Below are 71,043 nucleotides of genomic sequence, written 5' to 3' on the forward strand. Positions count from 1 at the left end.
ACCTGGTTTAATTGGCTGAGTAGTTTGGATTTATGGCTGCTTTGTGTTACAAGTGCAAGATAGAGCTTAGCTACCAGATAGGTGAAAAAGACCCCAAATATCAGGGGAAAAAAGTACAATAAATGAAAGTTGTCATTCAACTTCTGTCACAAGAATAGGATTATTTTAGTGTGGGTAACAGGTCAAATTTGTAGGTCAGATTCTGTTCTGATGTAGAAAAATGCAGCTGTATTTGTGACACACCCAGAAAAATCCAGCAAAGAGCAGTATTTGAACTTTTATTCTCTCTTGTCATAAAATAACAGAGAAGAAACCCGTTGAAACAACACGCATCTAAATGAAAGGGAAGGTCACTTATTATTCCCGACAGCTTTTCTCTCTGGGGGACAGCAAAGAATTTCGTAACTCTGAGACTTTGTCTCTATACTAGAAAGCTAAACTGGGAAGAAAAAGGAAAAAGAAAGCAAAAAAATTGAGAATCAAGAAAAGTCTGGGCAATATTCTGGGTTTCCATCTGTGAGAGGCTTGAAACTCCTAAAATAGTTTCTGAAAGGCTGGGAAAGAAGTGAGAAGGGACACACCTTTCTAATCTGCAGGGCATGAGACCCTCTTTTAGTTTGCAGATAACAGGGTAATTGGTTTAAGGAGTTGTGTTTTTTCAGCATATTTAGTTAATGCCGTAACAAAGGACTACCTTTGCTTCATTCAACAGTTAGAATAAAAAAAGAGATTATGTTTGAAGATGTCTGCCCATTTATCTTGATTTTCAAATATACCTGCAGCAGGTAAATTAATGTGTGTGTATTCATGGTAATACCAGCCAGATGGAAACGTACTTCCAAAGTCAACATACATTTAGTTTAGGCTTAGTTATTAAATGACTAATTATGTTCCCAGGTTTGATGTAGTTTTATGGGTGAGTGCACACCTGTAGTGTCTGTCATAAAGTGTCAAGCACAGAAATCTCTTTCATGCTACTGAGGGACGAAAAAAAATGTATAGAGAACAGCATTATTTGAATATTGCTGGGGTTCCCCCCCCTCCCCGCCAATTGTGGGCTTTATCACCGCATTTCCCTGGAGATAGCTCTAATTGTGGTTCTATTGGAATGGTAAAAGGAAGTCTTACACTGAAACCCAGTGTCAAGGGCCAGCTCACCCTGATGTGCTTTGAGTAAAGTACTCTGGTGGTTTTGTTTAGGAAGACCTTATCTCCCACTGCCCAGGGTGGGGGTTTGATTAGACACATGAAACACAAGCAAAAACCAGAACTACAGTGGAGCATACGACACTTTGGACATTTACTGAGTGGGAAATGAACCATGGTGACAAAGTGCCCCCAGAGACAAAGAGAATTATGATAAAAGGCCTTATTTCAATCTTCAGCATACTCACCAGGGGAAGCAGAGGGACAGGTACCAATCCCTTCCCTCTCATGACCAATGACAGGACTGGAGGAAAAGGCATGAAGCTGAGTCGGGGCGGTTTAGGTTGGACATCAGGAAAGGGTTTTTGACCCAGATGGTGGTTGAGCACTGGAACAGGCTCTTCAGGGCAGTGGTCACAGCACCAAGCCTGCCTGAGTTCAAGATGCATTTGGACAACACTCTCATGCACATGGGTGGGTTTTTGGGGTGTCCTGTGTAGGGCTAAGTGTTGGATTCAATGATCCTGATGCATCTATTCCAACTCAGCATAGTTGTGATTCTCTAAATAGGTGGGCAGAGCTACCTTACAGAATAGGGTAAAGAAGGTGTCATAGGAAACCAAAGGTATCACGTGGTTGGATGTACAATGGGAGGTGACGCCAGACACTTAAAAACATCAGTTTATTCATCAGTTTATTCATTCAGATGCTTAGCACCAGCTTATAGAAAGGTTAATTTGCATACCTGTGAAAAACGAAAGAAAACATCATTCCCCTTCATAAATACGGAGGAGGAAGTGGCTTGCCAAACATTTAACTATCAATATTTAAGTGAGATTAAGGTGTTTGGAGTAAGTGCTGAGATGAGCAGCTTTAGTCTGAGGCATGTAGAACCTCTTCAACACCCTGAATTCTGGGCATTGAACCCTGGGCTACCCAGCAAGGGCACATCTCTCTCCAGGAGACAACTGCTTGCCCCTCCCAAACCAGGCAGTCACTCCGAAAAACCTGCCCTGATCTGTCCTTCAGAGATTGCTTATAATCCATTAATAAAATGAGTACTCAGCATCCTGCCCTGCAAAAGCCATGATTAAAACACAGTTAACAGTGCCACGAACTCAGTCTTCGAAGAGGAGACAAGCTGAACAGACCCGACAGCTTCTGCTGCCAAGAGGAGGCAATGTACCCCTCCCCACCTCTGCTGCCGCTGCTCCGGCTCTCCCGTTCCTTTGACCTTTGTTAGCAAGCCGAGTTAACCTTGGGGAATATTAACCCAGGTTCAAAAAAAAAAAAAGAAAGGAAAAAAAAGCTTTTACTACGTTAGAGATCTGAGAGGCCAACTCTTTAGTGAGTCGGGAAAGGAGCGAATAAACGAGGAAAAGAGGGTGGGAATACACTGTTCACTAACCAGCTCAGCCCTCTCTGAGAAGAAAAGGTGTTAACAGGGGTAATCAGCGACCTGTTGGCTTATGTCCAGATCTTCAAGTCTAACTAAGCAGAGCGCCATTCATTTTAAGCGAGCTCCACTCAGTCTCCCCCACGGCACGTTTGATGGTGTTTCTCAGCGCTCAAAGCAATGCCGGGTCCTCGTAAAGGGTTTAAAACTTTCCTGGCACAGAGTATCTGTTCCCTGCTACCGTGTCCTTCTGACCAGTTTTGTTCATAACACCTGAATTGATGTAGTACCTTAGAAGTGGCTGAATACAGACAACAGGAACCAGCCTACATTTTTTGTATCTCCTTTTCTCTTTATCGGTAGCCAGTGTGCAAGACATTTGGACTAATCTAAAGGGAGCTCTAGAGTATTCTAAGCTCAAAAGAAATACCTTTTTGAAATACATATTGTTCGGTATCCTAATAACTAAGAAAGCTTTGTTTTCAGAGAGGAATTAAACACCATCACTACACAGAAGTATATAACCTCTGACTTTCAAAGAAAAAAAAAGTGAATTTAAAAAAAAAAAAGTTCAGGTTCTCCTGAACAGACCTTGAGAGATTTCTTCTTGTGGCCATGATGCCAAGTGACAATTTGCAGAACCATTTCCCTCTATCTTGGTAAGGAAACTTGACAGGAAAACTTCATGACCAGGTACCCCGCTTCAAACCCAAAATCTACGCTCTGAAGGCCACTGAGAGAGTTACTGCAGATTAAAGACAAGGACATGCCACACAGGTGGGCACGTTAGAGAGCCACAGAAGGTGACAATGCAGCGCATTTTGGTTGTGACTTGGGGTGATTTTATATTTTACACTTCAAATGAAATTTGAGGTCCAGTTCCTGCCACTGAATCCGTACTGGAAAATTATCAAATCTCACTGATTCCTTCTGGGAATGCATGAGTGGAAAAAGTCCTACAAACGGTGCAGCTGGAAACCCTAAGCTAACTTTTAAAGCCAATACTCCTGATTTTTTTTTGTACTAAGGGGTCTGAGGGTCCATTAGTTCTCTTTGAACACACACATAGAGCTGGAAAAATACTGAAGGTATGATCTTCTTGGTGCACTTGATGTAATTCCTTGATATGCATTTGAAAATATAAACAAACCCCAGACACTTATCATGCCAAACTTGTGTACTTTGCCTTATCTGTAGTCTCCATGCAGAGTTGTAAAGCACAGCGTGCAGCAATACTGGAGCTCATTTGGAGCTGTTACTAAGAGTGAGTGGAATTTCTTCATTTGCCGACTTACTTTTCCAGTACTACTCTTGAAGTTTTGGGATATAAGTGGTGAAGTGGTGTGGTTTCTTCTTCTTTCTTTCTTTTTTATTTTTTTTCCCTGTGGAGCTCAGCTTTGGCAACGAAAAAACTTCACTCATTGTATCACAGAATCATAGAACGTGCCGAGTTGGAAGGGAACCACCAGGATCATAGAGTCCAACCCTTAATCCTGCACAGGACCCTGAGAATCCCACCATGTACCTGAGAGCTTTGTCCAAACACTTCTTGAACTCAGGCAGGCTTGGTGCTGTGACCACCTCCTGGGGAGCCTGTTCCAGTGCTCAACCACCCTTTAGGTGAAAAACTTTCCGGATCTCCAACCTAAACCTTCCTCGACTCAGCTTTATGCCGTTTCCTCGAGTCCTGACAGTGGTCAGTAGTTCTGCTTCACAGGAGTTACCACAAGTCACCAACGCCACCACTGAGACCGCAGTAATTTTCCAGAGTGCCCCGTTATTAAATGGCCCTAAAAAAAGCCAAAGAAAACGGAAGTCATTTCCCTGGGCCGGTATCCTAACGAGCAATATTTTATCAGGCACTGACCTGCCCTGTTCAGGGAAGCGTTGTGACTGCTTAGTTACCTGAGACGGAGGCCAACAGGGGCCGATGAGCGAGTTAGAAAAAGGAAAAAGCCGGAGTCCCTTGGTTGGAACAGCAAAAGGCAAACCCGGGATAGCACCGGAATCTCACAGCGGGAGGGGGCACCGCCTCCCCTCCCCCTCGGGGTGTCCCTTTGCTTCCGTCCGTGGGAGGAGGAGGAGGGCTGTGGGGAGGAAGAGAGGGAGCCCTGGGGGTCGGGAAGAGCATCCTGTGCCCCTCCGCGGGGCCGGTGGTCCCCGTGGGTGCGGCCGCGGCCGCGGGGCCATCGAGGCGAGCAGCGCCCTGCGCTCCCTCGTCCCCGCCCGCCGCGGGAGGAAGGGGCCGGGCGGCGCATCCACCTGCGGGCACCTGCCCTCTTCCCCGCACGGTGACTCCTCCCCGGCCGCAGCGGCTGCTCCCGACTCCGTACGCCGCGTTCCATCCCGTCCCGTCCCGCTCCGGCGGGGGGCAGCCCCAGGTAAGCGCGGTCCCTTCGCCTCGCACGGTGCTGGTTCCGGAGAGCCGAGTGGGGCCACCTGGGGCCGGGCGGCTCCCGAGGGCCGGAGAAGGGAGAGGGGAGGAATCGCCATCCCGGCCGCTCCGAGCGGCGCCTGTTTGGGGCTTTTGAATTAAGGAATTTCGGCTTTGCTTCGCGGGGATGCGGAGGGATCACGACGGCGGCTGGAAACCCCCGTCCCGCGGGCGTGGGAGGCGCTGGGTGATAAAAAAGCGAGGGGGGACGTGGCTCGCCCCTCTCGCCGGTGTTCCCCGCTGCTTTCCCCGGTCGCCCCCGCTCTGCAGCCGGTTCCTCCACTGGGAGATGCAGGGCGATAAAGTTGCGCTTCCCCTCGGGCAGGTGTGTAAGGGAAGCCGGGAGCTAAGCTCGCCCGGAGGAGGTGGATGGGTGCTGTGAGTTCAGTGAACAACCCGGCCCGAGCAGTACAGGGGGAAGGTGCGGAGGGCTCCGCGCACCTCTCCGGGTGGGGCTTGTCCGTGTCTTGCCGTGGTGATGAAGGGCAAGAGATGGGGCAACTTTCTCAAGGTCACCGAGCGAGCAGTCGGTCACAGGGAGAGTAAATCAGAACAACATTTTGTTCTGGGGCCTCTTCAGCATGTACTAGTGCCGCCACTGGTTCGGTTTCCTGCAAAAGGGATTTGGGAAGACCACTGAGCCTTTGCCCTAATTATCCCTGTTTGCCCTGAGTGAAATGACTCTACTGCCTGTAGTGCTTTACATTTTGGAAGGATGACTTTTGGAGGAGCCCTATCACTGAAACTTCTGGGCCAAAGCTTTGCAAGGTGAAATCAACCCAACCCCACACATTTCCTCGAGTGGCTTTATGTTCATAGTTTACCTGGCCCTCGGATTTCAACCTCAAGTTCCCGGGTGGGTGCGAGTGTCAGGGAATTTAAGGGGCCCTTCTCACATTGAGCCTTTGTCCCGAGTATCCTTGTTTGCCCTGAGTAAAGGGACACTAATGCCTGTAGTGCTTCAGAAGGAGGCGAGGGAAGCAGCTTGGATGATTTACAGGATTAGGTGAAGGTAGAGTTTTGGAGTGTTTTAGACTTTTTCAGTAATCAGTGAGGGAAATTATTGCAGCTGTGGCTGTTACCTGTAGGTATCAACATAAATGTAAAGCCAAAAGACAGGTGGAGTAAGGTGTCAAAGTAGCACTTAAAATATCTTTTTTCCTTTTTTTTTTTAATTCTCGTTTTAGTCTTAAACTGTTGAAATTAAACTGGTTCATAGGATAGTCAGCCTACAGCAGATCTGTCATGGCAACCTAGCCTGAGAATGGAAGTAAGTTGAAACTATGTTCCTGGATGTTGATGGAAAAACAAAGTGACTCATTATTCATAGACTCACAGAATATGCTGAGTTGGAAGGGACCCATCAGAATCATCAAGTCCAGCTCCTGGCCCTGCACAGGACATCCCAAGAATCCCACCATGTGCCTGAGAGTGTTGTCCAAATGCATCTTGAGCTCTGTCAGGCTTGGGGCTCTGATTACTGCCCTGGGGATCCTGTTCCAGTGCCCAACCACCCTCTGGGTGAAAAACCCTTTCCTGATTCTAGGATGCTGGTCAAAATATTTCTTTTGGAGTTACCATTCCAGAATATAGGAGCTTTTCCTCCTGTGGTCATCCAGGCTTGGTCTGCACCGAGTAGTTCCAATGCCATGGTGGTAGATCAGCAGTGTCCCAAGATACTGCAGCAGGTACTTCCACCACATCTTTGATGCCTGGATCCTGAAACCTGTTTATGACAACAGGAGCCTCCCCATGGAGTGAACTCAAACCTCCTGCCAGCAGATTTGCTTTTCATTTTTGTCTGCCACAGATGCATTAAAAGTGGTTTGCAGCTCCTCAGGATCTGTAGGTCACAGGTTGAAAATAGCTGACCTGGGCAGATACCTAAATAAGTCTGATTTGTTAACATTGTTGGGTTTTATTTTTTTACAGAGTGGATAGCTAGTGCTACCATATTCATACAATATTCATTTGCAACTCGAATATGGTAAACAAGTAATCTTGAGAGGTTTTATGAAGATAATAAGCAAATATCCTTCTGCCGGAAACTTATTTGTTTCTGCTATGGAAAAAGGGCAGAGGCAGACCTGGGGTTGTGTAGGGGAAGTAAGAATCCAAATGCCAAGCTGGCTTTTGCTGCATCCTCCAGCTCCTCCTGTGATCTGGTGGTGGGTGCTGTGGTTTGCAGTTGTTGCCTGACCAGTAGGTCCATCTCCTACCATGAGAGCACATCTGATTCTTCTGGGCTCTTGGTTGTTTCTATTTCAGAAATTACTGGTTTTGTTGGGTTTTCTGTCACTCATCATTCACTCAGCCAGGCAACAGCATTTCAGCCTCCTTCCCCACCCCACCGTTCCTAACAATGGGACAAGATGTACTTGTGGTAGGCTGAGTTTCATGGCAATGTCTGTTTTCAAAGAAGACAAATAGATGATTGTTTGTAGTACAAATATGGCAACCCTCTAACTGCTTAGAAACTGCTGCACTCAGAAATTTTTAATGCCTTCTTTTTTTGCATATAGAAGTAGAATTAATCTTGGTTTCCTGGCCTCAGAAATACTGCTGTGGACTTCACTGAGCAGCTGCTGCTGATAGTGCTTATCAAGAGGCACTTTTTTGACACCTATTGATAAGTGCATTGTGCAGTATAATGACATTTCCAGAACTAATCTAGAATAGCTTCAAACCTATTTCTTAGGAACTGTGAGAATGCTGAGGTTTTATTTGTGGCAACCTTTCATATAAATATTTACACAGTCTCCTGTAGTTCTCTGGAAGATGTGATGTTACTGTGTAGACACACTGAGTAGAGATCACCTCTGTGGAGTTGGTTTGCTGAAGGGCCAGGACATTGGAAGAACATGATTTGGATGACTTTGGGATGGATATTCAGTCAATTTGTCTTTGATTCCTTCCACAAGATAATTTTTCACCTGTTGAGTAAATTACAGTCACTTTTTTTTAATCATCAAAATAAAAATATTAAGTACTACTTCCTGAAGAAGTGTTGAGGAAGTCATGTTAATGAGATGAAAAACCTTAATTAGTTCCTTTCCTTTTTCATTCATAACTGGATTTTTTTAACCTTTCAATACTTCATTTGCAGGTTGTGATAATTTTTAGTACTAATTGTTAAATAGGAGGCTTGACTATCTTTCTTTCCACTTGTCCAGGTTACAAAAGCAGGAATTGTTCTGCTCTGTGAAACCATAATGAAAATGCATCTGGAATTACCTTCTTGCTTGTTTTTTCCCCTCTTATTTTTTTTATTGCCCCTCTAATATTTCCTCCCAGCCATCATATCATGGTTATATTGTGTTTATGGTTATGCTACCGAAACTACTTGGTGGTCATAAACCAGTTGGGAATAAGAAAAAAATGAAAGCATATTTCCTTTCTAGCATCATCAGCACCGTAATTTGTTGGCTTGCCCTTTTTTAAAGTTGAGCTTTGCACTGAAATTGTTCCTTTGTTATCTTAATGAGTTTTGCCAGTTTATTCATTTGCACATACTGGAAAAAAGGGAATTTTTTTATGTGACACACTGTGTTAGTCAGGCTCATGTGGCGTGTTAGGATACTTTTGTGCTTCCACCTTTTAGAAGATGAACTTCATTCATTGGGCTTTTGACTGTTCTGTCCTCTCCCATCTTTCTTGTTTGCATGTGGTTGCTTTTATGTAGGTCTAACTGAAGAACTAGTTTGATTTTTTTTTTTTTTGCTTCTTGTTTACTTTTAATTGTTGATACCTATCATGGAGCTTAGCAAACAACTAATGTTGTTTCTGTTTCAGGAAGTAGCACAAAATATGTATTGAAACAATATGTAAATGAAGGACGTGAACTGTTGCCAATTTAACTGTGTCTTCTTTGGCCAAGTGGAATTCGCAGTGTTGAATTAGGACACCTGGAGGTCCTTATTGCATCCTATTGACTCAGGCATGGAAACAACCTATAGTGATCTTCATATAAAAGCTTGTGGAAACCAATTAACTGTTGCAACATAGTGTGTACTAAGGAAGTACCGTTATTATTTTGTTGCATGAAGAACCAGGGTAAAGGCAGCAGGTCGGGTTTCATTGGCAAAATTGTGGTTAATCCTTTAGGGTTTCTTTGCCTTCATTCTTTCTGTTGTCTCTTTGGGATATTGGCTCCTGGCTAGTGAAGGACAGAGGCTGTAGGAAGGAGCCATGACGTGATGGTGCTGTAAGGAGGCAAAAGTGGTGTCTTTCCTCTGCCCAAAAGTCACCAGCTGAGGGGTTTAGGAGGATGTTGTGGTGACCACTTTCTGCTGAGCACCACAACTCTGTGCTTGGTGCTTTTCTTGTTTAGGGTTTCACTGTGGGAGGGAGGAGGACAAGCCTGCGGTGTCTAGACAGTTTATATTGTATGAAGTAGTATGTTAACAAATGAAGGACAACTCTACTGAAGCTTTTACTGATGTGCAGAAACTCATAGAAAGACTAAAATAAAATGAATGTTTTTAAGTTTTGTTTTGTTTTTTGTTTTGACAACTTTTACTGGAAATTATGATGTGTTTTTTTTAATCTTAATGATCCATGACACAACATTAATGTTAACACTCCTAAGGCCTATGTGAGAAGCTCAGATACTTCAAGTAGTAGCTGCCAGCTGTGAGGCAGCCCATTTTCCTGTATTCATCAGTATACTGGGTCAATGATGGCTTTTTACTCTCCTTATCTCCTGTCATTAGAAACAGTAGCTTTATTTCTATACTTTCAGAGTTACCAAAGAAAAACCACGTGCAGTTTTGTACCTTCTGTGTTACTGGAGGTCCAAGTGGTGGTTTTGCTCCATCCATACTGCAGTAAGTTTTTGAAATTCAGGGGCTCAACTGCATATGATGGACAGGTCCTCTTCATTATTTGGGTTTATTTTTCCCAAAGCTAGAAGGTGATAGCAAGCTGAGCTGCAAACCTCTGGCACTCTGGGCCCTGTTTCTTACACCCTGAATCCTCTTTTGGGGGGAACTCCTTCCCTGTTTCTTTGCCTGGGATCTCTAGAAGTTTGTTTCTTCAGATGTACCCAGAAAAATGCCATGATAGCCCAGCAGACATCAGGAGGAATGACTGGCAGTGGATAGCTGTGCATTCCCACTAAACTCTTCTGCATCAGAGTGGGTTTATGATACCTTTACGTGGAGTCTATTTAAATTTATCTGGTGTGTGAGGTGAGTTAAAGGCTGAAGTATTGGACTGAGATAAGACAGACCGGTCTCTTCCAGCTCTGTGGTTGTTGGGATGGAGGGTGTTAGACAGGTCAGTTTGTTTCTCCATGACCCAGCTTCCTTATCTGAGAAGTTGTTGCAGTTCTCTTGATGTATTTGGAAAACATTTTGAAGTGTGAGAGTGATGTGTGCTTAAAGGAAACTAGATTGTATCATTATTGGATGCTACACATTGATTTTTGCCTTAAACATTTGCAAACTAACAGATTTGGTTTCATCTGTTTGTTTTTTTTTTCATGGAATACCATGGAAATTTTAATTTACCTCTGACTTCCCTGTATTTTGTGGTGTGATAACTGTTACTAATCAGAAGCTGGATGGGAAATAGATTAACAAGTACTAAATTGGGAGTGATGGTTTAAAGCTAGTTAAGCAAGAGAGATACTTTTTCCCTCAGTTCATTTAGGAAAACACCCAAACCAATCCCCCCCAAAAATACCAAAAAGAGAGAGGAATACTCTTACCTGTCAATGTGCAAAGCCTTTCAAATGGTAATGTAAAAAATATTTGGGTTTTTTTTTCTGGTCGTAGTACCTACTGACTTATCTCAGAATCACCACTGTATGCTATCAGTAAACTTCCTAATCCTTTTTTTCCTCTCCTTTTCAGAGAACAAGGAACAAAAATATCTTCCTGCAACTTGTTAATTGTCCTCTAAGTCTGGGCAGAGCTTCTCTTCCTGACTCCTGTGAAGAGCTGGGTAAGAATGGATGCGACATAAAGCCCAGCAGAATTCCTGAAGCCTTAGTCACCAGTCTGATGGACTTACTGTAAGTAGGAGTAAGACTTGTTTCTCACCTGTCTGCCCTGCAAATAAATTCAGTGGTGCATTATTTACATTTTTTGTTATCACTAATAGGCAAATACCAGTATCAACTTTCCTAAACTGTCACAAAATATTGACACGCTCGAGGTGCCAGGCTGCTGTAGAAATCTGCTTTAAAGACATTTGCAGTTCAGTTTTGGGCAAGATGGCAACTTGGTAGAGGTTCTAAAAAATAACCTGTACTTTGGGCTGAATTATGCTGTATCTTAATGCAACTGCTGTGTGCCTGGGTGCAGGGTTCTCCTCTGCAAGCCGGAGAAAGGGATTTCTCAGTGCATGGCTGAGGCTTTTTTCATGTGGAGTAACATGAGAGGATTCAGTAGATTCCAATATTTATTAAAATGATAGCTTGTGGAGGTCTATAACTGCCTGTTCTAGTACTGCACCAGCAAACATTTTATGTTTCTCATGTCCGTGCTAATCGGTGGTGTTACTTAACATTAATGTTTAACTTTAAAATAAACTATTGCATGCTTGAAACATCAGACACAGCTCTTCTCTTTTACTCTGTTTTCAAAACTTTATGTTGATGTGGCATGTTGTTTCCCTGCTCTGCTTCTCTCTCCTTTCTGTGTGGTAGCTACAAGACACAACCCAGAGAACAATACCTAAAAGTGAAAAAAATGTGGCTTGTGGGACTGTGAGCCATCATCAAATGAGTTGAATTTGTGTGTCCTGGTGCTTTGCTCATGTTCTTGTTTCATAAACCTCAGAGTGTGTTACATGAGTAAGTGTTGAAAGAGGCAGGAGGACCTGAACTTGGTACTGACACCATGTGGGTTGTTGCCAGGATATTCTTTAACAGTGAGAGTGAGCACTGACTTAACCTCCTCGGTTGGTGTGGTGCTCGTGTTAATGAATAGTTGCCACTGTATAATCCTCAGGGTGGTATTGTGAGATTGCTGAGATCTGATTTCATGCTCCACCTTAATTTGTACCCTCTCTTCAAATACTTCCGTTTAGTTGTGTTTTGGTTCTTTCCCTCTCCAGATCTGGCTTTTCTCCAAAGGAAAAACTAACAAGAAAGGTGGACAAAACTTCTAGTTGTGATTGTTTTCTGTTCTTTGTGATTTTGTATAGGTTCATGCTTTACTTCCAAACACTTGAATTGTGTCTGTACTGTTGACAAAGGAAAGATGACCTCTACTGTAGTAAGTAAACAAAATGTTCACAATACTCCTCTCTGACTTCTTTTTTTCTTTTAGTGATGTTTTATTTCTTTATAAGTAACAGCCTATTGAGTAATGTACTGATTAACAAGTCTTTTAAAACATGGAATATTTGTTGTGTTTTCCTCAAAAAGGGAAAGAGACACTGTTAGGCAGGTGTAAGAGGCTTGAATTAGCTAACACTTCAAGTGCCCAGCAATGCTTTTAGGAGAGATTTACGCTTTTAAAGCTTATTTTGGTGGGATAGATTAGAATAGTTTCTAACTAGTTCCTAAAGCTCTTCCCAGATAAATGTTTCATGACCTGTTGTAGGCCAGTGTGTTTCAGAAACAGCTTAGATATACCTGGTGTTGTCACAGGACAAAATGGGGTGGTAAGCATTTATCCTAGACCTGGACAAAGGCTGTTGATACTTGTCAGCATTTCTTTCTGTGGCAGTGCTGCCCAAAGCTGTCCTTGCTGTTTATTTCTACCCTGTCAGATGTTCCAGTGGAAGCGTTTGTGCAGCCAGCTTGGAGGGCTGGGCTCAAGGATACCCCCTAGCCTGAGTTACTTTGAATCAGGAGACTGATCTTGTCATAGATTTTCCTCACTGTGTGTTATTTTTATTATTCAAAGAGCGATTAGGCATGTGCTGTAAATCTCTTCCTCCATGTAAACTGGAGTCACTAGTAAGTCTCTGTGTGTGGGGTGTGTTTCTGCACTGGCAGAGTTACTGAGTTAAGGTTCTGAATGTGAATGGCTTTTGAAAGTTACTTTGTCCTAATCGCTGCCTTGCCTCTTGTTTTTCATTTTCTCCTGTTTCCTTCCCCTCAACATCATCATTTAGGGTCCACCGCCATACTACGAGAACCATGGCTTTCAGGCAGAACACGTCTATCCTGCCCAGCAGGCAGTGGGTGCTAATCCATATCCACAGTACTTCTCCACAAACGCTCCCTCAGTGCCAACCTATGTCCCAAGGGTTCACACCCAGCAGTCCACTAGGCCAGTAGCACGTTCGTCTGGGAGAACGTGTGCATCGAGTAAGTTTTATTGGGATTTCTTCCAGTTTCAGGCTTAAGGTCTTTCAAAGTAAGATAAAGAAAAAGGGATCTTCCCTTCCAGCTCGTGCATTGAAGGAGCCACCTCCCTGTGGATGAAGAAGTGATAGGTGACTGGGATGCTGGTGTAACTGGACAGGAGAATGGGTGATTTGAAGGAAGGATGGTGGAATGGAGAAAAGTTGTCTCATAAAAAATGTCTGATTTTAATGACAGGAAAATAAAGTGCTGCTGGATGGAAATTGCCTATTTGTGAGCTAATTTCTCTTTTTCTCCTTTCTCTCATTTCAGGTTTAAGGAAAGCTGTAATAATATTATTATCTATTTTAATAGTAATTTGTTGTGCAATTGCTGCTTTCTTCATCTGGTATTTTGGTAAGTTTTTGTTGTTGCTGTTTCTTTTGTTTTGAATGAAAAGATGCATTAAACTTTTAAAGTTAGAAATATACATCCTCATCTTCCATTTAATGCCAAATTAAGGACAGGCGAGTCTTTGTCACTTATCTCCTCAGAGATGAATTAATGTTTTTCCTTCCTAATGGCTCAGTTTTGTTTGTGGGTTGATTTTTTTCCTTTCTTGTTAATGAACAGTGCTGCTGTCTCTTTCCTTCCCCTTCATCAAGTAAATATGTTTTTGATGTTAAGCAATGACAACTGTTTGACTTTCCAGGAGGTGCTTATTTTCAGGTGGCTCCTCTGGAAAGCTTCATTTTGTCTGGCAAGAGCTGGTGCGGGAGGGTTTGAGCTGTTAGTAAAGAGTAGTTCCACCTCTGGCAAGGGTTTTTGCATTGAAGGATAGCTGGCAAGTAACTGTGCATGGCCAACACATTCAGTGTTGTAATTCCTTGGAGACATCACTGTGGGGCATCACAAACAGAACCCTGTTCCAAATTTAAACTTCACTTAATTTTAAGTGAAGGATGGAGATTGTAATAAATTTGTATACCTTTAACTGCAAGAGTGTGAACAGTGAAGATATGTTTTGTTAGGTAAAATGGGATCCCTCTTGGAGCAGAGATCATTTATATCCATTTATTTGTTTCTGTGAGGCTTTTGTTTTGAAAGTGTGTAAACATTGCACAAGTCCAGCCCGTCTCACCACTGTGAGCCCTTCAGTGGATGATACATTCACCCTGGAAGACATCCACAACTGGGGGTGACTGAGCTCTTAAGCTGGGCTGGAACAATTCTGTTCAGCTTAGGTGAAGTTTGCCTTGCGCTATCTTAATTTCCCTTTCAATGAAAGCCTCTTGTCATAGGAAGTTAAAAACCAATTTGCTCAGTTTTTAAGAGCCTCTCTGTTCTGTGCAGCCAAAGAAGAAGAGAGATCTAATTGAAGGTGTCACTGATCATTGTGTTGGGGTTAGACTAGATGATGTTTAAAGGTCCCTTCCAACCCAAACTATCCTCTGATTCCAAGAGAGTTCATGTAGAACTACTAGGATGACACTCTGTGTTCTTAGATGTGTTTTTTTACTCACTTTGATTTATGCAGGGGGAGTGTAATCTTGTTTTAAATGACAGCAAAAGTATATAATTAGAGCACCCACTTTCTTCCTCCTTAAAGTGTTATGCTTTGTCAGTCTAAAGCTGACTCCTTTTTGACAACTTAATGATGCTTATTCAGAGGAGGCCAGTGGCCAAAGTCCAGTCAGCTGATTCAGTGACTTAATCTGACAAGTGATGTAAAGGGCAGAGCAATACCTACTGTTGTGTCAGCCTGGCTTTCCTCCCAGCTCTAACTGAAGAGCCCTTTCGGATGTGTTGCACTATCCACGTGGAGTACTTGAGAGCTGGCAGCGGGCACCTGAGGCTCCACTGACGTTCAGCCTCATGGCTGTGTTTCCCTTTATCCCTGCAGTAGAGAATCATTGCCTGGGCTCCCTGATCGAGTGTGGATCTTCAGGAGTGTGCATGTCTCCCTCTCAGTGGTGTGATGGAGTGAGTGACTGCCCCAACGGGGAGGATGAAACCCGCTGTGGTGAGTCACGGCCTCAGGGGACTGGGGAAGTTTTGAGCAACAGGGCCCTTTTAGACTACATTAGAGCTCTAAAATGGTTTAGGATGCTTGAGTGCTTTGGAAGGGGGTATATCTAGATAATTACTTTATTTCCACTCTGTTTGAAAAGCTGAAAGAAAGTGTCTGACTCCGGGGTTTGAGCCATCTTGACTTTGAATCAGTTTTAAAATACTACCTTTCGACTTGAACTGGGTTTGTAGAAAACCAAATATAACATTGTCCGTTGTCTCTGGAATGAACAGTCATTGTTGACTTCTCAGCAAACTTCAGATGATAACATAAACCTAGTGATCTTCAGTCAGACTTGTCTTGTTCCATGTATTTTGCATTCCTTGTTCTCCCCATAATTCTTCAACTACTTCATAACTCCTTTGTGTAAGAAAGCCTGGCCTGATCATTGTTTCCAACTGAAAAGATGCCAAGGGAAGCAAGAGAATGCAAAGCTGATGGTAGAAGGTGAACATCATTGGTTTGTAGATTCCAAAGGTGTGGTATCTTTTTTTTCTGGCACCTGTGTCATGCTGGAAAACTCCAGTTGTGCTCTTATTATTCCTCAGTGAACTTTTATTCAGCACATGCCTCATGCAGGGTTAGCATTTACTGGCATATGCTCTAAAGCTGTTCCTCTCCATTTGATGGAATAATGGGTTCCTGGAGAAGCCTGTTCAATCTGTTCTTTTGCTTGAGCTATTTTGCATTAAATTCCTGTACAAATAAATACATAATGGGGCATGGAATGCCAGAGCTAATTGCTCCATGTTACATTCTTGCTCTACAAATGCTTCTCTGAAGAAATTTTGTGTATTAAGATATAATATAATGTATATTAAAATATATGATTCTTTAGGTAAAAGATAAGAAAAGGTTGACTATTGTAATCCTTAATATGAAAGGGAATTTTGAGCATAAAAGCTGAAATGAGAAGAACATTTGCATTTTAAACCTGGTAGTTCTTTTAAAGTGCCTTACACAAAAAGAACTATTTCCATAGTTTCATTTCATTGCCATATTTCTGTCTCCTGGATATTTACTCAGAATTTGAGTAGAATGCAGCATTAAATTAACATAAGTTCATCCATAGAAGTCAATATTATGGGTAAGAATACTTTTATATAGAGAAAGAGCAGTAATATAGTATGTGATGTTCTTGGCTTCTTTTTTTTCCCCCTTTTTCCTTTTCTGGCAGTTAGACTTTTTGGACCAAATTTTATCCTGGAAGTTTATTCACCTCTCAGCAAATCCTGGTATCCTGTTTGTCAAGATGACTGGAATGATGACTATGGGAAGATTGCATGTAAAGACATGGGCTACAATGTGTAAGTCCAAACATCGTCAGCCTTTGCACATATATGGAGAGGTTAAAATTACTCTCCATTTTTGCAGACATGTGTCTGAGACACAAAGCAGTTGGCAAATCTAGTTCTTGTGAGCACATATGGGTCTGATTCTATCAATGAGGCTGTTGCAGAACCAAAAGAGATTGTTGCTCCAACAAGTAATGGGGTCTGGCACACATGGCATAGCCACTTGCTGTGGGGGCACCTGTACTCAACACATTCACTTACAACATACTTCCAGAGCTCTCTCAGATCATTGAAATGGCTCAATAACATCCAGTCTGACTTTACTTGTCATCACAAGTGTTACACAGAAAGCCTGGATCTTCAGAGGATACAATCCCAGCTCTGTGGAAGAAGAGGAGACTTAGGGGTGACCTACTTGCAGCCTGAAGTTGCATCTGAAGAGAGCCTACAAGAAACATGGAGAGGGACTTTTTACAAGAGCAGGTAGTGACAGGACAAGAGGGAATAGCTTTAAACTGAAAGAGAGGAGGTTTAGGTAAATATTAGGAAAAAATTCTTCCCTGTGAGGGTGGAGAGGCCCCAGCACAGCTGCCCAGAGAAGCTGTAGATGCCCCATCCTTGGAGGTGTCCAAGGCCAGGCTGGATGGACCTCTGAGCAACCTGGGCTGGTGGAAGGTGTCCCTGCCCATGGCAATAGGGTTCGAACTGGATGATCTTTGAGGTCCTTCCAACCCAGACCTTTCTATGGTTCTGTGATAAGATCACTGTAAATAACTGTGGCACTGAGTGTTGCCCACATTCTCCCCACATAAAGCCACAGCCTAAATTCCTCTATGGTTGAAATCTTTGATGCTGCCTCCCTTTGAAACAGTTGGAAAATACTGACTTCTGTTGCATGCAGCAGTGGAGTGAATTTTGGAGGCAGGCAGAACTTGTGTGTGCCCACCCTGCATTGTGGTGCTCTGAATGCAGGTCTCTGAACCAGCAGTATCCTCAGGAGTTCCAACTCCAGCCCAGCAGTAAGAAAACCTCAGCTAGAAAACCTGGCAGAAGAGCAACACTTGCTGCCCTTCTCGTTGTCCCACTGAAACATGGCTGTCACAATTTACTGCACCTGAACTTTGCTGTGCTATGCAAAAGAACATTCATTCCATATTTCCCTGTCACATGAGGCTCAGCATTTCTACTGTGCATGCTGGATAAAAATGTTATTTTAACCTAGTAACTGTTTGATGGGAAATGGAACTCAAGAGATGTTTAAAGAATCTGATTCTCTGACACTGTACTGCACCATCAGGGCTCTGTGTTTACTTAAAAATAAATGTTTTTAATGTTGTCATGTCAGAAGCTCCAGCTTGGCACAGGTTATTGTTACTTGTTTGAAAACTACTACTAAGGTTTATAATGGACTTTCTGTCTTGCAGGGATACATATTACTACAGTCGTGGAGTAGTACCTGAATTCAGCTTTAAAAGCTACATGAAGCTGAACACAAGTGCTGGGAATATAGACTTGTACAAAAAGCTGTACAGCAGGTATCTTTGCCTAATGCAAACTTCTTTCCTTTTATGAAGGGTCTGTTTAGCTTTTGTAAGAGGTGTAGGTTCTGCTTGCAGCTTAATGCAAGCACATCTCTCAGCAGGGATTGTTAGAGGGAGAGAGACTTCGGTTTTAATCTGATTGCACCAACTGCTCTCCATTCTCTTTAAAAACACGGCTGCCTTTTTTCCGTCAATCCTCTCATCTTTTAAAAGAAAAGATGTCCCACCCTGTTCTCTCCTTGCTGTCTAGAAGGTTACCATGTCAAAGGTAGTTATCTAAGGCTCTTTGTTCATCAGCAGGAATTTCTGTATGGTGACAGTAGCTAGAAGCTGTAACACATTCACAGCAACTGGTACAGCTTTTATTTTCAGTCACAAGAACACACAGCATGCAGAAATTGATCTTCCACTGTGGAAAGTATCATTTTTATTCTCATTAAACAACTCTGAGCTGTCTAGTTTCAAAACCTGCTGACTGCTGTGCCTGCAAGCTTCCTGCAGCTCCCTTGTTTAGATGCTTCTGCAACTACTTCATAAATCAGCTCAGCTTTTTCTCATGCTGTTCTTCATCTTGCTTCTTAATAGGCTACAAACCTTCTGTAGTGGTGTCTTCAGTCTTCCACATGACAGTTTTGGTGAATGCAAGAAATAGGGAAGGCCAGATGGTTGCTGGTGGGGTAGCTGGAGAAAGTGAAGAAGAAGGGAACCCTCAGTGGGAGGATGAGGCTGAAGGCAGGGCACATAACTGGAAAGGGTAGAAAGCAGCTGGAGGGTGGACTTTTCTCACAATTTCCTTCACTGTGTGCCTAAGATCCTGTTTGGTTTTTTATTTCTCTTGCAGTGATTCCTGTTCCTCAGGAAATGTGGTTTCTCTGCGCTGCATAGGTAAGTCACTGTGGTTTTCACACTTCTGCTGGTTCATGCTTTGAAATGCTCTGCTCAATCCTTTTGAATCTGCATAAATACCTGCTGTCTTTGGATGGGCAAGTGATTTAACTCTGGTTCCCAAGTTTCAAAAGGTTCAGTTTAAAGGGCAGGGTGGGAGAGGAGACAAGGAGAATGTTGGATCCCCAGTTGCTTTGGTCTTTGCTGCCACTAGTTCCTGTAAATGACTTGCCTGTGGTGAAGCTCCATGTCCCTCACCTGGAGCCATGGTGGGATGTTTGTGCCTCTCCAGCAGGCAGCCATCAGGCAGGCAGTGCCTTCTTGGTGGTGATGGCTGTCCTGAGGAGTCTGCTGGCTGTTGGCTGCTTTGAGGCACAACACAAAGTCACAGAATGTGCCAAGTTGGAAGGGATCCACAAGGATCATTAAGTTCATCCCTTGACCCTGCACAGGACCATCCCCAGGAGTCACACCATGGGCCTGAGAGTATCATCCAAACACTCCTTGAGCTCTCTAAGGCTTGGTGCTGTGCCCACTGCCCTGGGGAGCCTGTTCAATGCCCGACCACCCTCTGGGGAAGAACCTTTTTCTAATATCTAACCCAAACCTGCCCTGACACAACTTCAGGCCATTCCCTCAGGTCCTGTCACTGATCCCCATGGAGCAGGGATCAGAGTCTGCCCCTCCTCTGACCCTCCCAAGGAAGTTGTAACTGCAGTGAGGTCTCCCCTCAGTCTCCTCCTCTCCAGGCTGAACACACCAAGTGCCCTCAGCTGCTCCTCACACAATTCCCCTCCAGGCCCTTCCCCATCTTTGTTGCCCTCTAATGGTTTAAAATCTTTCTTACACTGAGGTCACCAAAACTTGTGTGTGTCTCACCAGAGATGCTTGAAAGGTGTAATGAATCTCTGGTTTATAATTTATGGTGAACCAAGGGCAGCAGCTGCCAAATGATGTTTTCAATTTGATGGGTGTTTGCTCTTTGGGAGACTTGGGATCTCAGTATCAGGACAGGAGCCTGAGCTGTGGTGTATCCAACACCAGTAGAGCAGATGGAGAATCCATCTTCCAAGTCATTCTAACTAACACCTGTGTGTGTGTGTGTGATCAACTCCTCAGAGTGTGGGCTGTCCACCAAGAGCGTGAACATCATGAACAGGATCGTGGGTGGCAGTGGGGCCGTGCTGGGGCAGTGGCCCTGGCAGGTCAGCCTGCACGTGGAGGGCACCCACGTCTGCGGGGGCTCCATCATCACCCGCCAGTGGATCGTGACGGCGGCACACTGCGTGGAAGGGTCAGTCCCACCCCTCTTTCCACTCTCCATTTCCCTTGCTTTGGGCTGAAAGGCACAACTTTCTCCAAGTCTCCCAGTCTTCTGCTTTATAACTCACATGCAGGTGTGAGGTACAGCTTTTTGAGTAGCAGTGTGAGCTTGAAGAATTAAGGCAAAATTTGTGCTGAAAGAGGCTGGCTGCAGATCATCTGTCTGCTTTATACAGGAAGAAAGCCTTATTTTATGTGTTAAAAGAGGGAATGAATTTGGATGGTGGTGTTGGACACTGAATTGAAAATGTAAATTCAAGGCACTAAAATTAACACCAGACAGTACAATGTTTTCATGAAGATGTTGAATTAAACTGTGAAACAAACCCAGAGAAAATGGAAAGAAAAAATCCCCAAGCCTCAAATATCGCACTGCTGTAGATACCATCAATTTAAAGATAACTGTACCATTTATTTCCTCATATCTTCATGCCACAGGGTAGTAAAGTCCAAGTCAGTATTAAATGTAGATTTATACCTAACCAAGGAGCACTTTACGTGGCCATCAACAAGAAAAATAGCTGGTGCTTTGTACATTTTTAACTTGCAAAGGAGAGTTGAGGGTGCTGTGGTACCTTGTGTACAGTGACAGAATATGTTTAAAAGGTGGCTGCTTCCCACAGAGCAAAACATTTTGGTTGGCTGGATCACAGTCTGAGGCTAAGGCAAGGAAAAATATCTTTGTCCTTAACCTTGAGAAAGGAATGCAAGTGTTTATTTTTGTGTGGTGATCTTATCCCTGCTTTGTTGTGTGATTTGAGCTCTGTAGTATGCAAAAGCTTTGGGAATGACAACCAAGCTGTAACTGGCACAAACCTGGTTTTCAGTCTTGGTTTGGTTGTTTTTGGAGGTGGGATGACTTGCAGGCACTGCTGCCTTGGCAGTTCTCATGGAAGGAGTTTTAACACTTGTGGGAAATTTTCTATTGAGCATTTGTAAATTGTGCTGGAGCATAAGAAGCTACTTAAATTGCACTGAGCAATCATGCTTACTGTTAAATAAAACACCACCACCAAACCCAAGACAAAAAAACCCCTGGTATTTTCAAGATAGGGAATTTCCTCACTAGATCGTGTTTTCACTAGTTCTGGTTTCTGCTGCCCTGTGTGCTTTGGGTAGAACATGTGAGTGATAGCACTGACATGTGAGACCTCAGAAATAACTGCTTGATCCCCTCAGCCATGGAAATCAATAGACTTCAGTGTTGCAGTCTCAGCCTTAATTTGTTGTGCTGAGTGACATCAGGGGATGGATAGTGATACTTAACCCCTTTTGAAGATTTTTTGGATATATTTATGAAATTATAGTCAAGCTTTCCTAAAGCTGGATGACTTGCAATTTGTTTATTTTATTCTTCAGAAATGGTAGTCAAATGCATTTGCATTCTTGGTCAGACGTACATTTGACTACAATTCCTGAAGACAGTACTTTAGAAGGTCATAATCTATGTCTTGTTACCACAGAAGAAAACTTTCTTATCTTTCTTTTTTCCTCAGACGATTTTCTGACCCACACATCTGGAGGGTTTATGCTGGGATTCTCAATCAGGATGAGATGTTCTTTAGAAGTGGATACAGAGTACACAAGATTATTTCCCATCCAGATTATGACACAGATTCTAAAGACAATGATGTTGCCCTTATGAAGTTGGAGTCACCACTGAGTTTCACTGGTATGTATTTTTCTCTTCTTAATGCAAAAATCCAGTAGCAATGAGCTTGTCATTTAAAACTTCTGAATTGCATCAGGAAATCACAGCAGGTACTTACGGGAAGAACACAAAATGTGGGTAGAGACAACGTAGAGACAGAATAGAGGTAAGCAACTGAGGACACAGCCTCTGATTTCCTAAGTAGGATTTATTTAAATCTGTTACATGGACAGGGAGATTGGGCTCATCTCAATAATGTACTTTTTCCTCAGAGTGGTGCTTAAGTATTGCTACTGCTGTATGTGCAGTGGTGGAGCAGCTGATTAGTTCCTAAATCAAGTTAGGTCAAATGGTGGTCAAAAAACCCAATCCTAGAACTAAATGTGGTAAGAAGTTCCTTTCATAAATGTAGAGGTAGGTTGTTTGTAAGCAAGGAGTACAAAATAAAGGACAGATGGTTATTTAACTTGAAGTGCTTTTAATATACAGGCCCTTTGTATTTCAGTGCATCAGTTTAAATACTAGAAGTACTCTGGAAAGGATTTTCTTCTGCTGAGAGCAGGAAGAGTGTCTGTTTTACCAGGTTTTTGTGCTGCACACTTATTGTGTCCATATAGGCACTGAATCCTGCGTGCATTGAAATGATTTTCAGCAGAATTTTGCAAAGAGAATGCAGAGCTGTCAGAAGTTTTTCTTCTCAGTCCTCTACTGACCAGAAGAGCTGGTATTAATTGTTCTAAGTTAGCCTGATGAATTGAGCTAGAACCATTAATTGTGCTTGGTCCTCACTTTGAGATGAAGATTAGGCAGATTTGAGGTGAAGATTAGGTGAGTTTGAGGTGAAGATTAGGTAGTCCTCAGGGAAAGGGCAGCTGGTAAACTTTCTGCTGCTGCCTGCATTGCACAGGGCTGCTCACCTGCAAGGAAGGTAAAGTACAGAGAGAATATGTGGTCTGTGAGTGGTGCTGCTGCTATTTCATATTCATTTATTTTGAATTATGTCTTCACACCTGGGATTACAGATGCTGCTCTGTCTGTTTTGCAGAAACTGTACGGCCAGTTTGTCTGCCTAACCCGGGAATGATGTTCCAGCCTAATCAGCAGTGCTGGATATCAGGGTGGGGAGCAGAGTACCAAGGAGGTAAACAGTGCTTCTGGAATGTTTTGGCCTTCTACATAAACTAGTCCTTTTCAGCCTACAAATAATGATTTCATAGCTTGATTTCGCAGTTTAGCCCAGACCTGTTGACACAGTATCTTATTACCCATATTACAGTCCCCAGTATTTACCCAGGGCATTCTCAAAGCAAGTTGTGATCTCTTGTATTCAGCAGATTGAAAAGGACCCTCAAATCACTACTGGGGGCCAGAAATACTCACCCAGCAAACAATTCTGTGCCCCTGCCAGCAGGGCCACCTCTTCTGTAACAGGGATTGGCATGTGCCAAACCAGTCCTGTGGAGGTGGGAAAGGGCAGGAGCCTGTCATTTCCCCCACATTGGGCTAAAATAACATGATGCAAGTAAATTTGTGAGAATGGAAAAGGGAGCAAAAGTTTTTTCAGTGTGGAAAGATACTGGGTGGGAAGAGGAGTATTGGGGAAGTTGAGCCCTGAATATAGGAATTGGTGACAGCTGGTGCTGGACCATGAAACTGGGGAGCTCTTTTTCACCTCTTGCAGGCTCCCTACATCTTAAATGTCCATCTTGCTGCTTCTAGTAAGTTTATTTCATCTTGGACAGTCATGGCTGCTGAGATTTGGAATAGCAACATAATATGATGCTTATTCTAATTTTATCTTTGTATCTTTTTGCATATTTCAATTTCAGGTAAAACATCAAATAACCTGAATTACGTTGCGGTGCCCTTAATAGAACGTTCCAGATGTAATTCTGTCTATATCTATAATGGCATGATTTTGCCTACAATGATCTGTGCTGGAGATCTAGCAGGAGGAATTGATTCCTGTCAGGTAATTGTTCATAATTAGTACCTAATAATGGTCTGATTATTTTTGTGGTCTCTATCTCTCATACAAACAAATCCTATGCCCCCCCCCAAAAATTAAAAATTGGCGTTATGTTTGTTGGGCTTCTGGTTCCTTTGGTGGTGCATCCTTTTAAAAGCTTTTGTTTCATCTTTTGAATGGCTGCCAGTGCTGAGTTCTCACTAAATGCTCAAAGAGGGTGAGGCAGTTCTTATTAATGCTTCAAGGATGGTTTGTTATCTGGTACTTGAAAGTGATCAAATGCTTTTCATAATCACAGCATTATTATCATTATTATGTTATTAATCACAGAATTATGCTTATGAACAGTCAATAATGCAGATCTTACTTAGGGCTCTGGGCAAATGGTTTTCATCCCTGTTACAAGCAGACATTATTTGGTACCAAAATTGCCATCACATTTTGTTTTAGTGACTCCCTAAAATGCTGATTAGCATTTTTTTGAAACTTAACCTGTATTCCTGAAGGGAAATGGCTTGTGTCTCTTCTGGTGGCCAGGTCACTAACTAAATGCTTGTGTTCTGTGCAGGGTGACAGTGGAGGCCCACTGGTGACTAACAAAAACTCTGTGTGGTGGCTGGTTGGAGATACCAGCTGGGGAACTGGCTGTGCTACTCCCAATAAGCCTGGAGTGTACGGGAACATGACTGTGTTTACAGATTGGATTTATAGAAATATGCAGGTAAAATATTTGGGTGCATTTTGATAATTTTTATATGTCCCAAGTCCTGAAACATGATTTTAATTTTAAAATTAAATAGGTAAATGTGGCTTGTCTGATAATTAAGCTGTTCTGTTGGGAAGCATCCAAGTAATTGATAAGACACAACTTAAACCTTTTTTGTTTCGTCTTTTAAACAGGCAAACAGATGACAACGATGTCTGTCCCTGCTGATCAATATTTCTGAGGACAAGAATAAATGAAGCCATGGGTGCCTGGAATATTTATTCAATTTGCAATTGATTTTTTTTTCTCTTTGAATTTTCTTTTTAAAGACAACATGAAGGATTGCACACTTGGTTCTGTGCTGGCTACAGTGACTGATCTTAATCAGTGAAGGACTATCACAATGAGCACCTTTCTTCTCCTTGTGGTGCCTGGCAGAAAGTCATTCTGTCAACTGCTTGCTGAAATGCCTCTTTTTAGTTGAGTAACTTTCACTTGATAATCAGGTACAGGTTTATAATAGCAATTTAAATCACAATTTAAATCATAATTTAAGATTTTTGTAGCAGGATGCTGAGACAGTTTAGTAGTCTTCTAAATTAAATGTAAAATAATGTGAATGTTGAATCTCTGAGCTGCTGGTTGGCAATTTGAAAAAGAATGAATGTTTTTTTTAGTATAGAATCATAGAATAGTTTGAGTAGGAAGGGTCCTCAAAGATCATCCAGTTCCAACTCCCCTGCCCTGGACAGGGACACCTTCCACTAGTCCAGGTTGCTCCAAACCCCTTCCAACCTGGCCTTGGACACTTCCAGGGATGGGGCAGCCACAGTTTCTCTGGACAAGCTGTGCCAGGGCCTCATTTCCCTCACAAGGAAGAATTTCTTCCTAAAATCTAATCTAAAGCTGCCTTTTTTCAGTCTGATATCCCTACCCCTTGTCCGGTCACTACATGCCCTTGTTCAAAGTCCCTCTTCAGCTCTCTTGTAGTCCCCTCTGGGTACTGGAAGTCTCTGAGGTCTCCCTGAAGCCTTCTCTTCTCCAGGCTGAAGAACCCTAGCCTGTCCTCATAGCAGAGGTGCTCCAGCCCTCAGACCACCTTCATGGCCTCCTCTGGACTTGCTCCAACAGGTCCATGTTGGGGATCCCAGAGCTGGATACAGCGCACTCCCAGCACTCCCAGTGTCAGGAGAGCAGACTAGAGGGTGAGGAGTACATATGAAAGGAATTTTTCATGCACTATAATAGAGGCACAAGATAAAAAAACTAAATAACTATATTCAGGTAGTTAAAAATCCTCAGGATCTCAACACAGCAGTCCCCCAAGTCAGTTTGTTCAAAGTGGGACCACTCTGACTGCCTCAGTCATTAACGTGCTGTTCTGCCCTAAGCTGCTCTGAACCCAAAAAGGGCAAAACCTGCCGTCACTCTCAATGTAGACTATGGAGAGGGATGTAAGGTGTGGAGAGGGATGAAACATATGCAGAGGGATGTAAGGCATGGACAGGGATGTAAGGCATGGACAGGGATGTAAGGTATGGACAGGGATGCTCGGAGGTGTAGCAGGAAGTGATAAGTGAGTTGTCCCAGTGACAGGCTGTGCACATTGAGACTGACTCTTTGAACCTGCTGTGAAAGGCAAAGGGCAAACTTTTTCAGCAAGGTTGTGCTGCAAGACCTCGGGTTGCAGACACACAGGCAAAGACTGGATGTTTTTTTACAAAGAAACTCAAATCTGCGTTTCTGCATAACCAGATGAACTACCTCATTTATTAAATTTGGCTTCTTAAGTCCTTAAAGCTCTCCTTTATGTATCTGCCTATATGTTTGTAGCAAAACAATTAATACCTGAGTGCCACCTCAACTAGGATTTTTAAAATAATTTATAATCATAGTACAGAGGATCAAAAAGCCATATCAAGTCACTTTGTTAAGAAGGTTAAATTGATATTCAATGAAAAATGACTCCACTAGTCCTGTTTTCTCTTTTGGTACTGAAATGTAATTATCTTACGTGTAAACACTGCACCAAATAAATTTTTTTTTTTACAAATAGTTTTTCTTAGTAGTGCTTTATATCTGTTTGCTTGGGCTTTTTTGGAAGCAGTTGCTGGATTCAGTGTCTGAAGTACTCTGGGAATTTGGTTAAAAACCAAACCCAAACAAACAATAGAAAAACAACTGGAGGGTGATCCAAGAGATTGCTTTAATTCAAATATTTTCAGGTCCTTGAACAAACCCAGGGAAAGAGAGCTGGCTGTCTTGGAATGTTGAATTTCTGTGGTGGCTGGGTCTGATGGGATCGCACTTGACTTGTGAAATTGAATTATATAAGGAAGTTCAGCCTACAGGCAGTGGCTTGAGGGAGTCACACCCTATTTTGTTACCACATCTCACACTGCCTCGAGCAATGTGTACCTGCCTCTCTTCTCTAGGTGTGAGATAGGTGTTTTCAATAGCACATGTGCATCAAGGGCACCTTGGATACCATGAGTTAGTCAATGAGTTTAAAGTACTTTCAAACCAGAAATTAAACAAATTAAGTTGTTATGGTATCAGACACTTTTTTTATGACTTCTGAATTACAGTACTGCAAGTCCATGGTAGCAAAATAGTGTAGTGAAATGTGGAAAGCTGTCTGGAGTGATCAGCAGGGTTAAGGAAGCTGTGCTGTGGTGGGGTTAACGCTGTGCCACGGAAATCAGCCATCAGTTGCAGTTTCCTGTCAGCAGGTCAAACACTTTCTGTCATTTCTAGCCTGAGGAAAAGGCTTCCCTTGCAGGAATCTTGGAAATTACAACATGGCACATTCACATAAGTACATTTATTTTCTAGCTGAGTGCAGACATTACTTTTGCTACAGAAAGCACAGCTTTCCCCATTAAAATAAGTCCTCCCTATGAAAGATGTCATGAACCCAGTGTGCAGTGATATGTTTTGCACTGGCGTCCATGAAATGAAAGAGCTTCTAGAAAGGTGCTTCCTGCCCTGGGAATGGGGAAAGGCAGCAAGTTACATGCTGAGACACTCTTCAAATGTTTACCATCCTGGGTGGTTTAATCCACTTAGGACATTCAAATCCTGCCATCTGTTGAATTGTCCATCAGACTCAAAATTTCAGGCACCCAAGAGACAGAGCCTCTCGGCCTTTCTCTGCAAATCAGAGAACTGAAAAAGGAGGCTCAACAGAACAAGTGGCATCCTGTGGAGTTACCATCAGATGAAGTAAACTATTCTTTTTCTTCCAGACTGGAACTGTTTCATGCCCACTGTGTGTTCCCTGTCTACCTATTGGGCTGACACTTAACCGTGGTGACACCGCAAAGTCATCTCTTAGGCAATGGCAGAGAAGCCAAAAACCCCAGCAAGACATACACACAAGGGCAAGGGGGGGATCACTAGGGTTATGCAGTAACGTTCACTGAGGAAAGTTAGTCATATAACGTGATTTCTCCAGTTTATGAGTTACACAGCTCCCATCCTCATCAAAAAAATAAAAAGAAAAGAAAAAACCAACAAAATATGTAATGCTCAGACTGGCTGCTTTTTAATAATTATTTCAATGGTTGTACGGAGTTCATGCAGCAAAAAATTGGATAACATGTTTAAGCACAACTCCCCCAGTGGAGGCCTTTACGTAAAGGTAGCTGTTTGCATAGAACTGATTGTGGAAATCAAATGAGTGTAAAAGGTCTGGGCTGACATTCCATGTTTAGGGGATTATATAAAGTTTTTAAATAATGTTAGAAAAAAAGGGAGATTGAGAGAAGGGGAGGGGAAGGGAGAGGAGGGGAGGGGAAGGGAGGGGAGGGGAGAGGGGAGAGCTGAGAAGTGGACAGGGAGAAGGAGCAGGGAGAAGGGAGGGGAGAGGAGAGGAGAGGAGAGGAGAGGAGAGGAGAGGAGAGGAGAGGAGAGGAGAGGAGAGGAGAGGAGAGGAGAGGAGAGGAGAGGAGAGGAGAGGAGAGGAGAGGAGAGGAGAGGAGAGGAGAGGAGAGGAGAGGAGAGGAGAGGAGAGGAGAGGAGAGGAGAGGAGAGGAGAGGAGAGGAGAGAGAAGGAGAGAGGAGGGAAGGGAAGGTGCGGGAAGGGAGGGAAAGGGAGGGAAAGAGAAAGGGAAAGGAAAAGGGAAAGGGAAGGGAGAAGAGGGGGACAGGGATAGGAGGGGAGGGGAGGGGGGGGAAAGGGAGGGGAGGCAAGGGGGAGTTGGGAGAAGAGGGGCGGGGGGGACGGGACCAACCCAAACCCAAACAGCATCGCCCTCCCTGACACCCATTCTAATATTAACCTTCTCTGCCTGCCAAGCAGGCATTGGCCTCGCGTTGCCTCATCCCGAACTCATGGTTCAGACCATCTCCATAACCGAAACCTGCTACAATGCTAAAAATTATTCTCCCAACAATCATACTCCTCCCCATAGCTCCTCTGTCTCCATCAAAATTCCTGTGACCTAACAGCACTCTCCATAGCCTATTTATCCCAACCACTAGCCTCCAATGACTTACCCCAACTTACTTCCCTAACAAAAACCTAACCCAATGAACCGGCATCAACCCAATATCATCCCCCTATTAGTCCTATCCTGCTGACTGCTACACCTCATACTCATCGCCAGCCAAAATCATACCCAACAAGAACCTCCTACACAAAAACAAATCTTCATTATAACCATAATCATAACCCAACCCTTCATTCTACTAGCCTTCTCAGCCCTAGAGCTGATACTATTCTACATGGCATTTGAAGCAACCCTAATCCCCACCCTCATTCTAGTTACACGATGAGGCAGCCAACCGGAATGTTTAACTGCTGGTATTTACCTATTATTCTACACACTAATCAGCTTTTACCCTTACTAGTTGCCATCCTCCATCTACACACCCAAACAGGCACCCTACACCTAACAAGAATAAAACTTTCATTCCCCCCATTACCCATGTCATGAACAGGTATTATAACCAGCCTGGCCCTTCTCCCAGCCTTCATAGTAAAAGCCCCCTCTATGGCTTACATCTTTGACTTCCTAAAGCCCATGTAGAAGCACCAATGGCAGGATCAATACTACTGGCTGCACTTCTATTAAAACTAGGTGGCTACGGCATTATAGGAATTTCCATCCTACTAGACTCCATCTCTAACCACCTCCACTATCCATTCCTTACCTTAGCCATATGAGGCGCACTAATAACTAGTTCAATCTGCCTTCACCAAATCGACTTCAGATCCCTCATTGCTTACTCCTCTGTAAGTCACATGGGCCTCATAATTGCTGCAGCAAGAATCCAAACCCACTGATCATTCTCAGGAGCAATAATCTTGATAATCTCTCCTGGACTAACTTCCTCCATACTATTTTGTCTAGCTAACACAAACTAGGAACAAACACACAGCCATATCCTGTTCATGACATGAGGCTTACAACCTCTTCTTCCCCTCACAGCATCTTGATGACTACTAGCCAAGCTCACAACTATAGCCCTCCCCCCCTCTACCAACTTTATAGCACAACTAACAATCATAATCACCCTTTTCAATTGATCCTCCTTCACTATCATTCTAACTGGCCTGGCAACTCTATTAACAGCAGCCTATACCCTATCCATACTTCTCACAACCCAAACCTCCATAACATCCAACCAAAACTCAAACACAGGAGAACATCTACAAATAAGCCCTCACATCCTTCCAGCTCTACTTCTAATCCTCAAAGCAGAACTAATCTCAGGATTTCCCTCATGAAAGCATAGTTTAAAGCAAACATTAGACTGTGATCCTACAAAGAGGGGAAGGGAGGGGAGGGGAGGGGAGGAGAGGAGAGGAGAGGATTTATCAACAGCAGTTCTGAATCTGTTATCGCTGTCACCTGAAGAAATAATTTTTTACTTTGCAAAACTGTCTCCATGAAAGTCTTTGGAGAGCCTTTGTCAGGTAAATGCCAAATCCATACACTGAAGCCAACGGCTTCATGATAGTTCAAGAAATAATAATGCAATGGGTTGGTGGTTTTCACTTTCATTCCTTGCATATTGGCCAACTTTCCTCCTGTTTTTCAGTGAACAGGAGAAATGAAACTCCTCACAACACAGAGGCAGCTACTCCTCTCTTGGCTGTACTGCACAATGGGTGTCAGGAGCTAATGGCAGAGGTACTTGGAAATACTGCCCTTGAGCAACAACCCCCTTTCCCTCCTCAAAAAGTCAGCTCACTGAGTCATATCACTCACACGTGGGTTAAATCTGCTGGTTCCAGAGGAGCCCAGGCAAGCTGCTGTGCCCCCCACCCACGGGTGTTGCTGGTCCTGAGCCCTCCAGGGGACCCTTTCAGCTTTTTCATCACTTCATGCAAAAAACAAGTGGGTGAGGACCTCCTCCACAGGACAGGGGGTATTTTTTACACCTTACAATGGGACTTTCCAGCCCTGCCAGGGTGGTAAATTGTGTCTGCACTCACCTGGGCTGTGCCTTAGCTGCCAGAGGCTGCAGGGTATGGCTGAGGTTTTTGAATATGGGAAAGCAAAGTGACACACAGTGTGATTTGTCTCTGTTATGCACTGCAGCAGGGCAGTCGAGGTCTCAAGCTGTTTCTCAAATCCTTGTGCTGTTTTCTCCATGTCACTGGGTCAGGATGCGCCCTCTTCTGCTGTCTTTGCCTTCCTCCCTTTTTTTTTTTTTTTTTTTAACAGGCTCTAAGCTGTTAACATCAATATGCTTTGTTCAGCCAGGGACTTTCCAAGTCGGGTGCAGGATCAGCCCTTACTTCTCACTCCCTCTGGTTTTAATTGCTGCCTTGATTGATCAGCTGCTCTCAATTCCTGGCTGTTCTGGTGGGTTTCATGGGTCCCACCCAACACGACTCCCACTCTTCTCTAAAGACAGCGCTTTCCCCTCTTTCCTTATCTAGCAGTGACTCAGGGCGTGTTTCTGAGCTCTGGCTGCAGGTGTATGGCAGGATGTGACATGGAGCCAGTGCTGCACAGGTACCACCACAGCTGGACACGGGTGGTCACAGCAGGAGACCACATCCCTGAGCTTTCCTGGCCTCCTCCACCATCCCTCTTCTTGCACTCAGGTGTACAGGAGACTAATCTGAGTAGGAATGAACGTCTAAGTCATACTATTGTCCCAAAACTTTCACCTAGTGTGCATGAGGTTGATCCACACACAAAGTTGAGGTATTTCATTTATTTACAGCCCTGCACAGAAAGGGGTTGTAGGTGGTAAATCCACAAAGCCGGCATGATGTCTATCAAAAGATTTCACTATTTATACATTTTAGGAAAAAAAGGCATTAATGTTGATTGGCTACAAGTTACATAGTTCTCTTATTAATTAGTATTCTATCAGTTAAATTATTCTCTCACTTCTTGTGCTAATTAGTCTGCATGCTCAATCTTCTGGTTTTGAGTTGGTGGTCACGATCTCCCCTCGCTGGAATTACCCTTTCCTGGTCTGATGAGCTGGTCTAGTTTCTTATTCCTCATAATCTGGCATTATCTCAGTTGTTTTGCCAAGTGTCCTTGGTTTGCTGGTTCAGCATTCCATTGTGCCTAATTTCAGTTGATTTATTATCTCAAGGGTTTTTTGTCTTGCATTCTTTTTTCTCTCACTCCTACAATTACTGAGACATTTTAAGCATAATTTATCTATTTGGGAGCTGTTCATCATTCTCCCTCCTTTGAGGCCATGAAGTCAGTCTCTATGACAAGACTCATGAGCTTCACTTTTTACAACCATCACATATTTTTCCAAAATGAATCATGGGGATGATAGGTCAGTCAATTGCTTCGTGATTCTCCAAATCAAATATGAAAAATATATGCAGAAAATACACAGTGCTGCAATTAAGACAAAGAATAGGGTTAATATTAAGAGAACAACAGGGTGAAGAGAACAACAGCCAAAATCTCTGTAGCAGCCAGTGGCCATCCCAGAAGAGTGTTCCCACCACTGATATTCCACATGGATGGGTGCATATTTCTTCCCATTGTCATATTTTTTCCCTCTGGAACATAAAGGGTCTGGCTCTGTTCATTCTCTGAAATGCAACAGAAAGCATCTTTTAAATCCAAAACTGTCAATTATTTTTTTGCAATTATTTGATTTATTGCTCTTAAATCCTCTACCAGCCTATACTCCTGAGAACGAGGCTTCTTTACTGGTGTCTAATTCAGACTGACACTCTCTAAGCAGCATTCAGGACTGAATTCAGGATGTAATTCCCAGGTTCCTCTGAGCTCTGGTTCATTACTAACAGATTAAAGCCTTCCATGCTTTTTCTTGTGAAATATATGGAGTTTTCTAAGGAAGTTATTCAAGCATTTAACTTGCATAATATATCTTGTCCTAACAATGGAAAGGGACATTCTGGCATACGGGGAATCATGAGTCGGTTGAGTATCTCCAGTTGTGCATTCCATGAGTTTGAAGAATGGCTGCAAAGCTCATTTTTCCATTACCCCAACAATCAGAATTGTAACTTTACTTAACAGGCCCTTGCAGCGAGTCATTACTGAATGTGTGGCACCACTATGGATCAAAAATACCTGGTTTCAGTTGATATCCTAAATTTCTTTCTACCATTATTTTTTTCTACAGCTGCAGCAGTTCCTGAGACATGTTAAACATAATTTATGTATTTGGGAGCCATACATCAATACAGTGATTAGATGGTGAATTTTCAGCAGTGTCTGTTACATGATCAGTTTGGTTATGGGGTTTTGCTGAATCACTGGGCTTACTTGTTTCTCAAACGAAGAGGAACTATGGGCAGCATCACTTGCTGTGATGGGTGGAATTAGGGTTCTCCTTTCTCCACAGGTCAAGATTTTGGTTCTCCTCTATTTTCCTGAAACAGCAAAATAAAATCTTTACCCCCATAATGTAAAGCACTGAAAACAGTTTTCATGTTTATGTTATGATTTATTACAGCTTGTGTCACTGGCAATACAGTTCTACAGATTAAGACTATACAATAAAGGATGTTTTAAATAATTAAGTGGAATTTCATTCAAATCTGAGAGTGTAGAGTATGTTTTGAAATAAATTTAATGAACAGAAAAATGGGCTATGATGAAAAAGATGAATGACCAAGCATTTGTCAAAGACATTTCAGATGGTAATTTAATAAGAAATATCAAAATGTAATGTAAATGCACTAGTTGGCAGGATCATTATGTGTCATAAACCATTAGGAAAAATCCTTAATCATAAAATTACTCAGATATTATACTGGATGTTGTCCAAACCTTATAAATCAAAATAGTTCAGACCCTGTTGCCTTGGGCTTTATCCAAATCTTGAAAGCCCTCAAGTATGGAGATTCCAAAGGCTCACTATGAAATTCATTCAAATGATTAACTAATTATTTTTTTTCTTCTTCATATCTAGTTGGTATGTCCCCCTGTGTTTCAGTTTTTGCCCTGTCTCTCATTCCCCCACTGTGCATCTGTGCAAGGAGCATCTCTGCAAGGAGCACAGCACCATCCTCTCAGACCTTGGGGGATGCTACAAGAGTTAATTTTCTTCCCAGCAGCTGGTATAGTGCTGTGTTTTGGAGAATAATGTTGATAACACAGGGATATTTTAGTTGTTGCTAAGTAGTGTTTATCCTAAGTCAAGGACATTTCATTTTCCCATGCTCTGCCAGTGAGGAGCTGCACAAAAAGCCAGGAGGAAACTCCTCATTAGCTCAGGGGTCTGGGTGAGATTTTGAACCAAACTGAATATCTTTTGGTTTGACAGTTTTATGTCATTCACAGCCAAATGGATAGAAGATGGGAATGAGAATCACAGGTCCCTGCAACAATGCGAGAAGTAAGGAAAGAGTGGCCAGAGGATGGAAGCTGATGGTCTCCTCTGACAAGAAGTTGTTACTGCCTGGAGGTGCTTTGCAGTTCCAATGCAAAGTTGGTTCAGCATAAGCTAATACAGACAAAAAGCAGTTCGTCCCTTATGGCAGGAAGGAGTGGCTAATGACTTGAAAGGCTTTAAGCTAAACAGAGGAGTGGAAAGGTCAGAAAGGAAAGATAATTGGGGGAAGGTGAATTCTCAGGCTGAGTGTGCATGTAAAGTCTGACAAACACATCAGTGAGTGGAATACTCGCCATGGTTCAGAGCAGAGAGACACACTTAAATCAGAGCACTTTTCTTTAGTTATATGTTTCTGAGCCTTGCTTTTCTTGAGTTATAAGGATTTAGGTATGTGTTGTGTATAAAATCTTCCACCTCTTCCTGGAAATGTCTCAAGTGTATTTGTTTGCTTTTTGACTGGGCTGAAGCTTGGATCACAGTACCAAGTGTTTGACATGCAACTTTCATCTTTACAAATGAGAGGGACAATCCTGAACAAAGTGAAGAAAGGGGTGAAACCAGTCCTTGTTCATGTGAGTATCCACCACTGTGTGGCTTCCTATGGGTCACAGCCTGAGAAAAATACGTTGAACTACTATGGGAATGCTTTGCAGAGAGTTGTAATGATGTTTGGGTGAAAATTCTGTAACTGCGGGCCCTGGTCACAAACTGTGCTGGTGTGCCTGTCAAAGTATTTTTTTCTGTCTGGACTCTAAATCTTGAGCTAATATTTTTCTTTTATAAAGTATGAAAACCTCCACTCCTGTCCCAGCAGTAGCTTTAAAGGAGTTTCTAAAGGAGGGCAGTCAGAAGTGAGCCCAGGAACTGACAATGGAACTCCCTCCTTGTTGTTGTCCTCACTCTGAGTTTGTTTTCAGCTACATATATGGGGTTTTCCTCCACTGAGAAAATTATGAAAATCCTAGTGTACAGGAACTAGATGACAGGAAAAAATGAAAAAAACCCAACAACTTAAAGGGAGGGACCATTTCTTCAATTTACTTAAGGCAGTGTGACTAAGAATTGAAACCTTTTTATCTAGAGTATAAACCCATTTGCTCAAGGGGTATTGAAATCTGTTAATCATCATTGTGATGATGGTATCTAAACAGTTGCCGGAGGTAATGGATGCTGACATCTGGATATTTATGAGTGGTGATATTTTTATCTAACCTTTTTTCTACTTTCCTAGCTTCTGATAATGAGGAAGGAATAGAAGACCATTATCTATTACAGATAAGGCAAATAAAGTCAGTTCCTCACAGTTGTTTAGTGTTCAAGTATTACAGTCTGGGTGGGGCAGGGAAAATCTGAAACCTAAAATACAACATGTAGTGCATGTGATTGCCCAGAACTGATCAGGTGCAACCAGCTTTGCATGAGCTTTCTCCACTTCTGTTCCTTTTATTTTGCTACATTAAAAATAAGAGAGATGAGCTCCTTGATTCATACAAATTATCATTGCCAATAGGAAACTAAATGGTAGCAAAGGACTGGCAGAATAGCATTGGGGGATTTTTGTATCTCTTAAGGTGAATTAAGCACACATTTGTGCTTGAATACAAAAAGATTTAATGAACAGTGTCTTCAGAAAAGTCCTACTGCCCTGAGTGGTTCTACAAGGACTGTGCAAAGATGTGGCACAGGCCAATTCCTTATACTTGCACTGGTGTCCATCACATGAGTGCTGGCCCAGGGCATCTCAGCCCCATGGTCCATTCCCCAGCACCAGCTCTGCTGCCCAAAGGTGGCTCCTGAGTGCTCCCACTGCACCACTGCTACAGGACAGTGCTGCAGGATTTCTTTCCCATCACCCAGGGAAACTGCACTCCCTCACAGGGAGCAATCGGGTCTCAGACATCCCTGCTTCCAGCCAGGGTAACCCTTTCTTGCCTTCTTTCCCTCCATGCCAGATCATTCCTTGGTCAGGAATGATCATTTCTGAGCAGTTACAATTTGAATTATCCCTTCTAAGCCATACTAACCAAACAGGTTGTGACCTTCATTCCTCCTCATTCTTTGCTATGAAATATGTCAGTATTTCAGTGACAAATTCACTTTGCTGCAGCAAACCAGAGACAGAGGCACAGACACCCAGCAGTGGACTGTAAAAGATGGAAAATGCTTTCACCACAGCTGAGGAATCCACACAGTGCAGGGAGCTTGGGGTGTAGGTTGAGCTCTGGCTGGTGGGAACCCCAGGAAAGAGGCCATGAACCCTTTGCACAACAAAGGGCACAGGGACCTGTGGCACCAGCCAGGTGAGCAGACACCCAGAGACAAGGCAGGAGCTGGGGACTCAGGAGGAAGAGCTCCCTTAGACTGTGAGAGGATAAAAGCCCAAGGTTCCTTAGTTCTGGGTCCCTCCTCAGAGGCACCACCTTGAGCTGTTTCTGTGTTATTACAGTGTGAATAAATTGCTTTAAGGATCCAGAAGTCTGAGACACTGCTGTGAGAAACCTGGGCTTGAGCTGGTAAGAGTGGTCTGACGGTGAGTGGGGCATGCAGGGAGTCAAGCAGGGTATCTCTCGGATCACTGGAGCTGCTGCCTTGAAGGACCTTTGGCACCAGCAGAGAAAGGCCCTGGTGGTGGGACTGTGACTACCAGAGTGGCTCCTGAACAGTCAGACAGGGAAGTTTCCTGCACAATGGAATGACAGAATCACAGAGTTATTTAGGTTGGAAAACACCTTAAGATCGTTGAGTCCAGCGATAAATGTAACACTGCCAAGTTCATGGATAGCAATCCATGTTATCTTGGGAATAAACATGGGAGAACATCATGAAATCTGCAGGGCCAGATTCATGTCTGAATTGCACCAGTTGTGCCTTACAAAGCTCAAGTTCTTCATAAACGTGTTTTTTCTGAGGAACAATGTGATGCCTGATCAATGTATATATGCTTCACTGATGTTCTCTGGATAAATTACATAGATGTGAAACAAACCTTGTAAATCTCTAAATGTAAATTCCTCTGTGGGAAATCCTTGGGATATTAGACATTAGTTTCAGCAGCACTGGAAAATAACAGTTGTAGTGATATATACATAAACAAGGAGTGCTTAGCTCTGCTGAGCAGGGTGAGGAAATCACCCTTTATTGCATCCCTAATGGAGCTAGAACCAGCCCAGACAGCTAAGGGATATGTTGCATTCCTGCTGAGGTGCCCTGCAATAAAAACTCTAGGAAATTATATCACAGAAAACTCATAAGCCCTCATTTTTAATACAGTGCTATTAGAGTTTTAAGTGAACAACAACAAAATAAACCCCCTTCTTTTTTGTACATGGGATTGTTAGGCAAGAGATGGGAGGAGCAGACCACTGTGCTGGGCTCCCCTCTGAGGGGTGTTACAGAATCCAGAAAGGAAGAGCTGTGGGCAGCAGCAGGGACATTTCCTTTGCTGAAGTTCCCTGGGTGACTGGGAAAGTGCAGTCTCCAGAACAAGGCTATTCTTCACCCAAGCCTCAGCAGGCTCTGGAAGGGTCTCAGCAACCATCAGCTGGAGCTGTTCATAGACATGGGTTTTGTGAGAGCAAAGCCAATTGGGACCTGAGCTTTCGATACTCTCAAATTACACAAAAATGCCCCCACAGTTCATACATATGGTGGGACTGTCAGTGAAGAAGAGATCACTCTAAAGCAGTTGCTGCTCTCAGGCCAGCTCAATGAAGAGAACAAGGTGCACAGAGTTCTGCTGAACTCTGCAGTGCAGACACTTTGCATGTCTCTAAAACCAGGAGTTGTTTATTTGTGCAGGAGCTGCAGCTGTGCCCCCAGTCCTGTCTGTCAAGCTGAGCCACTGGCTCGTAAAGCAGGTCTAACTAGAACATACTGGCACATGCACATGGATGATGCATTTTAAATGGGAGGGATCAGAAGCCTGATCAGAAAATCCTCCATGTCAGGAGAAAGCACACACCATGAGAAATGTCAGATTCCTTGATTTTTAGTGCTGGGCAACTGCAGAGCAATTGTGTGTGGTGTCTTTGGTTCTAAAAACCAGACTTGTGATGAATCACACAGCACTGACCTCTGCAGGGGAGGCAAACATTAGTTTTTCACTTTTGGTGTAAAGGGGTTGCTTTCCTTTCACTTCACACATCAGCAACAGTAGCAGAGTGAGTGAGAAGCAGCTTTCTGTTCTGATTTATTTGTCTAGCTCATCTGAATAAATACTCCTGCAGATTCACTGAGTATCGTGTCTCCTGTCTCTAGACCAGACCTTAATGGTTGCTAGTGAAAAGTGCATTTAGCCAAGAATGAGTAGACACTGAAACTGGGTGGCATCGAAATTGCCCCTCAGATGCCACAGATTGTGAGATCAGCTGTGGGAGATGTTGAACATAGAGGAAGTTGGAAAGGGGTCCAGCTGGAAGGTTGGCAGACCTTTAAAAGTTTAAGTGTCCTGGTCTTTGAAGAGATTTTCTGTGCATGGGTGGCAGTCCCTGCAGAGCAGCTCTGGACATTGCAGCCCCTCCAGTACACCCAGCACTCACAACAGGGTCTGCAATCTCACACACTGCACAGTGCTCTGCACACTTCACACTTCCAGAAATCTTCCAGGTGGAATCTTCCACTTGCAGTCCTTGCAGTCAATGAAATCTGGTTGGGTAGCATAGTATTGGATTGGAGCAAAACTGGAATTTATAGTCAGGAGTGGCTTCAAAACACCAATAACTCTTTGGAAAATCTTAGTTCTTTGGTAAATCCAGGTTGTCACAGACTTCCTAGCCCTGGGAGAGAGGATAGAAGTCTAGACTCATTCCTGAGAACTGTGGTGGGAATTCCCAGGAGACCAGAAGCAGCTATAAAAAGCACAATCATGTAAGACTTATCTGAGAAGTACAAAGTTGAAAAGTGTTTTGGTTTTGGCTGAAACATTACTATTATAAATATTTTTTATTTTTAATGAGATCTGCAGTGGGGACAGGGATAGGCCAAAATATCTATCTCTGTGCTCTCATATTTGGAAGAAGGAGCTGCTGGTGTGAACTTTGTATTTTAAGGAGGAGAAGCTACATTTCCTATGCTGCTGGAAATCTCACCCAGAAAGAAAAAAAAACCACCAGAAACACAACACCCAAAAAACCGCAGCAGAGAAGTGAAATAAAAAATTCAGAGTCCGAGGAAATGAGGAACTGCTGTCACTCAAACATTATTAAAACCACCCATCTTAATCCCCTGAATTATAATCATCATTCAGCATTTCACAGCAGCTAAGAAGAGATCAGATAAATCACAGTCATATATTGCTTCCCTCCAGGCATTATGTATAAGTAAAAGCATCAGCTTCTCTTTGCTGGTCTGTGTGGATTGCATGCAGTGGGAGTTTTGCTTTAAGCACAGTCTGCCCTGCAAAAGGGCATCTCTCACCCAAGATCTTTTCCTTTCTTCTATTTTTCTTTTAAATACAGAGGAAACTTCCCATTTTGAGGTAGATAACATTACACAAAGAACATGAGGAAATAGTTACCGCTGAGAAACTGAAAATGTTACCTGTTATTTGATCAGTATTTCCTACCCGTGCCACCAAATTGGACTGCCAGGGATCCAGGGACTTTTAAGGGTCATGTCAAGACCCTGAAATGCTTCTCATGTTCTTAAATGGAGAGATAAAAAAAAAGGCCTCTGTCCAGGCACTTTTTTCTTTATGGGATTTGTTGGCACATTCACTCTGGAGGTAAAAATAGGAGCATTTGAAATGTCCATCTAAATGGTCAGGGGGTTTGAGGGACATTCCTGTGTGGAATGCTGACTGGGGGGGATATTTGAAATGGGAGCCTGGCACTGGCAAAGCCCAGGAAAGGAAGGTCTGGCATGTTAGAGGCAAAGCTGCTGGCTGTTCCCCAGCCACAAGAGAAGGGCAAGGTGACCTCCCCCCATGTCTGTGACTTCCAGTGTCTGTCCAGGACAGGTAAACACAGAAAGGTTGGGTATTTCTGCAGAGATGCAGAGGCTCTGCAAAGACACTGCTGCCACCTGCTGTGCCATTCTACCTTTAAATCCATAAACCTGAGTAATGACACTGCCCAGAGCTCCCATCTTCCCATGGGATTTGTCTGCTAGGTTTACAATGCTCTCATGCTGGATTGCTGTGCAGGTTTGAATCTTATTTCATGGTGGTGACCCCACGTGCTGTACTAACCACCCAGAGGGATTCCCCAGGACACAGTGACCACAACACTTACCCAGCCCAGGAGAGCACAGCAAATCACTTCTACACTATCATACCTGCTGCTTGTGGCTGGCACTGTCACCTGGCACTGGCAGCATCCACCTCCACCACTGGAGTTGGTTTGTAGAGACCTGACAGAGAAGGTAGGGAAGGAAGGAGATCTGTGTTAGGGATTCTATACCCCATGGCCTTGTCCCCAAACAAACTTAAAGGTTTAGCTTCATGATCTTTTGATTATTTTTAAACTCAAAGCTACTTAACCTTTCACCAGATTAATTTTTAAGGATTAAAGTTCCATGAAAAAGCTTTTCACTCCTTCTGAGGAGGCAGTGCCTTTAAAAGTGTTCAAGCTATGGGTGCAAAGCCGAAATCAAACCAACTCCACAAGATTGCTTCTAAACTGAAAAGAGATTGGAAAAGTGGCACCTATTTTGCTCAAGTGACCACTTTTCCATGCTTTCTTCAGATCAAAGGGTTATCAAAGTACTTGAGGCACCTCTGCCTACAATAGCTAAACACTTTGTCATGAACAAACTAAAACAAAGCTGATGATACCTGTTCAGCACTGCAGATTATTAACACTCTTGTCCAGATGACTCAACTTCATCTGTGAAAAAGTGAAAACATCAGAGAATTAAAGACCCTTTTGCAGGAATTTGTGCTGTGAAAGGTTTGATCTTTGATTCAGATTGCAGGGATGCAGCTTTTACTGTTGTAAAGAATGGAATACTCATACAGGGTGAAGAACTGAGCAAATGTAAGGCATGAGAATGCAGTATGTGAAGTACTTGCACATTCATGGTAACTGCTAGACAGAAATGGAAGTAAAATTTAATTGTCATTGATGTGAGATTAACTGTGGCCTGGAGCAGAAGGAAATGACTGTCAGACTCCAGGACTCTGAGGATTGGCAACAGTTAGTACTGTAATTATGTTATTTTTATAATTCAGGCATGTAACAAAGGGTGCTTATGATGTGAAGGAATAAATATTATGCCAGCAACAAGAACACTGCCTGAATAAATTATTATTATTGTAAGAAGAATAAGATGTGGGAAAATATTGAAACAGCTACTGAAGTACTTAATTTGTAACCACCTCATCAGCAGCAAGGTGCTCAGGAGCAACCACTGAGTCTGCAAAAGTCAAATCGAGTCAAACTGATTTAAGTGTTTCTTTGGCAGTGTCCCTGGGACACGGAGCAGTCTGCAAACTGCTAGCAGGAAATTTTGGGACTGGTGAGCCACACGAAACCAGAAAGCTGCTGGGAACAGCAGTGACCACAAGTAGGCAGTGACAGCTGTGACAAGGGTAGAGATTTGAAGATTTCAAGCTTCATTTGAAGTGGCAAAAAGACTTCAAGCAGGAAACAAAAAAAAAAAAAAGATGAACTAATGTTTTAATGCTGAGAAAAATTTAAAAAAAGAAAAATTAAAAAGTAAAGAAAGATTAAAATATAACAGCCTAGGGAGGAGAGAGTTGATGGGGACAGTGCTCAGATACATAATGGACTGGCATAAAAAGAATAGTGATGAATTATTCTCCATGAAATTGGCTTGGTCCTTTTATGTTAAATCAGTATATGTGGGGAATAATTAGAGTAACAGTGGAATGCTACAGGAAGCAACTTGAGCTGTGGAATCTGCCATATGGGAGTCTTTTGAACAACAAGGGGACAAACAGCAGCCAAGATCAGCCCAGACACACTTGTTGTGCCTCAGAAAAAGGAATATGGAATAAAGGGTTCTATGGATTTCTTTCATTCATGTGTATGATTCTCTAGTTTGCATTGAACATCACTTGAACTTGTGTGAATACATTTTTTAAAGTTAAATTACAGGAAGAAAAAGTAGTTAAACCATGTAGATTTTCAGCTTGAATTTGGTAAAACAATTCAAGTAATTGGATCTTTACATGTTAAGATCCAATGTTAACATTGCTATTCTGTGTTGTTGACATCACTTAAATCAGCTCAAGAAATGTAACTGCTATTTCCATACTTATTCTGAAGAGAAGTAATGCTACTAATAAACTAAAATCCAAAAAATTTGCTTTATTGCTAGGGATTCAATATTGCAATTTAGGTTAAGCTCTATTTGCATATTACTATTTAAAGGGAACCAAAAGAAAACACATACTAAAAAAATCCAAGTGAAACAAAACTCCTGAAATTACCAATGGCAGTGTATACTCACTTTCAAAATCCTGGAGTTTATGACTGACTTCTTGAACATTGTAATTCCAAGGCAGAGTATTTTATTTCCACTTCTCATCAAAATAACTATTTGTTTTCAGATTAGAATAAAACTATAGAGAGGAAAGAAAGCTTAAAACCTGTGCATATGACTTATTTTACAATTAATGTTCCGATGCTTATTGTGTTTTGGAAGCCATTTACAAGAGTCACAAATATAAAAATATAAAACTTTATTAATGAGATATGCATTTGTTCAAATGAGGTTTCTGGGTATACAGCCTTCTATTTGGATTTCAGCTGGCCAGCCATGGTATCTGTTCATTTTCTGGTCAGAGTGATTTATCTGTAAGAGTAAAATAAATTTCAAAAATCAGTATTTCGTTCTCTCCATTTCCACACTAGTTTGCCAAACCTTATGCAAGAGAAAGGGGTGATGGAGAACTGGGAAGGAAAGTAGCACGTCATTCTTGACATAATGGGTGAAGATTCTACCAGTTTATCTCTTAACACAGAGTGCTTTATTTATTTCCCAGCTGACTGACATATACACTAAACTGAATGCCTTTGTCCAGCTGAAGCTCCGAAATGTGAAGAACATTTCGACAACATTCTGAACCAGCACAGGCTGGGGGCTGACCTGCTGGAGAGCAGCTCTCTAGAGAAGGACATGGGGGTCCTGGTGGACAAAGAGCTGTTCCTGAGCCAGCAGTGTGTCCTAGGGTACAAGGAGGCCAATGGGGTCCTGGGGGGCATCGGGAAGAGCATTGCCAGCAGGTCAGGGAGAGGATCCTGCCCCTCTGCCCAGCCCTGGGAGGCACATCTGCAGTGCTGGGGCCAGTTCTGGCTCCTCAGGACAGCAGGGACATGGAGCTCCTGTGGCAGGTCCAGTGGAGACCTACAAAGATGCTGAAGGGCCTGGAGCATCTCTGGGAGCAGGACAGACTGAGGGAGCTGGGGCTGTTCAGCCTCCAGAGCAGCCTCTGAGAGGGCCCCTCTCCATGGCTGTCAGCGCCTGCAGGGAGAGGGCACAGCACGGACCAGGCTCTTCTCGGGGGGCCCAGCAATGGCGCAAGAGGAACAGGCAGGAACTGATGCCCAGCAAGTTCCACCTGGACAGGAGGAAGAATTGTTGTGCAGTGACCCAGCACTGACCAGATTGCCCAGAGAGGGTGTGGAGTCTCCACACTGGAGATATTCCAGAGATGTCTGGACACAGTCCTGTGCCATGTGCTCTGGGATGGCTTTGCTGGATCAGAGAGGAGGGACCAGATGAGCAACTGTGGACCCTTCCAGCCTTACCCATCCTGTTATTCTGTAATCTGGGACAAAAAAACCCAAACCAAACTAAACCCAAAAACCAAAACCCACTATGGAAGTTTGACAAGGCTTTAGAGGGAATCGGCATCCTCAAGGGACCTGCTCTCTGTTTTGGGTTTTCTCATTTCTGTTTGCCTCTCTCATAGAAATGACCATAACTGGGCTTACAGAAAGTCAACACAAGGTCACATGTGCAAAGAGATGCAGATCCATACAAAAGAATGCTAATTTTAGTCCTCCTGAATCCTGAGGGCAACTTATTCCAAAGATTTTGTAGTTCAGATACTGCTGCATTTGCATGGCCCATCTAACACAACCTAATTTTCATATAAGAGTCTTTTAGTTTTTAGAAGTCTTTGGAATTTGTCCTTCCAGAATAAAATATAGGTCTTTGTACAGTGTATCAGGTTGAACATTTCCAAACTGAGACTCTTGAGAATCTCTGGTCACTTCTGAAATTTGTCTACAGTTGATTTAGTCCTGGTGAGGTAGAAGTCAGTTGTGTACATGGCCCAGTTCCACAGATGATGCACAGAATGATGCACAAACATCCTACAGTTATTAAAGTTAACTCAAAAATTCTGCACCTGAAAGTTATACCTGAAATACAGACAAATGTAATGTGAAAATAAAATAAACCTGACCTTTTCTTTTTGGATATTATCTGGGAGCTTGAAGCCTTTGGCAGCTATAAAAACCCAGCTTGACCTGAACTTTATATTCATTATTTCTTTACTTCCCAGTTCTTCTATTAATTTTTTGGCATCATTTTTCAACCTAGGAAGACATAGTGAAAAAAAGGGTTACAAACTCAGGCTGTGAAAACTGCTGAAAAAGATCACAGCTGATCCATGCTTGACATTGACCATTAGGCCAGAAGAAGCAAAAATGAGAATTAAAAAGTCCTGAGAGCTGTGTTAGTAGCATGACATTGAATTCACAGGGAGAGTTCACATTGAAGCAATGGAATTTGCTTCCTCCTTAATACATTCCTGATGTTAATACAACCTGTTTGGAACAGCGTAGCAGAAAGAAAAATGTATCCCAAACACCATCTGATGTCCCAACCCTTCTTAATTAAGGACAAGGCCATCAAATCTGGATTAAGTCTTTTCCTGGATAATTATTGTATCATGAATCCAGCTGAACCCCCCTTAAGATTCAAAAGCATCTGAGGAATCAGCTTAAGATGTAAGGAGGAATGTAAACTGGGTACATCATAATTGTAGGTGTGGATAAATAACATTTAAGAATAAAGGAAGTTGTGACCCTGCGGTAACAGCAGTGCCCTTTTAGGCTGCTTTTAAACAGTATAATGCAATTGTCCATCTTTGAGGGCATCAACACACATGATATGTGCAATCATGGAAAGGACATGGAGTCAAAATCTTTTAGGCAGGAAATGAGGGAACCATTCTGAGTATGGAGTGGAATTTACCATTCCTTCACACCATTACTCAATAGTGATTTTCCAGCTCTGTTCCTCAGCCTGAATAACCTGCTTACAAGGTGCTTCCATCATCATGAGTCGCCATCAGCAGAAGGGTCCCTGCCGGGGCGTTCCTGAGGAAAGTCATCATCTCTTCGGAATGGTCTGTGGAATCAATCACACAACTCATTATTCATCACACACCCAACATTCCTATTCATGCACAGAAGGTCACAAACATTTTTAAGGAGTCAGAGACTCAGCTTCCAGTGCATCAGATTATTCTGTTACTCTGCTTCTCCTTGCCAATAGGCAAAGAAACTCAACATTCAAAGTGTAGAAAATGTGTTAAAAGTGATTCTTCAAGTAGATCCTCTTTCCAGCTATGTGGAAGGATGTTAAGAGACAGACTGGCATAACTCATATGAAGATTTTGCAACTAAAATAGAACAAAATTTGTCACGAAAAGGGATTTTGTTGAGTAAAGGATGTGGATGTAGTATCTGATTAAATACTATTCCTCCCAGACTGAAATAATGGAGCAGAGAAAAAAAAAAGGGAAAAGAGCAATACACTTTAAAAAAAGAGACAATTTAATATTTGAACCAACAGGAGAAATCCAGCTTTTAAGGCAACATTTGTCATCATATCTGGCCAGAGCATATTTTATGAAGACAGTGGCTGTTTGTTTCCAGCTTATTCCTGTTGATAATACAATCACAGTCATTTGAAAGGGCAGAATAATGATATAAATGCAAGTCCTTTCTTAATGCTGAAACACTAACAAAATCTCTGTTTCACCCTTTTCCTTACCTCCTGCCCACATGTCAAAAAATTTTGTTGCTGTAACTTTTCCTGTTTTATCTGTAATTAAAAAAGACTTATGTAAGTACGAGCAAATATTATTTCATTCACTAAGCATATATATTTAGCATTTGCAGCTAAAGCTAGGCATCTCTAATTTTGTATATTATTTAATTTCTGAGCTTTCTTTTGTTTCAATTTTTAAACAGGAATATGGAATAGCATAAGTTTAAGATCGGGGACAATCTTTTGTTTCATGTAGTCTCTGAATCCAACAAATGTGACAAAAACACTTTAATTACTTCTCATTTTAAGGAAAAAAAATCAATTTTCTGTGTGCTTCCATGTTTTTATAGCTAAATATACTACACTAAGTCACAGCCATCAATAGGAAAATTGGTTAAGCCTAAGACTATTTGAAGGAGCTTAAGACTATTCGTGCAGTGTTTGAGATGTTCAGGCTTTCATAGCATTGGAATGTCAGCAGACAGAAACAAAATAATCATCAGTACTGCCTCAGAAGCTGGGCAAGGAAATGATTAACAATTCCAAAATATTTTGGTCAATATTCATCATCAACTATGCTGCTGTTCAGGTGCTTATCTTTGATTAAACAAGATGTGTACATTGGAATATATTTTACAAATTTCTAAATTCATGCCAACTGAGTGAATTGATTTTCAGTGTCCAAGACCCTGCTTGGAACCCAGCTGTGTGAGAGGACCTTTCTATTTAGGGTGCATCAGCTCATTTCTAGTGAGATCCAGCAGCTCCTGTTTCTTTTTGGGCTTACCTCTGATCTATCTATGGTAAAATCATGATTATTCTCAGCACAGGACTCTGCATGGCAGGTTTATCAGTGCTGATGAGGGGAAAAGGTGGCAAAAATCTGTCAGTGGTAAAATAGAATTCTAGACCTGGGCTGAGGTCACAAAAAATGGAAGAGGTGTATTGGGGATGGCAGAAATTCACAAAATTATTTCCCTCTCCCCCTGTGTTGGTAGTTTGGGCTTAATAGTTCCATCCTCTTTCTTATAAAAGCCTATATTCTTTCAGAGAAGTATAATCATTATGGAATAAAACTGTCATGCCATAAGACACTTATTGAGCACAGTCATCAGCGTGACTGATCTAATTAGAGGACATGCAGAAGACAATGTCTCACTGCAGATTAGTGCAGGATAATGGACAGATTTACATGCTCCTGTTTGCCATAATCTTGTTATTGTATTCAAGAGGAGTATTTGCCCTCTTACTCCACAGCTGTTCACTGTAAACTCATTTTTTAATGGTTTACCAGTTATAACTAGTAAAGTTTTTATGATTATTGGAAAAAAACGTAGTAGTTAGACTGGAAAAAAATTGGCAGAGATTCTTGTGGATGGTTAATTTAACCTTCAACAAAGTCATGCAAGTTTAGACAAGGTCAAGACCTTGCTTAGCAATAGTGAGAAAAAAAAATTAGGAATGTGTTTTGTGATCAAAGCCAGCTTGACTGCGCCTGTGAACTCCCTTTCCTCCTCTCCCCCTACAAGATTTAGGAATTCATTTTTCCCAGGATCCATTACTGAAAATGCTGCACTTCATCACCATTCCCCTACATCTAAATCAAAATGGTGCCTCCAGATCTGGAATAAAGTGCACCTTCTGCTTTTCAATGGTTCCCACTGTAAACAAAGACTTTTAACGGCAGTTTAATATTAATCAAGCTTTTAGTTTGTTTTTCTGTCCACTGACCAAGTCTAGAAAAGAAATTTTTATGGTGGCTGCACCTTGTGGCAGACCTGCAGTTCTTAGTTCCTGCTTCCTCCAATCAGTGGAGCAGCAGATCAATTTTTTCAAGGACTGAAGCTGAAGTTCAGTCTTATTGCTGGAGATCACAGATATTTTTGCTGTGCTACAGGCTTTTTTTGTCTAGTAAACTACACTTACACCACTCCTATGTACACATTTTCTATTTTCTTACACTGATATTGAACATGTTTCTTTTGTTTACCCAGAAGATTTTCTCACATAGATGTTTTTCTAACATTTAACACGAATCAAGTTTGCAGTATTTTCCTTTCCCTCCCATACTAGCTAGTAAAAACACCCATAAAGTGAACAAAAAAATCCCAAGCCCCCCCAAGAATATATGTAATTTATTGCTGTACAAAAATATGTTTCTTTCTAACACTTTTTCTTACTTACAATTCACAATGGCAATATTTATACCTCTTCCAACATTACCATTCCTTTCACTTATGAGCCTGGAATTGAAATAAGTACAGTATCACTCAAATGCATCTGATCCAAAGTTATATTTACCAGTGCTAAGCAATTTTCTGATATTTATGTGGGGGGTTTTTTTTCAGTTATTTAATTCAAGACTTTGTAGTAAACAAGAGCTATGGCTAAAAAATCTTGCCCATTGTATCAGCCAGTTTCCCTCAACAAGGAGCCTTTCAAAATGAGCCAGATCAAGCAAAGACGTCATACAAATGCAGCCAGAAAGATAAAGGAGAAAAATCCCCCAAGATAAAATGTGGGTTTGTGGCACTATTCTCTGTGGACTGAAAGGTTCAGTCATTCTACCTGTTCAGTTTGAAAAGCCATGGAAGAACCTGAATTTCAGAAGGTGTTGATTACTCAAGAATGTGTAAACTTGCTCTTCTGCACCATGGAAATTAAAAATCATACTGGAAACTGACTGTTGAATGCAGCCTATGTGGAGGGATAAATTAAATAGCCTGAGATTCGGTTAAAAAAATAAAACCAGGAAAAACCAGTTACATTCTGTCACTTCATCCATATACATATACATACATATATTCTGAAGGTTTCACCAGAAAAGGAGCCCCCTGCCAGGAGCTCATTAGCTGCTAGTGAGCCAAAGGGAAATAGCCTTCCTCACACTAAAAAGCACTTGTTTTGGATGTAAAGTTAGACTGGTACTTACAGCTGGTCCTCAAAACAAATTTTGGCCATCTTTTCTTTGCCACCACCACTGAGGATCCGATAGGCATAATTCCCAGGAGGGCAGGGGCTCCAGTGATCACACTTCTGCCTTTTTGGGACTGGGGCTATGACAGCAAAGATGGAAAAATGTTTCCTTGGATGCTGCATAAACAATTTCTGCATGGAATGAATCACTAAATGTCAATGCTCTAAGCTCAAACACACACAGAACTCAGTCCTGCCAGTTTTCCAGTATCATGGCAACATTATCACAGGCTTGTCAGCCCTTTATCATTGACTCTCAAATTGATATTTGGCCCAATTGCACAATTATCCAGGGAAAAATGTCCCATTCAGTACGATCTGATTTGAATCTGGAGCAATTACTGTGCTGTTCCATGTAACAGGAAACAAGGGCTAAAGGGATGAAGGTTTCCTACCAATAGCTTCAAGTTAATAGCTCTCAATCTCATTTGAAGCCTTCCTTTATGCAATAACAGTCACAGAATGAGGAAAATGTACACATTAAAGCACTTAGTTAGATTAGAGATAAAAAATAACGAGAATTTAATCACAAAGTTTGGTTTGTGGTTCAACAGTTTACCATAATTATGAAATATATGTGATATAACCAAACCTGCAGCTTGACACTTAAATGCCAGCAAATAACTAAGGTGTTCTTACACCACTGTTCAATTAATTACATTTGCATACTGGCAAATACAACCTGACATTGTGATTCTTCAATGATAGTGTCTAAGAAAAAGTTTAGCCTTGCATTAATTAACACAGCCAACTTCATTTTTGTAGTAGCACATACTAAATAATTTCTTAGCTAACAAGCCATTTATCATTTGGCATATAAATGCACAACACCAGATATAGTATCAGAATAAAAAAGAAAGTAACTACACACCCCTCAACACTGGTTTCTTTCTGATGCCTTGAAATTCAGCATTAGATATTGTTGTTTGGGGTACATGAGCAGCAATGAACTGTCCCAAATGCCAAGCAGCCAGTGATGCCAACAAGAGTCCTGTTAATCTCACAAGATCTGTAAGGGGAAAAAGAAAAAGCAAAGCCAAAAAAAACCTCAAAGACATAAAGATATTTTCATAGCAGCAGACAAAACCTTGTATTTTCTCCTGGCATTGCTACACAAACTGGCTCTTTTCTGTCTGGTACCCTGTGTTAACCACAGTCTTCAGAGCTGTGGCAAGAGGATTTGTTCCATTCCCATCTCTGACAACCCCTTTCATTTCTAAAACTTGATCTTCAGGCAGCAAACTCCCCATGTGTCTCCCCTCAATCCACAATACCTGATTGATTTTCTGTGACAGGCAAACACTACAGGAATGGTTTAAAACACCGACCATACAGGGAACTACCCTCCATCCATCCTTTTAACATGCTGGGTAAAAATAACTGAAGGAGGCCCAAAGAATCTTCTTCACACAATGACCTCTGACTGCATTCATAGAATCATTGAATAATTTGGGTTGGAAGGGACCCTCAAAGTAATCTAGTTGACCTCCCTGAAATAAGCAGAGAAATCTGCAACTACATCAGGTTGCTCAGAGTCCTGTCCAGCCTGACTTTGAATGTTTCCAAGGAGGGGGCATCCACCACCTCTCTGGGCAACCTGTGCCCGTGTTTTACCACCCTAATTGTGAAAAACTTCATCCTTTATCTGATCCAAACCTACCAGTTTAAAGCCATTCCCCCTTGTCCTGTCACTACATGCTCTAGTGAAAAGTCCCTCTCCAGCTTTCCTGTAGGCTCCCTTTAGGCACTGGAAGGCTGCTATAAGGTCTCACTGGACCCCTCTCCTCTCCAGGCTGAACAATCCCAACTATCTCAGCCTCTCCTCATAAGAGAGGAGCTCCAGCCACAGGAGCATCTTAGTGGCCTCCCCTGAATCAGATTCAACAAGTCCACACCTTTCTTGTGCTGGGGACCACAGAGCTGGATGCAACATTTCAGGTGGAGACACTCATGGGGGCAGAGCAGAGGGGCAGAATCCCCCCTCAGGTGCTGCCCAGACTGCTTTAGATGCAGCCCAGGACATAAGTGGTTTCTGGGCTGCCAGAGCACACAGACAGCTCAAAGCCCTGTTTTCATCCACCAGCACCCTCCAGCCCTTCTCCCCAGGGTTTTTCTCAATCTGTTCATCCTCAGCTTGTTCTGATATCAGAGGTTGCCCTGCCCCATGTGCAGCATCTTGCACTTGGCCATACTGAACTTCAGAAGTTTGCCATGGACTCACTTCCTGAGCTTGTCTGGGTCCCTCTGGATGCCATCCCATCCCTCAGGACTGTCAACCACACCACTCAGCTTGGTGTCATCTGCAAAGTCACTGAGAGTGCCCTCAATTCCACTGCCCGTGTCATTGATGAAGACATTCCAACATGACTGTTTCACCTTCTCAGCTACATCACAGTTTCCATGGACTGTATTAGCAGCACACCTACACACTGGGAAAACTACAGAATCCACAATTTTCTTGGATTTTGGAGAAATATAAATAAATTTTGTATTAAATATCTAATCTTCCTCAACACCAGAAATCCTAACAGGCATTCCTGATCTAAAAGAAATGCACCATGTAATTTATGATGCTACACAAGAAAACATCACACTGCAATTGTGGAACATACTGGTTTTTAGTGGCATGAGACACTTTCTGACGTGTAAAGAAACACGTCCTTGAAAATAAGGGTCTGTTAAAGTGAAAAAAGAAAACTATTACTTTTATAGTCCTGAAAACCAACTTCCACAGAACAAATGTCCAAAAATATCCAGTGTGTTCACTTTCCAGCCTTCTAGAAAATGTGTATTATTGAGCCTAAGTCTTCCTTATAACAGTATACACTCTCAAGATACTCCATTCCTTTCCCTTCCTCCTTGGAACTGCCTTTTGTAAACTCTAAGATTTCTGCCCCACCCCTTCTCTAGAAGGCCAAATTTTTAACTTGTCTTCCTCAAGTCCTGTTTTGCAGGTTCTACCAGTTTCCTGTGAATTGTGCCCAACTGGTCTGCATCCAAATCCTGAAAAATTCTGCAAAATGAACACATTAGTTAACAAACACATTCTTGAGGCTTCACTTCTGGTTATTCATGACAGAAGGATCTTGGACTTCTTTTTTTTCTTCATGACTCGACTTTATTGACTCAGGTTCTGTTTATAGTCCACTATAACAATTGGATTTTACCTCTTTAACTCCATATCCTGTATTTGTGCATGTGGTTATTCCTGCATTCTACCTGGCTTTAAAAATAAAAAGGCCAACATAACACTGCAGGAACGTTTGTGTGACTGTAAGGAAGATGCTGTGAGAAACTTAAAATATTATTTTAATCAAAGGACTAAGATTGGAAGAGTAACATAATGAATCTTCAGATATTACAAATTTCATTAACTATTACCTATGAGAAAGTTTGCACACTACAACTAGTAGTGGTCCAAATTCACAGTAAATACTGAAAATTACTCCAACAATTCATTCACAGAATGAGTGTGAACATAAACTCTGACAAAGTTCACATGCACAAATAACGAGGCTGCTGGAACCAAGCAGAACAAAACTTACTTTCTCTCCTTAATATTATAATAATTACCAGGTTTATTATCAAATTTCATTTAATTTGTAAAGGAGACCAACTCACAAGTTTCAAAGACAAAACCCAGGAAGAATGAAGTGAAAACTACAAGTTTATTGAGAGAGTTTAGTGATTGTTTTTGGGGAGGTGATGGGGTGTGGTGCATTGTAAAGATCTATAAGACCATCAGTCTGGGTTTGTTTTGCTTTTTCTATTGTTGGCTTGACATGTTTATCTTTACAATGATTTTGCACTATTTTTCATCAAAACTACAGAAGTACTTGGTTGCAAAACAGTCTCAACATTGCAGCTTTTTACCTAAGTGGAAGAGAAAGTATAAACGCTGTTAAATCTGACTGTGGTGCCTGGGAAAATCATGGAACAGATCACCTGGAGTGCAATCACAGGGCACATACAGGACAACTGAACAGGTAAAAGAAAGGCAGGTCCTGCCTGACCAACCTGATCTCCTTTTATGACCAGGTGACCTGCTGAGTGGATGAGGGGAAGGCTTTATTGATGACCTGGATGGGGGCAGATTGAGGGCACCCTCAGTAAGTTCACAGACAACCCTAGGCTGGGTGGAACTGTTGAACTGCCAGAGGGTGGGAGTGCTCTGCAAGGGGTCTGGACAGGCTGGATCCATGGGCTGAGGACAATGGCATGAGGTTCAACAAGGCAGAGTGCCTGGTCCTGCCCTTGGGCCACAACAACCCTCTGCTGCTCCAGGCTGGGGACAGAGGGGCTGGAAAGTGCTGTCAGGAAAGGATCTGGAGGTGCTGGTCGACAGCCCTCTGGGTAAAGAAACATTTTCCTTAGATCCAACCTAAACCTCCCCTGACGCAACCTCATGCCGTTCCCTCATGTCCTGCATTAGCAGTCCTACCTTATGGCAGCTCCCAATTTCCTCCCTCCCTCAGGTGTTCACTTGCCCCTTGGCAGCAACTAAAGCACTAAATGCAAGCACAGTATTTGTTTTATTCTTTCCCCATTCTTAGCTGATTAAAAATCCCCACGCTGCCCCACCTTGCCAATCCAAACCCACCTGTGTGCAGCACGACTTTAACAGAGGGAATAAATGAAAAAAAAAATTGTATTTAAGATTCGAGCATGAATTATTTCAGCCTGAAAGCTGAGTGTTCAGCCAAGAACAGCCCTCCCTCCCCTGCCCCATGACGAGAGGGGTCTCAGGCGGCTCCAACCTAAGGAGAGCATGAACCTAGAGGGGTGAACTCTACTCACAGTGCCGGCTTGACTTCATTATTCCTTCTCTTTCTTCTCTTCCTCCTCTTCCTCCCCTTCCTTGTCCCTCTCCTGCTGGCAATGGGAAGGGAGAGGCCAACTGTCAGTGCTGCACCGCCCAGGAAGTGAAAGTTAAATAACTTTTAAGTTGTTCTCTGCAGAAAGCAACCAACTGGCTGGTGGAATGGAAAGGAAGTCTCACGTGCCACCTGGCAGCTCATTTGGAAAGGTGCAAGTTTTTGTTGGTTTTTTCCTCCAAATGTCAAAATCACAGAATCATAGAATGGTCTGGGTTGGAAAGGATCTTAAGGATCATCCAGTTTCAACCCCCTGCCATGGGCAGGGATGCCTTGCACTAGACCAGGTTCCTCAGAGCCCCATCCAACCTGGCCTTGAACACTTCCAGGGGTGGGGCAGCCTGTTTCAGTGCCTCACCACCCTCCCAGTAAAGAACTTCTTCTTAATATCTAACATAAAGCAACGTTCTTTCAGTGAGAATCCATTCTCCAGATGAATTAGTTATTTTTGAATTTGTTGAACCCAACCCAGAAGGCAAGAAAGGGCTTTTTCCTGGCAGTGGCTGGGGTCTGCCTGGTTCACTGGAGTACCATCCTCCTCATTCTACCCATCTTCTTCTACCTTGGGAGGACATGAGTCCCACCATGAGCACCAGCCCACTGGGCCAGACCCTTGGTTCATCTTTCCTTGTGTACAAGGTGTCATGCACCATCACCTCGATGTTTTCTTCCTGATGGAGTAGGTTGGTCACTCCTTGGTTTGCACCGTACCACCAAAAAACCTGGCACTGCTTGCTCTTGGGATGTGGGGCAGCACCGCTGCTTCTCTCCTGCTCCTCAATCTCCCAGCCCAGACGTAAGAAGTGTGAAACTACAGCACAGTGCTGGCAGCACACAGTTTTCTACTCTGTGGCACACAATGTGTGAGATAAAGGCATTGCCCATCAGGGGCCTCACATCACAGTCTTGTTCTCCTGCTTTTAAAATTTCCATTTTCCAACATGTTCTGGTTGATGGGTGCTGAGCCCCAGCAGCACCTACACCTCACATCAAGGACAGTTTCTGAGGACTGAGGTAGCCACTCAAACATGTTCAGGAAACTGCAAGCTGAAAACCTCCAAGTTGGGCAGTACCCAAACAAAGAAATGAGTAATTTCACAAAATCACAGAATCTTTTAGGCTGGAACAGGTCATCAAGTCCAACCTTTGACCAATTACCACCTTGTCAATTAAACCAGAGCATTAAGTGCCACATCCAGTCATTTCTTGAACACATCCAGGGGACTCCACCACTTCCCTGGGCAGCCCCTTCCAATGCTTGTCCATTCTTTCCATGAAGAAATTCTTCCTGATGCCCAACCTGAACCTCCTCTGGCACAGCTTGAGGCTGTTTCCTCTTGTCCTACCACTGCTTCCCTGGGAGAAGAGCCTGATCCCCACCTGGGTCCCCTCTCCTGTCAGGTGGTTGGAGAGAGCAATAAGGTGCCCCCTGAACCTCCTTTACTCCAGATTAAACCCCCACAGCTCCTCCAGCTTGTCCTCATGACTCACTCCACAGACTCTTGCCCAGCTCTGTTGCCCTTCTCTGGACACCTCAATGTCTTTGTTGCAGTGATGGGCCCAGAACTGGACACAGCAGTCCAGGTGTGGCCTCACCTCTGCCATTTTCATTTCGAAAATCACTCAAAATACACTGTGTTTTAGTAGTTGCCCTTAAAACTGTCAGATCTGGTTTACCTTAAGCTTTTTTCCATTTTCTCTGCCTCTAATGATGCACAGAAATTATGTTTAGTTCAGCAAACGGATGAATAAAATCCTGCAGGAGGGCACATGTAGAACCACAGCCCGCCTGGGGCATTTGCATCTCTCCCAGGACACCCATGAAAGCTATAAATGTTTCCAGACCCTGGGGGAGAGGTGTTTCTTGTCCTTGTCTGCAAGTGGTATATTATAACATCCTATAAATTGCAGGTAAAACCCGAGGGAGTAATTGCTGCTGGTTATTTTCAAAGGTACCGGAGCTTGCAAATGAAAAGCAACATCCAATAAAAGCTGGGAGTGTGAATAATTAAAGTGGTAGCATGGGGAAAATAAACTTGAGGAATGAAAAGCACAGGACAGAAAAGGGAAAGAAGTTACAAGAGGGCAAAAGAAAGTTAAGGACAACATTACTCTGGGTTACTTTGTCAAACATGCAATTATTTCTTCAGGGAGTATTAACCTGCCAGATGGCACATCAGAAAATGATGCCTCTGCTCATAAATGATTGGAACTGTTGAAGAATGCCCTTCTAGCCCTTAAAGTAACAATAATCTGGCTTTAAAGCTGAAGTACTATGGCTTTTGGTAGCCAAAGGAAAATTTCTTCTATTTTTTACTAAAGCAAGGAATGTTAACTGGGACTTGGGATAATGTAATTTTGAAATAAAATTATTGTATGAACTTTGGTGGGCCACAGACTTCATGGAGAAAACATTTAAGCTCTTAGGAACTTTGTGGAAAAAAAACATCATTAGCATCAGTGCCTATTGGAAAACTGCTATTTTACATGTTTGTACCCACAAGAAAATTGTAGCAGGTTACTTCATTTTCATTATTGTCTAAACGCCCTTGAAGTACACCCTGGCATTTGCTACAAAACCAGGCAACACTGTCTTGCTTGGCTGCCAAATCCCAGAGATCCAGTGGGCACAAGCTGAGGGGATTTTAAAAACCTAAGGACTAGGAATGTCTAACATATTTTACTTCAGGTATCTGTTTTGTGACTGCAAAAAACAAGGGATACTGTGCTTTCTGTAGTAATTAATCACAGATGTGGAATGCAGAACACTTCTGAGTATCATTTCTGATCTTATTCTGTCCCAGCTCATTCTGTAATTTGAAAGCTTAGAGTAAAACTCACAAAAATATTAATCTTCCCTCTCGATGCCTGCGAGGCTGTAAGAGCCTTTGCTGATAACCAGGACAGGAAATGTACTCAGGAAACAAATGGCTCTTGCAGACACTAAATGAAACAAATGAATGTATGTACACAGTGTTAATCTTGTCTTATCATCACAAAAGGCAGTCAGTAAAGAAAGTTTAGGGGCTAACACAGTAAAACTACAACAGAGCAAGTTCGTGCTTGTCCTTTGAGCCCATGGACTTCCAGAGGTATTTTCTGCATCCACCCCGCTTGACTAAGAAATGAGCAAAAGTGTCATAGAATCATAGAATGGATTGGGTTGGAAAAGACCTCCGAGATCATCAAGTCCAACCCCTGGTCCAACTCCAGTCCCTTTACCAGATCATGGCACTCAGTGCCACGGCCAATCTCAGGTTAAAAACCTCCAGGAATGGGGAATCCACCCCCTCTCTGGGCAGGCCATTCCAATGCCTGAGCACTCTCTCTGCAAAGAATTTTTTTCTGATACCCAACTTAAATTTCCCCTGGCAGAGCTTGAGCCCATCGTGCCCCCTTGTCCTATTGCTGAGTGCCTGGGAGAAGAGACCAACCCCCACCTGGCCAGAACTTCCCTTCAGGGAGTTCTAGTCAGTGCTGAGGTCACCTCTGAGCCTCTTCTTCTCCAGGCTAAACACCCCCAGCTCCCTCAGACTCTCCCCATAGGGCTTGTGCTCCAGTCCCTTCTCCAGCCTCGTTGCTCTTCTCTGGACCCGATCCAGGCCCTCAAGATCTTTTCCTGATCTGAGGGGCCCAGAACTGAACACAACAGGGTCCTCATAGCTGTTTAATTTTCATGTTTTCTGCTCATCCACAAATGGCTAACAATGGATTGTTCATCCTGCTAGGATGAGTTACGAGAATTTAATGATTTAAAATGGACACAGAGTTTGTAAGGCAGAAAAAGAACATTGTACTAAATCTTTGCTTGTAGAGGTCACAAGAACTTAAAGGGCTACAAGAAAAAAATAGACCACCTAGCAAAAATGTGCAAGTGATGATTAAATTAACTAATTTTACCTAAGACTTGGCGTAGATGAGAACATTCACCTGGACAACAGAGAGAGCAACACGGAAACGTCCCTTCCGCCTCAGGCGGGCACTGTGGGCTCTGGGCAGGCTCTTCCGCTCCTGCCTGGTGAGACAGCCCCAGGATTAGGCCCTGCTTTAGTGCCAGGCCTGCCCCAGACATGGCAGGTTGAGCAGCATTTTCCAGGACAAATATCCGTGGTGGACTTCCCAGAGATCAGAACAACATGGCACAGCACAAGTGCGGGAATGGGGCCAAGAAGTGGCCGTGGACTGGAGGGGCTCAAGAGCACCAGAGACCCCCAAACCTCAGACCTGTTTCAGGAACGACTGAAAGAAGAGAACTAATTGGGACAGAAGGCTGAAACCCACCTTCAGGGGGGAACCCTGTCCATGACAAGGGACCCTCAGCAAACCCAGCACCCTGGACATGACTCAGCCGGACTGACACTCAACAAAGACTGACATCCCATCACCTGGACTGACACTGGATTTGGACTGACACACCATGAACTGCACTGACACTGGAACTTCCTAAACCCAACTCACTACTCACAAGATTTTTGACTACACAAATGAATACAGGTATTTTAATTTAGATTTCCTATCTAATGGTGTTGCCCACTCTGAAATACTTGATAAACCCTTCTGCACTAAATAGGAAGAATGAAAGCTCATGGTTACTACCCAGCCCTGATTTACATGCAACCAGCTCCTTCCATACCTTTTTCTTGAGTACCCCCTCCTTCTTACTCCCTGCTCCTCTTTCCCCCTGCACGTGTTGCCAGAGTTCCACTGACCCTTTCCTAATATCCCAGACCCTCCCCTTTGCATCCTTAGCAGTTACTGAATCCTGCTTTTCCAGCACTTTCTTGATAATGACTCAATGAGTGGGACTGACCTTGAGGTGGAGCTTGAGCGGCTCCAGTCAGACACACCTTTGGTACTAATTGTGGAACATCTTCTTGCTTTGCTCTCCAAGATACAGGCAATAAAGTCTGGAGTCTGTTCTGTCCTCTGTTCTGTGAGGAATCCTCCTGGAATAGATTCCGTGCATACCAACCACATTCCACCCAGGAAGAGGTAACTGAGAGATTGGAGTGGGTCATACACTTATTCTGTCACTGGAGTTTATAAAGGTTCTTGTTGTGCTAGAATTGGATTATTTCAGGTGGCCTTTTCAAATCATTTCCTTGTAGACTCACCAGGGGAGCCCTGGAAGAGAAGCTCAGTGATTCCTGGAATGACAGGAAAAGGAAGAAGGAGGAGGAAGATCCCTTGGCTCTGCCAGTTGAGGAGATGCAGTGAGTGCCAACCACCTCCTGTTGTTGTTGTTGTTTTTCACTCAGTCGTGGGAATGAGCCTTTCCTGTGCCAGGCCTGATGTTGTTTCCCCCCCAGGACACCCCAGCCCAGACGTGGCTCACGCCTGTCTGAGTGGCAGAAGCTCCCGGAGGGCATCGAGCACTTGCCCGAGAAGTGGTCCTGCTGCCTGAGCCCTGAGCCCAGTTCAGGTAATGCCACATTCCAGGGAATCCCCACCCCTGCTCCTGGGCCCCTGGTCACCCCTGGTGATGTCAAGCTCTTTCTGCTGGGGGGTTTCTCTCCCTTCCCTCACTCAGGAATTGCAATTCCAGCTTTCCCTCAGGATTGTGCCACCAGCATCAGGCCTGGTGAAGAGGATCCAAAGTCCAGGTAAAAATGATGTCAATCTCCTTTAGATGAGCATTGCCCATTAACCCCCAAACTGACAACGATTCCAGCCAAAGCTACAGACAAGGCAGTGAGTTAAATGCTGGAGTAATAATGTCAGCATCGTGTGTTTGCCACATGAAAAAGCAGAATTTCCATCCTGCTTTGAGAAGGTGTCTTGTGCTTCTCCCAGCCTTGGAGTTGGCTGAGTCCTGAGCCATCTCCTACCCAGGAGAAAGAAGATTGTGCTCCACCTTGGACACACAAGCAGCTGCATCAAATATCCCTGGGTAAGATGGTTGAATTTGGTTGCTAAATGCACAGAGTTGTTAGAAAAGCACTTATTTATAATAACACAAGTTGTAAGGGCTCCCCCTCAATAGAAAACAGTGGAATGTGGTGGCAGTCCCATCTCTGCAATAGTGTTTAACTACAGCTTTGGACTCAGACAATACTGAGCTATGATCAGGTCTGAAGATGTAAAACAAGAGCTCCCTGATTGCTCCTGGCACAACCTGCAGAGAAATCAGCCCAGCACGGTCTGAGGGTGCTCACCCCCTTCTGCCTTCTTTGAGAACAATGGGAGAAGGTGGAACTCAGAGTGTGCCCTCAGGCCTTTGTTCCTCCAGGAAAGGCATTTCCTGGGGCTGCACATCCTCCAGTGCCCTGCAGGGGCACGTCCCTCCCTAGGGATGGAGTGGGAGTTTGATTGGGCCTTCAGAACCCCAAAGGGAACAGCTGAGCCAGACAGACACACGAGTCAGGGCTGTTCTTCCAACACTGACATCCTTCCAACCAACAAGTCAATCACTTCTCACTTTTGCTGCCTGTCTCAGGGCAGTTCTCACTCACAAGGCTGGGTGGCTTTTAGAACTTTTCCTTTGTCTTTCTTGCCAGATTGAACTGCTGCAACTGGGACATTGGAAGAAGAACTTGGCATCTCTTTTTCCTCTCCCTTTCCCTCTCTCTCCCTCGTAAAGTCATCTCTTCCTTTCTCTCTTCCCTTTCACCCTTCCCTTTATCCCAAATCCACTAAGTCATTTAGACACTTCATGTGTATTAATTAATTGAGATTAGGAAAATAGGTTACTCTGTTTATAATACTATGAAATAGGCATAGAGAGGAACTAAGGAATACACATATTAGGAACATTTCAGTATAATAGTAGTATAGTATATAGAATATATTATATCATATTATATTACATCACATTACATTACATTATAAAATATTGCATAGTAAGGGTGCACTCCATAGAGCTTTCCATAATGGATGCACTCACACTCACCCCCACACCTCCCCTACCCTCCAATCCCCCCCTCTCCCCTCTCCCCCTTCCCCTCTCATCTCCTCCCCTTCCCTCTCACCCGCTTACCCTCTCCCTCTCCTCTCCCCCCTCCCCTCCTCTCCATTTCCCTCTCAATCCTCCTTCCCTCCCCTCCTCTCCCCTGCCCTCTCTGCCCCTGCCCTCTCCTCTCTCAAGCTCTCTCAACCTCTCTAAACCTCTCCTCTCACCCACAGAAGCAGAGCCTGCCAATGGCGCCGCTTGCCAGGCATTGGCCACAGCAACTGCCATTCCCTCCTCAACGGATCTGCCTGGCCCAGAGCATGGAGTGGGAACCACTGGACAAGAAAGTCACACTTGGCCTGCCCATTCTCCTTCTGGCACTGCTTGCCTTGCACTCAGAAAGGCTTGGAACTAAGGGGGGCACAGTGCCAGCCTCTGCTGGGGGGGACAAGAACCTTTCCTGCCCAGCCCTGCCCGTGCTCCTGACACAGAGCAGGGCTGTGTGTGCAGCTTTAACTGGAGTGTTTCTGGGCAGCTGCACAGCAGGACCCTCTGCCTTCTCTTTCTCCCGGACAGCCTTCCCCTGTCGCAGGACACGGAGCTCTTCTCCCGCGGGATGGGAGGGAGGAGCTCAGCTTTGGGACCCCACGGGGGAGCTGCTGGCTCCTTTTCTACACCTGAATATCATCGACAGGGCCGGGGAGGGGCTCTTTGTGCCTGAAGGAAGGGAAAGGGAGCCAGAGGAGGATGATCCACCTTGCTGAGGCTGGGGGAGGACCCCAAGGCTGGGAGGCACCCAGGCCATCCTGCTGGGCATCCTCCTGCCAGCTGGGAGGATCCAGGGGCGCAGGAGGCAGCTCTGGCTGCTTCCTTCGCTCTCTCCCCCTCTTTCTTTGCTTTAGGAGCTCGGAGATCCCTTGGATCTGAGGCAGGAACTGAAGGAAATTCGTGGATATGTCAACAAGGTCCAAGATCCAGAAACTCAGCAAGATCATGAGAGATACTGTCTAGCACAGCCTGTTGGTGATTCCCAGGGAAGCCTGGCTGATGGAAGCAATAAAATTCTTCCTTCTGGAGTAGACAGTGTCAGGTGTTTTGATTTGGGCAACAGCTGTGAGGGAGGAAGATGCTGAAGCTGCAGCTGAGTTTGATGTAGCTCTCAGTGAACACTCCATGACACAGCCTGAAAACGTGTTTCACCCTGAGGGCACGTGAGCTTTGCTGGGAAGGCCATGGAGAGAACAGTGTGGGAGCTGAGACACGGGGTCAGTGCTGCCAGGCAGTGGCTCTGCCAGGCTCCAGGACAGACCCTGAGGGGAGGGGTGTTCTGCCGTGGCCCGAGGGAAAGGATGGGAGGAAATGGCCTGTACCAGGGCAGGTTGACCTCAGAGATTAGAAACAATTTTTTCCCTGCAGGAGTGGTCAGGCATTGGAATGAGTGTCCCAGGGAGGTGGGGCAGTCACTGTCTCTGGAAGTGTCCCAGAGGGGTCTGGAAGTGGCCCTTGGGGACATGGATTGGGGGTGATTGTGGTGGTGCTGGTGAGGCCGGGACTGGATGGTCCTGCAGGTCTCTGCCAGCCTTGATGTTTCCAGGACTCTGGGATTGTCCTGACCCAGGGGCAGGTTCTGCCACCTGGCCTTGTGGCACCTCCTGATGTTCTCGTGGTGCCACTTCTCCAGCTTGTCCAGGTGCCTCAGGATGGCCCCGTCCTTCCGTGGTGTCACCTGCCCCGCTCAGCTCCGGTCCCTGCCGACGTGCAGCGGGAGCGCTGGCCCCGCTGTGTGCCATCGACGCAGACCCTGCGGAGCCCGCGGGGCTGAGGCACAGCCCTGAGGGACCCCCCTCATCCCTCATCCATGAAGCCCCTGCCCACACCTCCCTGGCACGGCCATCCGGCCAAACCCTCTGGGCTCTGCCCTGCGCAGGTCGGGGTGTCGTGTGGAATATTTAAATATTATAAGTAGTTGTCATATATGGTATAGATTTCTATCAATATTATATATTGGAGTACATACTATCATTATTATAATATTTAGTTTCTTGTATTTTAGTTTTAAATAATTTTTTATTTTATAATGATTTATTATTTTTTGATGTAACTTTTATTTGTTTTGGAGTAATTGTGTGTGCCACAGTCCTGCAGGGAGGTGCTGGGAGCAAGATCTCCCGAAGGGAGATAGACAGAGAGAATGGAGGCTTAAATGGTGGCCCTTTGTGACATCCCAGGTGCCTTCCAGGGCCCTTTGTGACACGGGCCACGGTGATGCCCAGAGCCCCGCCCTGCCCAGGGCTATTTAAGGAGCGCAGAGCCCGGGGGTGCCCCAGCCAGGAGAGCAGCTCGGCCAGCGTGAAGCAGCTCCCTGGATCCTGCTAGAGCAGAGGACAACGCAGATGGAGAAGCAGAAGAGGAACCCCAAATCCAAGTCCCCCAGCCCCTTGCCCAGCTGGATGGAAGACCAGGCACTCAGCGGGCAGTGGGAGGGGGCAGTGGGCGAGTCAGACCTGCCACTGTCCCTGACTGAGGAGGGGACCTTTCTTGACATGGACAAAGACTGGAATGACGACAAGGATCAAGAGCTCTCCCGGTCTGGCGATGTCACCAGAAGCCAAGATGTGACACTCCAAGAGCTCTACCAATGGGAAGAAGAAGTGACAGTCCGAGAACGTTCCCAGCGGAGAGCCAGGAGACAGCGAGAGCTCTACCAGAGGGAAGAAAAGGTGACAGTCCGGGAACTCTCCCAGTGGCATGACAGGAGACAACCAGAGCTGCACCAACGGGAAGAAAAGGTGACAGTCCAGGAGCTGCACCAATGGGAAGAAGGCGGTGTGAGGTACACAGAGGTGACCCAATGGGAAGAAAGTGTGACAGTCCAAGAGCTGTCCCATTTGGAAGAAAAAAAGCCACCTCAATGGCTGTCCGAATGGGGAGAAGAACTGAGAGGCCAAGACCAGATCCTGAGGAGAGTTCAGAGACCCAGGGATCTTTCCTCATTGGAGGAAGATGTGAGAGGGACAGAGCTGACCTTGAGGAGAGTTCAGAGACCCAGGGAACTCCCCTCATGGGAAGAAGATGTAAGAGGAAAGGAGCTGTCCCAGAGCAGAGATGTAAGAGACCAAGACCCAATCCAAAACTACAGTGCCCAGAAGCTGCCCCAAAGGGAGAGAGATGTGAGGGAGAAAAAGCTGTCCCGATGGGGAGCTGATGTTGGTCGCACCACCTGGGACAAAGCTTTACACCCTGGGAATGCTGGGGACTCCCAGACTTGTCCCCAGGAGGGGCCCAGCTCTCCCAGCAGTGTGGGCACAGAGGTGGCAGGAGAGGCAGCCCCTGAGCTGCCCAGCTCAGCTCCTGCCCCGCTGAGTCCCACGGACACTGAGCCAGCAGCTGCTGCCCCAGCCAGAGCTGCTGAGGAGGAGAAGGAGCCCCAGGGGCCTCTCAGTGCTGAGGAGGAAAAGGCAGAAGGTTCTCCAGCCTTTGGAGAGCAGGAGCCATCAGCAGGGACAGAGAGCGATGTCCCTGCCCCACAGAGCAATGCTCTGCTTGAGGTGCAGAGACTGAGCCAGGAGCTGGAGGAACAGAGAGAGCTGGAGCAGAGCAGGGCTGCAGAGATGGTGGGAACAGTTCCATCAGAAAGGGAAGAGAGCCCAGTTCCTGCCCCACAGAGCCCCTGCTCCCCCTCCAGCCCCTCGACTCCTGAGGTGCAAGGCCAAGCCCTCAGTGGGCAGCAGGAGGAGACAGAGGGGGAGTCACTGCTGGCAGTGCAAGAGACTGAGGAGGGGGCCTTGGCTGGGGAGGGGAAAGACTGGAAGTCTTGCATGGAGGAAGAGCTGTCCCGAGGGGAAGGCGAGACAAACCCAGAGCCGTGCCAAGGGACAGACTACAGTGTCCAGGAGCTGTCCCAAGGGGAAGGTGAGATGGGCCCAGAGCTGTCCCAGAGGAAAGAGGATGTCACCTGCAATGTCTGTGACAATGCCTTGGGCCCAGTGAACGAGGAGGACGCCCACACTGTTCCCCAGGAGGGGTCCAGCTCTCCCAGCAGTGTGGGCACAGAGGTGGCAGGAGAGGCAGCCCCTGAGCTGCCCAGCTCAGCTCCTGCACCGCTGAGTCCCACGGACATTACACCGGTCCCTGTCCCACAGAGCCCCTCAGAGGGCAGCCAGGCCCTGCTGGACGCAAACCAGGACATGTCCAGTGAGATCCTGAGCCAGGCTGAGCTTGAGCTCCAGGGATCCAGCCAGCAGGAGGAGGAAGAGAGAGAGCTGGAAGAAAGCCTGACTGCAGAGTCAGTGAGAACAGTTAGCCCAGAATTGCCACAGACCCCAGTCAATACTCTGGAGAGTATCTCAGATGGCATCCCGGCCCTGATGGAGGCAGAGCGTCAGATCTTCAGTGAGATGCTGGGCAATGCTCTGCTTGAGGTGCAGAGAGTGAGCCAGGAGCTGGAGGAAGAGAGAGATGTGGAGCAGAGCAGGGTTGCAGAGATGGTGAGAACAGTTCCATCAGAAAGGGAAGAGAGCCCAGTCCTTGCCCCACAGAGCCCAGTCTCTGCCCCACAGGGCCCAGTTCCTGCCCCACAGGGCCCCTCAGAGGGCAGCCAGGCCCTGCTGGACTTCGCTGAGCTCATCAGCACTGAGATCCTGAGCCAGGCTGAGCTTGAGCTCCGGAGATCCGTCCAGCAGCTGCAGGCACAGGGACACCTGGAGCAAACCATGGCTGCAGAGGTGGTAACAACAGTTCCAGTAGAAAGGGAAGACAGCCCAGTTCCTGCCCCACAGGGCCCCTCAGAGAGGAGCCAGGCCCTGCTGGACTTTGCTGATCGCATCAGGACTGAGATCCTGAGCCAGGCTGAGCGTGAGCTCAGGAGATCCATCCAGCAGCTTCCGGCACAGAGAGAGCTGGAGCAGAGCAGGGCTGCAGAGATGGTAACAACAGTTCTAGTAGTTGGGGAGGAGAGCCCAGTCCCTGCCCCACAGGAACCCTCAGTGGGAAACCAAGCCCTGCTGGACTTTGCTGGGCTCATCAGCACTGAGATCCTGAGCCAGGCTGAGCTTGAGCTCAGGAGATCCATCCAGCAGCTGCAGGCACAGGGACACCTGGAGCAGAGCAGGGCTGCAGAGGTGGTAACAACAGTTTCAGAAGAAAGGGAAGAGAGCCCAGTTCCTGCCCCAGAGAGCCCAGTCCCTGCCCCACAGAGCCTCTGCTCCCCCTCCAGCCCCTCGGCTCCTGAGCTGCGAACCCAGATCCTCAGTGAGCAGGAAGAAGACAAGGAGGCAGAGGGGGAATCAGTCCAGGCACTGCAAGAGACCCAGGAGGGGGCCCTGGCTGGGGAAGGGATACACTGGACATACCACGTTGACCAAGAGGCTTCCCAGTGGGAAGATGAGGAAGACCAGGAGCTGTCCCAAGAAAATAACACATGCCAACAAGTGTCCCAAGGGGAAGACCTCCCTGAGCAGGAGCTGTTCCCTGGGCAAGGCAAGGCCGACCAAAAACTGTCTGACTGGGAAGAATACACTGAGGAAGAGGAGCCCCAAGGAGAAGGGAAGAGCTACCAGGAAGTGTCTGACTGGGAGGAAAACATCAAGCAAGAGCTGTCCCAAGGAGAAGGAAGTAGCTCCAGCTGGGAAGAACACGGAGGCTCAGTGCTATGCCGGTGGGAAGATGAGAGGGACAGAGAGCTGGCACTGCAGTACTGGCAACAACACGTGACCGTCCACACCATTGAGGTCAAGCCCTTTCGGCGGCAGGATGAGTGTGAAGGAAACATCAAGGAAGAGCTGACCCAGAGAGAAGTGAGTGGCTCCCAAGGACTGAGCGACAAGGAGCACTCCAAACAGGAAGAGCAGTCAGAAGGAAAAGGAGGTCGCAGCCCACGGGTACGGTCCAGCTCTGAATCCTTCAGCCAGGAGGAGGAGTCCCCTGGACATTTCAGTAGCTACCAGGACCTGCTGTCCAGCTGGGAGGACTCCCCTGGCAAAGAGTTTTCCCATGAGGACAGCTCCATGGGACAAGAGTTTTCCGACTGGGAAGAACACAGAGGCTCAGTGCCATCCCGGTGGGAAGATGACAGCGACAGAGAGCTGGAACTGCAGGACTGGCAACAACATGTGACTGTCCACACCATTGAGGTCAAGCCCTTTCGGCAGGAGGACGACGAGTGGGAAGAACTGAGTGTCCTGGAGCTGCCCCAAGCAGAAGAGAGAGAGGAAAGGCTGTCAGTGCCCGCCCCTCGCCAGGCATGGGCTGAGCTCCGTGTGAACCAACCATGCAGACGAGTGCCAGGCTGGGCCTCTCCTCCCCAGCTGCAGCCCCAGGCCGCCAGAGGGGATATGGCTGTCCCCAGAGGGGATATGGCTGGCCCCAGAGGGGATGTGGCTGCCCCCAGAGGGTATGTGGCTGTCCCCAGAGGGGATATGGCTGTCCCCAGAGGGGATGTGGCTGCCCCCAGAGGGGATGTGGCTGCCCCCAAGAAACGTCCCTCCCGCCTCAGACGGGCACTGCGGGCTCTGGGCAGGCTCTTCCGCTCCTGCCTGGAGGGACAACCCGAGGATTAGGCCCTCCCCCAGGGCCAGGCCCTCCCCAGACATGGCAGGGCGGGCAGCATTTGCCAGGACAAACATCCCTGGTGCACTTCCCAGAGATCAGCACAAGACGGCACAGCACAAGGGCAGGAATGGGGCCAAGAAGTGGCCGTGGACTGGAGGGGCTCAAGAGCACCAGAGACCCCCAAACCTCAGACCTGTTTCAGGAATGACTGAAAGAAGAGAACTAATTGGGACAGAAGGGCAAAACCACCTTCAGGGGGGAACCCTGTCCATGGAAAGGGACCCCCAGCAAGCCCAGCACCCTGGACATGACTCAGCCGGACTGACACTCAACAAGGACTGACATCCCATCAGCTGGATTGACACTGGATTTGGACTGACATGACATGAACTGCATTGACACTGCAACTTCCTAAACCCGACTCAGTACTCACAGGATTTTGACACCACAAATGAATACAGGTATTTGAATTTATATTTCCTATCTAATGGTGTTGCCCACTCTGAAATACTTGATAAACCCTTCTGCTCTAAATAGGAAGAATGAAAGCTCATGGTTACTGCCCAGCCCTGATTTACATGCAACCAGCTCCTTCCATACCTTTACCTTGTGTACCCCCTGCTTGTTCCTCCCTGTTCCTCCTGCCCCCTGCACGTGTTGCCAGAGTTCCACTGACCCTTTCCTAACATCCCAGACCCTCCCCTTTGCATCCTTAGCAGTTACTGAATCCTGCTTTTCCAGCACTTTCTTGATAATGACTCAATGAGTGGGACTGACCTTGAGGTGGAGCTTGAGTGGCTCCAGTCAGACACACCTTTGGTACTAATTGTGGAACATCTTCTTGCTTTGCTCTCCAAGATACAGGCAATAAAGTCTGGAGTCTGTTCTGTCCTCTGTTCTGTGAGGAATCCTCCTGGAATAGATTCCGTGCATACCAACCACATTCCACCCAGGAAGAGGTAACTGAGAGATTGGAGTGGGTCATACACTTATTCTGTCACTGGAGTTTATAAAGGTTCTTGTTGTGCTAGAATTGGATTATTTCAGGTGGCCTTTTCAAATCATTTCCTTGTAGACTCACCAGGGGAGCCCTGGAAGAGAAGCTCAGTGATTCCTGGAATGACAGGAAAAGGAAGAAGGAGGAGGAAGATCCCTTGGCTCTGCCAGTTGAGGAGATGCAGTGAGTGCCAACCACCTCCTGTTGTTGTTGTTGTTTTTCACTCAGTCGTGGGAATGAGCCTTTCCTGTGCCAGGCCTGATGTTGTTTCCCCCCCAGGACACCCCAGCCCAGACGTGGCTCACGCCTGTCTGAGTGGCAGAAGCTCCCGGAGGGCATCGAGCACTTGCCCGAGAAGTGGTCCTGCTGCCTGAGCCCTGAGCCCAGTTCAGGTAATGCCACATTCCAGGGAATCCCCACCCCTGCTCCTGGGCCCCTGGTCACCCCTGGTGATGTCAAGCTCTTTCTGCTGGGGGGGTTTCTCTCCCTTCCCTCACTCAGGAATTGCAATTCCAGCTTTCCCTCAGGATTGTGCCACCAGCATCAGGCCTGGTGAAGAGGATCCAAAGTCCAGGTAAAAATGATGTCAATCTCCTTTAGATGAGCATTGCCCATTAACCCCCAAACTGACAACGATTCCAGCCAAAGCTACAGACAAGGCAGTGAGTTAAATGCTGGAGTAACAATGTCAGCATCGTGTGTTTGCCACATGAAAAAGCAGAATTTCCATCCTGCTTTGAGAAGGTGTCTTGTGCTTCTCCCAGCCTTGGAGTTGGCTGAGTCCTGAGCCATCTCCTACCCAGGAGAAAGAAGATTGTGCTCCACCTTGGACACACAAGCAGCTGCATCAAATATCCCTGGGTAAGATGGTTGAATTTGGTTGCTAAATGCACAGAGTTGTTAGAAAAGCACTTATTTATAATAACACAAGTTGTAAGGGCTCCCCCTCAATAGAAAACAGTGGAATTTGGTGGCAGTCCCATCTCTGCAATAGTGTTTAACTACAGCTTTGGACTCAGACAATACTGAGCTGTGATCAGGTCTGAAGATGTAAAACAAGAGCTCCCTGATTGCTCCTGGCACAACCTGCAGAGAAATCAGCCCAGCACGGTCTGAGGGTGCTCACCCCCTTCTGCCTTCTTTGAGAACAATGGGAGAAGGTGGAACTCAGAGTGTGCCCTCAGGCCCTTGTTCCTCCAGGAAAGGCATTTCCTGGGGCTGCACATCCTCCAGTGCCCTGCAGGGGCACGTCCCTCCCTAGGGATGGAGTGGGAGTTTGATTGGGCCTTCAGAACCCCAAAGGGAACAGCTGAGCCAGACAGACACACGAGTCAGGGCTGTTCTTCCAACACTGACATCCTTCCAACCAACAAGTCAATCACTTCTCACTTTTGCTGCCTGTCTCAGGGCAGTTCTCACTCACAAGGCTGGGTGGCTTTTAGAACTTTTCCTTTGTCTTTCTTGCCAGATTGAACTGCTGCAACTGGGACATTGGAAGAAGAACTTGGCATCTCTTTTTCCTCTCCCTTTCCCTCTCTCTCCCTCGTAAAGTCATCTCTTCCTTTCTCTCTTCCCTTTCACCCTTCCCTTTATCCCAAATCCACTAAGTCATTTAGACACTTCATGTGTATTAATTAATTGAGATTAGGAAAATAGGTTACTCTGTTTATAATACTATGAAATAGGCATAGAGAGGAACTAAGGAATACACATATTAGGAACATTTCAGTATAATAGTAGTATAGTATATAGAATATATTATATCATATTATATTACATCACATTACATTACATTATAAAATATTGCATAGTAAGGGTGCACTCCATAGAGCTTTCCATAATGGATGCACTCACACTCACCCCCACACCTCCCCTACCCTCCAATCCCCCCCTCTCCCCTCTCCCCCTTCCCCTCTCATCTCCTCCCCTTCCCTCTCACCCGCTTACCCTCTCCCTCTCCTCTCCCCCCTCCCCTCCTCTCCATTTCCCTCTCAATCCTCCTTCCCTCCCCTCCTCTCCCCTGCCCTCTCTGCCCCTGCCCTCTCCTCTCTCAAGCTCTCTCAACCTCTCTAAACCTCTCCTCTCACCCACAGAAGCAGAGCCTGCCAATGGCGCCGCTTGCCAGGCATTGGCCACAGCAACTGCCATTCCCTCCTCAACGGATCTGCCTGGCCCAGAGCATGGAGTGGGAACCACTGGACAAGAAAGTCACACTTGGCCTGCCCATTCTCCTTCTGGCACTGCTTGCCTTGCACTCAGAAAGGCTTGGAACTAAGGGGGGCACAGTGCCAGCCTCTGCTGGGGGGGACAAGAACCTTTCCTGCC

The 71,043-nt window shown here is 44.7% G+C and overlaps 2 protein-coding genes and 1 long non-coding RNA gene across 3 annotated transcripts; 1 reads left to right on the forward strand and 2 right to left on the reverse strand.

Annotated features, from left to right (window-relative positions):
* Positions 1-1,809: 1,809 nt before the first annotated feature.
* Positions 1,810-4,772, reverse strand: LOC139677043 (uncharacterized). The gene is made up of 2 exons (XR_011698765.1): positions 4,448-4,772; positions 1,810-4,332 (listed from the first exon to the last, which is right to left on the reverse strand). It is a non-coding gene; the product is annotated as an uncharacterized lncRNA (long non-coding RNA).
* Positions 4,409-26,707, forward strand: TMPRSS2 (transmembrane serine protease 2). Its single transcript, XM_071566591.1, has 15 exons — positions 4,409-4,923; positions 10,832-10,992; positions 12,129-12,199; positions 13,047-13,242; positions 13,552-13,635; positions 15,122-15,241; positions 16,467-16,596; positions 18,009-18,119; positions 18,967-19,010; positions 20,130-20,304; positions 21,830-22,005; positions 23,030-23,125; positions 23,814-23,956; positions 24,522-24,674; positions 24,854-26,707. The coding sequence occupies exons 3-15, from the start codon at positions 12,185-12,187 to the stop codon at positions 24,863-24,865; spliced, it is 1,455 nt and encodes a 484-aa protein (XP_071422692.1). The 5' UTR covers positions 4,409-4,923; positions 10,832-10,992; positions 12,129-12,184; the 3' UTR covers positions 24,866-26,707.
* Positions 26,708-43,130: 16,423 nt separating this feature from the next.
* FAM3B (FAM3 metabolism regulating signaling molecule B) lies at positions 43,131-54,936 on the reverse strand. The gene is made up of 9 exons (XM_071568897.1): positions 54,846-54,936; positions 51,631-51,793; positions 50,281-50,456; positions 49,366-49,489; positions 48,618-48,676; positions 46,437-46,487; positions 45,701-45,788; positions 44,839-44,971; positions 43,131-43,220 (listed from the first exon to the last, which is right to left on the reverse strand). Exons 1-9 carry the CDS (start codon positions 54,934-54,936, stop codon positions 43,131-43,133), a joined length of 975 nt encoding a protein of 324 aa, XP_071424998.1.
* Positions 54,937-71,043: the final 16,107 nt, after the last annotated feature.

Source organism: Pithys albifrons, chromosome 1, assembly GCF_047495875.1.
Source record: "Pithys albifrons albifrons isolate INPA30051 chromosome 1, PitAlb_v1, whole genome shotgun sequence".
In the NCBI taxonomy this organism is placed as follows: Eukaryota; Metazoa; Chordata; class Aves; order Passeriformes; family Thamnophilidae; genus Pithys; species Pithys albifrons.

Excerpts from the sequence above, each read along its gene's own strand:
- TMPRSS2 (XM_071566591.1), top strand. Across the intron at positions 15,242-16,466 it reads GGAGGATGAAACCCGCTGTG|TTAGACTTTTTGGACCAAAT; the intron begins GTGAGTCACGGC and ends CTTTTCTGGCAG. Across the intron at positions 23,957-24,521 it reads GAGGAATTGATTCCTGTCAG|GGTGACAGTGGAGGCCCACT; the intron begins GTAATTGTTCAT and ends TGTTCTGTGCAG.
- FAM3B (XM_071568897.1), bottom strand. The coding sequence starts at position 54,936 with ATGGTGCATGACACCTTGTACACAAGGAAAGATGAACCAAGGGTCTGG. Across the intron at positions 51,794-54,845 it reads GGGACTCATGTCCTCCCAAG|CTGAGAAGGTGAAACAGTCA; the intron begins GTAGAAGAAGAT and ends ACTGTGATGTAG. Across the intron at positions 44,972-45,700 it reads CATGATGATGGAAGCACCTT|GTTGAAAAATGATGCCAAAA; the intron begins GTAAGCAGGTTA and ends ATGTCTTCCTAG.